At 39.2% G+C, this 61,926-nt stretch overlaps 1 protein-coding gene across 6 annotated transcripts; it reads left to right on the top strand.

The window, feature by feature from the left end:
- The first annotated feature begins 14,805 nt into the window (after nucleotides 1-14,805).
- Nucleotides 14,806-60,481, top strand: THUMPD2 (THUMP domain containing 2). Of its 6 annotated transcripts, XM_030857853.3 has the most exons (10): nucleotides 14,806-14,941; nucleotides 20,225-20,360; nucleotides 21,735-22,141; nucleotides 23,081-23,158; nucleotides 25,486-25,538; nucleotides 33,279-33,366; nucleotides 39,913-39,984; nucleotides 40,478-40,592; nucleotides 53,015-53,123; nucleotides 59,516-60,481. In XM_030857853.3, exons 1-10 carry the CDS (start codon nucleotides 14,816-14,818, stop codon nucleotides 59,838-59,840), a joined length of 1,509 nt encoding a protein of 502 aa, XP_030713713.1. In that variant the 5' UTR covers nucleotides 14,806-14,815; the 3' UTR covers nucleotides 59,841-60,481. The 6 variants fall into 6 exon arrangements, with proteins under 6 accessions (XP_030713713.1, XP_030713715.1, XP_030713719.1 ...); XM_030857855.3 differs by lacking the exon at nucleotides 39,913-39,984; XM_030857859.3 differs by lacking the exon at nucleotides 53,015-53,123 and having other exon boundaries at nucleotides 59,516-59,737.
- Nucleotides 60,482-61,926: the final 1,445 nt, after the last annotated feature.

The raw sequence follows: 61,926 nt of genomic DNA on the forward strand, positions 1-61,926 counted from the left end.
CCTTCCCTACTCCTCCCTTTTCCCTATAAAAGCCAGTTTGCATTCCTTGTTCCCTGGATTGCCTGTGGTCCCCAATAGCTCATGTATCCCAAACTGCAATTCCTCTGGCTATTTCTGAATAAACTTGCTTTTGCTGGTAAAATAACTGGCTATGATATTATTAACATTGACAGCTCAAAGCATAACCACAATCTCTGCAGCAAAGGAAGCCTAGAGAGGAAGACTAGAGTACATTCATCATTTTGGGTGAAGTTTCTTACAAGATTGTAAGTCTCTTTTTTGGGAAATCTCTAATTGAGAACATTATCATTTATATAAATAGGACTGTTGGACTCATGGCTAATTGTGTATCATGGGCTTCAGGTGATCTGAGTCCCTTTCCATAAAATGTGAGAATCTCTTAAGTGATCATTGGAAACCTTCAAACCAGTTTCTTTTCTAAAGACCTTTTTTTTCTTCTGCCTGTAAGTCCTTATAGTGCAGCTTACCCTATTATCTCTTCAAGCTTCATCAATAATTATCACAATTGGTCATTTTCATTTAGACTATTACTGAGAAATAGCCCCAAAATAAACTCTGAAAAATTAATAGCTTGAGTTGTATCAGTGTTCTTGTCAAATGTTAGACTGGATGAATTAAAACTTGTATTTAAATAAATTATACTATCAACTCCAAAGGGAAAATAATTAGAATAAATTCATTAACACTCCATCTACTGATCTGCGATTCCTAGTATAGATAAGAACAAGATTTTCTTTGATTTGCAAATATTTTTATTGAATTAGGCCTAACCACGTACAAAATATATAGCTGTGTTGATTTTCAAAATCATAGAAACAACACCAAGCAACTTGAAATTTGATACAGATTTTCTTCTGACATTTATTTACTGAAATATTTGTTTTCGATTTCAAAAGAAAGGAGGGAGGGAAGGAAGGAAAGAAGAGGGAATAATGTCACACACATCACAAAACCTCATTTCTGTAGGCAATGCTAGTGTTAATGCAATCAAGTGGAATAAACAGGAAAAAGCTTATAAAAATTGTATCTGAGTGATGACTACTATTTTTAAAATTTGTTCCTCAGGTTGTATCTTATCACACTTCTGTTTACACTTAATCCAGGATGTAAGACGGGATGATTTGCCTCTGTCAGATGTTGAGGCCCGGGTAAAATGAACAGTTGTCATTTGATGTCATTAAACTTCAGCCTAGAAGGCCATCACAATAACTCAGGAAGGTAAATAAAACACACAGGACTCCAAACAGAATTTTTTTTTTCTCCTCTCACTTCATAAAACCAAACTGGGCTAAAACCATGCAGCCATAAAACATCAACCAGCCCTAGATCACCTCTCTCAAAGGCCCTGACCTCCAGAGACTTCTGTTCGCTCTGCGAAACATTTTTAATATGCAAAATCTTCTGCTTATCAGTTGCCTTAAAAGAGACCATGAGAATCCCCATACATGGCTGTAGTTTGGCTAAAGGTGAAGCTATGTCCCTTTTCATGGATATTTTTACAAAACAGCCTTCTCCTTGCAGTGTTTTCTCCATTCCCTAGACGTGCACCACCTCCCACACCCCGCCCAAGTACGTTTAAAAAGACTTTTCTTTAGAAATGTAAGCCAAGGGGTAGTTAGTGAAGAATTTTCCCCACTGGGCTCCCTAGAACAACCCTTATATTTAGTTGAGAAGAATTAAATATCAATAATATTCAAGCCCTGGTCTATAGAGATCTTGGTATTTCTTTAAATAACTAGTTTTCTAAAAATAAAGTTGCCACATGATCCAGCAATCCCACTCCTGTGCATATACCCAGATAAAACTATAATTTGAAAATACACATGCACCTCTATGTTCATAGCAGTACTATTTACAAGAGCCAAGACATGCTATTTACAATAGCAACCTAAATGTGCATCAACAGATGAATGGATAAAGAAGATGTGGTATATATATATATATATATATATATATATATAATGGAATATTACTCAGCCATAAAAAAGAATGAAATAATGTCACTCGCAGCAACACGGATGGACCTAGAGATTATCATACTAATCAAAGTAAATCAGAAAGAGAAAGACAAATACCATATGATGTCACTTATATGTGGAATCTAAAATACAACACAAATGAGCATATCTACAAAACAAAAACAGACTTACAGACATAGAGAACAGACTTGTGGCTGCCAAGGGTGGGGGTGGGAGGTACTGGGAGTCTGGGATGAGCAGGTGCAAACTATTATATATAGGATGGATAAACAACAAGGTCCTACTGTATAGCACAGGGAACTATATTCAATATCCTGGGATAAACCATAATGGAAAAGAATATGAAAAGAATATATAAATGTATAACTGAGTCATTTTGCTATACAGCAGAAATTAGAGACAACATTGTAAATCAACTATATTTCAGTAAAATTTTTATAAATGACTAGTTTTCTACCATTGTCTCAAAAGTAATTTTTAAAAACCTTTCCAAAAGCTTACATAAAATTTAATAATTTATGTATATGACTTTTATCAATATCTCAAGCAATTAATTGAGGTAAAACCTGAGGAAGATCCTTAGGAGAGACTAATCCTTATAGCTGTCTCTTTCCCCCTCCTTGCATTCCTGATTGGTGGGGTTTCCCTGGGAACTCACAAAACTGCTATTAAATCAACCAAAGCAAGCTGGACAGCAGAGAGTTGACAAGAGTGGCACCTGTCACAAGTAAGAAAGGAATGCCCACTACTGGTTTTATCCCTTCCTTATTCTCAAATAGAGCAACATGTCACCATCATAATGTCCTTCTATGTCCAATCTTACTAAAATAAACCAAAACCCAAAGGGCACGGGGAAATCACATGCTTAGGAACAGACAGAGGAACTTTCTCCCTGTTTTAGAAAGTGAGGTCCATGAGCTCGGACCTTTTCAGACTGGTTCACGACCATATTCCCAGCATCTAGAACAGGCATCATTATGATTTTTGAGAACCACTGTTTTTAATTCTGTACATTCAAACTGCAGAAAGTAACACCAGCTTTTGGGTTCCAAAAATTATCCACCATAAGATGTCTAATAAGAATATATGATAGGCAGGAGGACACACAATCTCCACAAAATCGAGGATCAATTCTTTTCCCCTTATCTGTGGCTAGCAGGTATAAACTTCACCAGCCCTTTGGGGAGCACACTTTGGTTACAGTACATTTTCAGAAAACGAATCTAGTACTTAAAGTTAACTTCATTCTCCATAATGATCCTTTTACCTGAGTATTTAAAGACGTATCATGTCAAAAGTAAAATCAGTGAGGTCTGCCTCCTCTACCTGATTTAAAACTGTGAGTCTTTCTCTTTCCTGTGCTCCTAGCCCTCCTTAACCTGTTCTATTTCTCAATAGCACTTTTGACATTCTAACACACCCCACATCTTATTTATTATCATGATGGCTTCTTTGTTTGCCTCCTGCAGCCCCCAACTAGAGTATCAGTGCCACAGGGGTATTTTTAAAGACAGAGTTATTTGCTTTGTTCACTCATGTTCCCATATGCTTAGCTAAACTCATGTCTGGCACAGAGCTGATGTTCAATAAATATTTGTTCAATGAATAAATGTTATTTTTCATTAGATAAGCCATTCTACCATGCTGACATTTATTACTGTAAATATAAAAACATAAATGCAAAACTGAGTAAAAACTATATGCAACTTTTGGGTTTCCCTGGTGGCGCAGTGGTTGAGAGTCCGCCTGCCGATGCAGGGGACACAGGTTCGTGCCCCGGTCCGGGGGGAATCCCACATGCCGCGGAGCGGCTGGGCCCGTGAGCCATGGCCACTGAGCCTGCGCGTCTGGAGCCTGTGCTCCGCAACGAGAGAGGCCATAACAGTGAGAGGCCCGCGTACCGAAAAAAAAAAAAAAATTATACGCAACTTTGGTCTGTTTTTGATAGTCACATCAGGGAGTGTTTTACAGGAAATATCACAAACCTTTGCCATAGCAGTTATACATGTAGGCAAATAGTTTTAGAGTTTTAGCCAGGTTTTCTGAAAAACGTTTCATCAGGGGATTTATCTGCATCCAGTTTGAGTCTGGTCTATGATACCCGTTGTTTCAGCTCAGAATGCTTTTGTAAGCAGGTAATGAGAGAAGAGCCACTGTTAGGAGGATTAAACCATAAGGACACTTATTGTTTAATAAGCAAGAAAAAGTAGGCAGTCCCATAATTCAACAATGTTATTAAAGACCCAGGTTCTTTCCAACTTTCTGCTTCCCCATGAACTTGCTGGGTTTTTTACCTTAATGCTTGTTGCCTCATGGTTGCAAGACGGCTACCATAGCATACGGCATCACACCTGCATTCAAAACAGAAAAAAAGAGGAAGATGCCATAGCATTAAGTTCTCTGGTATCTGTCTCTTTTATCAGGAAAGCAAAAGGAGTGCCAGAAGACAGAGCAGAGATTCATTGGCCAGAACTAGGTCACACGGCCAACCCCAGAGATTAAAAAGCCAGGAAAAGCAAAGATCTGGCAAGGAACAGGATTGCCTGACAATGGTTCTCTACCCTAGTGAGAGATTTTTTTAAATGCTAATGACACACTTCAAACCAATTAAATCAGAATTGTGGAGGCGGAGCAGGAATCTGTATTTTTTTCTTTTAAGAATTTTTTTATGCCATTCTCTCCAGTTCTGTCATTTTTTTTAATTTTTATTTTATATTGGAGTATGGTTGATTAACAATGTTGTGTTTGTTTCAGGTGTACAGCAAAGTAATTCAGTTATACATATACATGTATCTATTCTTTTTCAAATGGGAATCTGTATTTTTAAAAGAAAAACAGGTGGGACTTCCCTGGTGGTCCAGTAGCTAAGACTCCTGGCTCCCAATGCAGGGGGCCCGAGTTCGATACCTGGTCGGGGAACTAGATCCTGCATGCTGCAATTGAAAAGATCCTGCGTGCTGCCACTAAGACCCGGCACAGCCAAATAAATAAATAAGTAAATAAATATTTTTTAAAAAAAAGAAAAAGAAAAAGCAACAGAGGTGATTGTCACGTGCAGGCAGGGTTGAGAACCACAGACTGGACCATTCAAGAGTCATTGCTAGGATTAGTCACATCCATTGTCATCCCAAATGAAATCTGGCTTTTGTAAAAAAGGGGATGGGTTAGGAAAGCAAATGGTATCAGCTACATCCATTAACTTAATGTTATTACCACAATTCTATTTAAAAAGTCTCACTCTGCTGTTCATTCTTGCATTCAGTCAGAAGACATTTATTAAGTACCATTTAAGTGTAAGGTGCTGAGGACAAAAGATGAATAAGTTCTTAACTTAGAAACTAATGAGGGAGATAAACATGTAGAAAAAAAAATCCATCAAAATCCAATATGCCAGGGGCTGGGGAGAGGGAGAGATGGGCGGGGGGCGGGGGGGGGGGGGTTGTTCAGTTTTATAAGATAAAAAGTTCTAGAGATCACTTGCACAACAATGTGAATATAGTTACTACTGAACTGTATACTTAAACATGGTTAAGGTGGTAAATTTTATGCTATGTGGTTTCTACCACAATTTAAAAAACAAAAGCAAAACAAAACAAAAAACAATATGGTAAATCCTAATAGAAGAATAAGACTAAAGAGCTTATGGGAGAACAAAGAATTTTTTTTCATTTATCAAAGTCTTTGGAAGTGAATAATTACCCATCTAGCCTCTTCAGTAACCATCTGTCTCTATGCATCAATTTCACCCTTTATGACCTGATCTTGGGACACCTACCTTGCTTAGATTGTGATCAACAAATGGTAAAGAGCAAAGGCTACACTCTGGGCCACCAAGAAGACACCTTAATGGGAAAGGGAACAGCAGGTCAGAAAGCCAGAACTTCAGACTCTGGGACTTGAAGTCCCAAAGGGCTTTAAGAGTTGAACCCATGCATTTTGTTTTCAGTTTTCTTTATAACAGACCAGTATCCCACTAATGATCCCATTCATGTATTTGAAGATATTTAAGGCTTTTCCTTAACCTTCCTTCACTTCAGCAAGCTAAACAATTTCAACTCCTTCTAACCTTCCATGTAAGATGTGTTTTCCTCAGTTATTTTTTTCCCTAACCTTCTCTGCTTTCACATCCATGTCAAAAGTAAAATTATTCTAATAAATGCCCTAAAATACTATATTAAGTAATTGTTAACTAATATGCAGTTTGAGGTCCACTTTTAGTATTTAGTCTCGTAACAGCTAAATTTGGATTAAACTTGTGTCTAGTCAGTCCTTCCCAATTTTTTTCCTTGCATTTGCCCCCATCAGATTTATCTTATTAGTGAGATATTGTCTTCAAGTTTTTGAACATCTCTTTGACAGAATCTGGGTAGAGAGCCAACTGTAATTCAAAGAAGAGCAAGGAATTTCTAAATCAAGTTACCACCTAACACGGTTTTCAACAGGTTATATATGTGAATGTTTTAAATTCTGTGTATACCCATCTTGAAATAACAAATACTATTACTTACCACATCTGGGCTGTACATTTAAAACATATGGGTGTCAAGTTTATCTGGAATTGTTTGGATTAACCGTGGTTTCCAGAGCCTATGTCTTCCAGCTGCCCTCACTGGGTGCTCAGTAAAAAAGCAGCCTTCAAGGAAATCCAACTCTCAGAACTGTGACTGCTATTCTCACCCCACAAACGAAGAGCCTCAACACGCATTCAACAGCTGCATTTCACCCCCCTCCCTAACGCACAGTCTTTCACAACTTTAGGAATCTGTTTTTGAAAGAATCCAAGTCCACTGCCACAGTTAAGAAAAGTGCTTCCAATTTAAAGAGTGTATGTACCCCCAAAGTCTAAACAGTCTGGAAAATCTGCACTATATCTACATCCAATGTAGAGCGCTGGTACGGCATCCAGTACAAACCACATACAACGTCCAGACAACAAATTTGAGCAATTCTGATTCTTGTGATTCATCCAGGTGCTAGTGCAAAACTAGTACTATTTTACAGAAGAGTTTAAAGAGACTATAAGAAAATGATCATCCAAAACTACAAAACTGAGAATGTTGGGCCCAACCTCTGATTATAATCCCCATTAGTTAATCTGCCCTGGGTCACCCTGAGATTGCACTGTCTACGCCTGTCAACAATAAGAAGTAAGTACTGAAGGATGAGACACTTGGTTTATAGAAAACCTATTGCTACAGGTGAGGGATGAATTCAGACACGTAGGTTTTCCTTATGGGCTCTGGTCTGAGTTCTTGCTTCCACTGAATTTATTCAAAAGATAGCCACAATGCATGTAGAGGGTACCACCCCTTTTCCACATCAAAACATACTACTATATGTAAAATAAATAACTAACAAGGACCTACTGAGAACCTGAAAAATTTGATATATAGATATATAACTGAATCACTTTGTTGTACACCTGAAACTAACCCAACATTGTAAATCAACTATATTTCAATTAAAAAAAAAGAAAACACCCTGATAACTTTGAATCCTAAAATACCTGAGGCAAAATCTGTTTCTGTCTATTTGTTTTACTGAAAGTTTGGGTACTCGAGAGGTTAAACATGGCAACACCAGAAACAAATTTAAATTGAGTACTGAAGATCCTTCTTAGAAGTCCTTCAGCAACCATACCACAGGCAACCTCTCACTGGCTGCTTTTCCCCACTGGCCTCAGCTTCCCACCCTGCTATCCCACACCCCCCTTTCCTTATCTGATCTCCCTCCATCACCATATTCCCTACCTCTTGTTGACTTCTCAAGCAGAATGGTTTAACTGTCTCTAGATTTCTCTGGTCGGGGACTTGAAGCCTCACTGAACTCCATTGAGGAACCTTCTTAAACAGACTATTTTGTATCTAAGGTGAATTCTGAAGCCTGCCTTTAAGATTATTTTTCCCAGCCTGGCTACATTTAGATTTTGAAATTTGTGAGGCAGAAGACCTGTGTCATCTAAGTTGATCAGAGTGACGGGGCAATAAAGCAAGACACATATAGTGATTAAAGATACAAATATTATTATCTGTCTGGGATCTAGAAGCTCAGCCAGTACGAAATAATTGCAGCATTATGTCTTATTCTGAAGGTATTTTATGAAAGACCCAAATGATTGCCTAAGCTGCTGCTACAGGTTGCATCTTTCATTTTGTATCTATATTGTTTTTCTGTTACGCTAAGTAATTAATACCACTATTAAAAATTATAGAGGCTTCCCTGGTGGTGCAGTGGTTAAGAATCCACCTGCCAATGCAGGGGACATGGGTTCGATCCCTGGTCTGGGAAGATCCCACATGCCACGAAGCAACTAAGCCCATGCGCCACAACTACTGAGCCCGCAAGCCACAACTACTGAAGCCCGCGCGCCTAGAGCCCGTGCTCCGCAACAAGAGAAGCCACCACAATGAGAAGCCCGTGCACCGCAACAAAGAGTATAGCCCCCACTCGCCGCAACCAGAGAAAAGCCCGCGCAAAGCAGCAAAGACCCAACACAGCCAAAATAAACAAATAAAATAAAATAATGAAATAAATAAATTTATTTTTAAAATTATAGCATTAAATGGAAATAGAATATCCTTCATTATTAAATCTAAAAAATTTTTTTAAAGAATTGTTGGGCGACAAGCCTGATTATGTGTGGATATAGATCAGAAAGAATTTTCCAAGAGTGCTAGAAAATCTATTTTTCAAAGCAGCACAAAATGTCCATGGGCAGCAAAGTATTATCACCCTTCAACAACAACAAAAAAAAATAGAAAGATATGAATACATAATAAAGTAAGTTTGCTTGCTCCACAATTTACTCTCAACTCTTCATGCCAACAATGGGAGAAAATTGACTGACTCAAGCTAACATTCTAATAAAATCTCCAGATTCTGTTCTGCCAAATACCATTCATGGTAAAACAGGGTGTTCTTTCTGTATTTTCGAGGAAATAAAATCTGGTTGTTTTTGTTTATTTGCAGATCACAGCTGCTTGAGTTCAAAGGTGTTTTTTTCTTCAATGACCACTGATAAACAGGCAAAATAAAAAGCCGTCTACTAGAAAGCAGTAAGACTTACAAGAAAATGAAAGGGGGAAAATATCAAAATATGGGTATCCTAGGTAGTTTGGGACATTTCTGGGGCTTTCTTTGGACTAGGAAATAGAAAGGTAGGTAATAGCAAACCTCTCAAGGAAAATAATTCCTAGTAAACATACACATAAATGCAGCACAAGAAAAGGAATATTAAAACAGCAGTCGGAGTAAGGTGAATATAACTGCAAGAAGAAAATGGCTTTATTTTATTTAGGCAATATAGTTCACGCAAGCAAATTGAAGAAAATTGTAGATTCAGTCATTCGTTCAGTCAGCAGATATATCCAAGAAATGATTTTCATACTCTCTTCTAACTGGGACATTATAAAGGTCTATCAGATATAAATACAGTTTTATGGGCTCAAAATACATTTAAACAAATAAAACCACATCAAATACCCTAGCGTCTTGAAATATGCATTAAACACTCAGCACGCTTTTCTGAAAAAGCACTGGATATACTAGGTTTTATTTGTACATCAAAATAATTTCATGCACTGCATAACTAAAGGAAGATAAAATCTATAAAAGCGTTGTCTCTCTAGATCAAAGCATGGCAGTTGCATCTTTTGAATTTTGATGCTACAATTAAATCTACAGGGATATGAACACTAATGAATAAATAATGCTTTAAAGCAGTATTTACATACACAATGCAATAATTTTCTGCTAAGTTTTCTTTTTTGACTGTACGTTCAAAGAAGCACCATGCATGATGGTTACTGTGTGCATGTAAGTGGTTTAAATGATCAGTATGTGACCAAGAGCTTTTCCCCAAACTGCTTTTGCCACTCCAGACATACAAATATATTGATTCTTTCACAGCCTGCACTGACTTGGTTGGAATGTGTGTGTGCAACAGACTTCTGTATCTAAGGTTTTACCACAATGCTACAATTCAACTGAATTCTAAAAAATTTATAAAATCCTACTCTTTTTAAATTACTATGTTGGGCTATGTGAACAGAGTTCATCATACCTCCATGGGGCTTACTAACTACATATCCACCTTGGGGAGGTGGGTTTCTGAAGGCAGAGAATGTCCTGACTTGGCAAAGATGTTCAAAGTGAGCTGAGAAGCCACAGATGTGACAAGTGTTCACTCAACTTCAGAATAAATTCATTTGTTCAATCTTGTTTATAAAGTGCTTACTATATGCCAGGCCCAATTGCTCTCCTTTCCTTCCCATATATCACACTGTATTGTCATCCTTTATATGTCTCTCTGGGCAATCCAGCACCATCACATTACCTCCCATTAAACTGAAAGATTCTCAAAGGCTGGGACCCTGTCGTATCAACTGATACATTGCCATAGACTCAATAAACATTTATGAATGAATAAATAAATGGTAAATGTATAAAATGTTATGTTGTAAAGGCAGGAAAAGAGCTTCTTGGAAGATGTGGCATTCTAGCTTAGCCTTAAAGAGAAGAAAGGGAAGAGAAGAGGGTTCTAAACAAAGGGAACAGTATAAGCAAAGGCCTGCGGCGAGTGGGGAAAGAGCAGGCATTTGGGGGAAGTCAGCAGTTGAATTGGTTGGTATATAGCAATGGTTCCTTCCTGGGGAGAAGGGCCCCGGCTTGTCACCAACCCCACTCAACTGTACCAGAATACAGGGGAGAGGGGGATGGCAAGCCCGACATATTGAAATGACTCCCCAAGTCATTCTGAGGAGAATTCCTGGTAAGGAGATGTTATTTATAAAGCGTGGGTCGGGGGGAGGCTAGAGAAATGGTGAGGCAGGGGGAAGTAGCAGGCAAAGTTGCAAAGAAGTTTATCTTTGGGGTCCTCCTGTCCCCTGAATTCCCTTCAGTGGTCTCAGTACTCTACTCTTATCTCCATGTCTCACTCACACAGGCCCCCACTGATATGGTGGTGACAGCAATCCCTTCTAGCTGAGGGGGATTTCTTTAGCGAGTGGCCTTCCATTTAGTCACGATTCCATCCAATTCAGCCTTCACTGACCAAGAGTCCACCATACACAAGCCAGCATACTCTCCTTGGATGCCCAGATGAATGACGTCATCCCATCCTCAAGGATCTCGCAGTCTAAAGCGTTTGAATTTTAATATCTAAGTTCATACATCAAATGCTTTTAAGAACTAAAGGAATTGCCAATCGCACCAAAATAGGGAGAGAACTTGAAGGAAATAACCTTGCCCTAAATTCCTAAAACACCCCCAATTAAAAGTGTGTCTGTTCTAAAATTGCTCGTGCCAACTGCCAACTTCCTATGTGTTAAATCTGCAATATTCAGTCAGCAAAACAGCTGGCTAAGCTAAACATCTATAGGGATCAGTGGTTCTTCTTCAGTAGAGACATGTTTGAATGAGAAACAGAAATGATGGAGGAAAATCATTCGCATAATAGGGAGAGAATTCCAGGCAAGTCTCCTCTCAAAAAACCAATTGTTTTCTCCCTAAAGAGGCAGCTCTCCACCTGTTTCATCTTGTCTCAAGCATTGTGTGAAAGGCATTGTCGGAAGGGCTGTGCTGCAGCAGGGTCCAAGGGTGTTGTAAATGCACTTGACCCCCCAACTGGAACAAGAGTGGCCCCTGACCTTGCTGACCAAAGGCTCCTGGAGAGGCAAAGACAACAGAAGAAGGGAAAAAGGGGGGAGGTAAGAGGAAGGTGGGCTGTGCAGGCATGGTTTTGTCCAGGAGAGCATATTGCTGGCCAGCCTGAGGCTGGAGAAGTTATTTCTTCTTCTGCCTTGGGTAGCACTGCTGTGACCTGGTCCCTACCGACCTTTCTACCTTTACCTCTATCGACCTCAACTCATACAATTTATGCTCTTATAATACCTAACTGCCGCTGTGGCCTTCTGGCTCTGTCTCTCTCTGTCTCTCTCTCTGTCTCTCTCTGTCTCTCTCTGTCTCTCTCTCTCTCTCTCTCTCACACACACACACACACACACACACTTGCATCTGCTGCTCCTTCCACCCAAAACTCTACACAACTATTACAACCCCTCACCCTCTCCCCCATCCCCAGTGAGTCATTTAACTCTCACACAACCTTCATGGCTTGGCGTAGAAGTGATTTTCTCCAGGAAGCTCTCCCTGCGGCCTGTTTGTTTGTGCTGCCACAGCATCCTGGGTAGTCCTAAATCAATCTCACCATCCTCTGAGCCCCTTGAAGTCCAGACCCTTACTTACTCATCTTTGTATCCTCAAGACTTAGTGCGGCATCTGGTAGGGAGTGGGTCTGGTACGTGGTGAACTGAATGGGATACCGTATGTCTGGGTGCTTACCACCTTGGGTCCAGAATGTAGGAAGTACTATGGAGGTTTCGTGGGTTTCCCCAGACAGACTTGAGAGCCAGCAGCCTCAAAGTACAGAGGAGTTGGAATAGCTATGGCAACCGCCAAGAGAACAAGAACATAAGTCTGGAGGGAAAAAAAAGATTTCACCAAAATGCATGGGTCCGAGAAGAAGTTTTAGGACTGAAGCTTTGAAAAGCCCACGTTACCTGACTCCATAACAATTTTCATGGACTTCCCTGGTGGTGCAGTGGTTAAGAATCCGCCTGCCAATGCAGGGAACACAGGTTCAATCCCTGGTCCAGGAAGATTCCACATGCCGCAGAGCAACTAAGCTTGTGTGCCACAATTACTGAGCCCACATGCCGCAACTACTAAAGCCTGTGCGCCTAGAGCCCATGCTCCGCAACAAGAGAAGCCACTGCAATGAGAACCCCGTGCACTGCAACAAAGAGTAGCCCCCACTCACCGCAACTAGAGAAAGCCCGCGCATAGCAACGAAGACCCAACACAGCCAAAATAAATAAACAAATAGATAATTTAAAAATCTTTTTCATAATACTGTCCTAGTGGACCACGAGCTGAGGAGGGGGTGGGACAGAGGGAAGGGAAGTCCATCATTCACCTTGGTGTCCCATCGTGAAGCGCGTGAGACATACTGGCTAGACAGATACACATTTAATAGTTCCTATATATCTGATTCATATAACTACAGAGCTAATTTAATGCTGTTCATACTATAATATGGCTTCTATGCTGCCCAAGTTATATATTCATTGTCAATTTAATTCATAGTTTAAAAACAAATCCCTTCAAATACTGTTAAGAGAGTCAATCAAATCAGGTGGCCCAAACTGGATGGTGTATTCATTACCCTGACGGTTAACTTAGTGCAAGAAATGTGACCTGTTTCATGAACAGAAAGACATTTTGTGGGAGCATAGGAAGTTCTGCTCTTGGGCCTAGGAATTCCCAGTTTGAGCCCAATGCTTGGTGAAGACAGAACCGGGCTCCTTACATGAGAAGGGTAGTGGGGAGAGATGGAGAGGAGGGGAGGGAGTTGGGAGGAATGGAACAGAGCTCAGTATAGTAGATGCCAAGGCGGCTAGGTTCCAGCCTCAGCTGCACCACTAACTCACTGTCCCTTGGCCTCTCTAGGCATCAACTTCCTCAATCTGAAAAACAAGACAGATGGATGAGATGATATTATATCTCCTTTCTAAAAAAAATATTTCACGCCTTTATTTTTAAAAGTTATGCCAGAGATATAATTTCTTTTAAAACTATGCTAATGCATATCATGCTTGATTTTTATTACCTATTTTTATTATGCTTATAGTCAAAGATTAAAAATAAGAGGACACGTTGCTGTACTCTTATTTGCCTTCTTATCCAAGTTCCAATGGACTTCTGATGAACTGTCTTCTCCGAGGTACAACAGACGGACCTATTACTGCGGTAGCTTCCTTTGTTATAGACATTTAAAGCGTAGCAGTTACAGATGTTACAGAGAAATCATTTTTTAAGGCTTTATTTTCCCATCTTAAAAAAATATTTGATTTGAAAATATTTTTAACAAGTTACTCATCTGTTTTATTCACCAACAATTTATCAGTTGGAATAGGATTTCTCATTCACACATCTCGCTACTAGCACAAACCAGTAATCTTATCCACTTCGGGAAGAGAATTGGGGTGAAATCTAATGGATATTTCAAGCATCACATCAGTTAGCCCCTATAGTCTGCCACATTTTACGTTGCTTCCCTATAATCATCATTCATTTCTTTAGCACCGCGAGGCCATGAGTATCAGAGGCAAAGATGTGTCATGATATCATCTGCTAAAGATCTAACAGATCGATGGCAGTCTTTATTCTTTCTGAAATAAACTCTGCCACCCTCTATGTGTGTGTGTGTGTGTGTGTGTGTGTGTGTGTGTGTGTGTGTGTATCCTTTTTTTTTCTTTTTTGCGGTACACAGGCCTCTCACTGTTGTGGCCTCTCCCGTTGTGGAGCACAGGCTTCGGACGCGCAGGCTCAGCAGCCATGGCTCACGGGCCCAGCCGCTCCGCGGCATGTGGGATCTTCCCGGACCGGGGCACGAACCCGTGTCCCCTGCATCAGCAGGCAGACTCTCAACCACTGCGCCACTAGGGAAGCCCTATATATCCTTTTTATATATCCTTTTTATATATTCCAATCATATCCCTTTTATACATGCGCATTATAGATCCCAATCATATCCCTTCCACCTGTGATTGTACATAATTCCAGATTCCTAATCAAGGGGGTTCCAAGCAGTTAACCTAGGAGACCCACATGGCCCTTCCCAGCCGATCGCCCCCTCCCGGGACCTCCCTGCCGGCTCGCCTTTGGCAACACCCGGCCCTCTGCCGCGTGAACGCCGCCTCCGGGTCCGCAGCGCCGAGGCGCGCGTACCCGAGGCCACGTGACCCCGAGCCGCCATGGCGGCGGTGCCGGGCGGTCGCCGCTCCGGGCCTGCAGCGGGCGCCCGCTTCTTCTGCACCGCGGGCCGCGGCCTGGAGCCCTTTCTGATGCGGGAGGTGCGGTCGCGGCTGGCGGCCACGCAGGTGAGTCGGCCTGGTCGCGCGCCCGGGCGGGAAGCAGGGCAGCCCAGTCCCCGGTCCTGGGCGTGGTGCCTCCCCGCCGGGGTCCGTCCCAGACCCGGGAAAGCGACGTGAGCCCCGCGCTCTCGGCCCGCGAACCCACGGAGGCGACGTCCCGGCCCTCGGAGTTCTGCTGGCAGGTCCTCTAATTACTGCCGGAAAGACCCGCCAGCCGTTTTTCCCTGCCCATCTGTTACCGCGTATCTGTCACGCGTGCAGTTTTGTTAAAAAGAGGGTTTGACGCAAGTTACTTCATGGATTCTTTAAAAGAAAAGTGATAGTGCCTATAATTAGAATTTAGACCTGTCAGAATCCTTTCTCCATCCTTTAAATGCAAATATAATCTTCAGGTTCAGCTGTTTTTGTCAGTTTCCCGACAATGATTATGTTTATCTCTTAGGCCTTTTGGGAGGATTAAATGATAAAGAGTGTGTAACGTACACCTCAAACACGCAGTAAATAGTAGCTAGAAAAATTCTCTTGGAAGCCTCAGAGGAGGAAGTTAACAGTTGCTGGCATTTATACGCTGTTAATTTCAATGAAACGAAGCAGGTTTTAAACATCAGTTTAGGTTCTAGGACGTGCTGAGCCTGGTTCTTGAAAACAGGAAAAGGATGTAAGAGAAAAGTGCTCCAGTATCTTGGTGGGATATATATGACAGCGTGAATGATGTGTTTTTGGAAAATGAAAGCTTAATGAAAGAAATAGACCACTCTACTCCCAGGACTCCTGCAGTGTTGAAGGTCCACAAAAGGAGTTTCAGTGATGAGAGGGTGGGGAGAGGAGGAGAGAGGGGTCATGAAGAATGGCATCAGTCTTTATTAGACTACCTGCCATTTGTGGTTTTGGTCACAGAATGTCATAGAGTATTGAATGTAGCTAATCTAAAAAAGCAACAATAGCAACTGCTGACATGGATTAAGCATTTAATATGTGTCAGACAATTTTCACAACTGCCCTGTGGTATGAGGGAGGCTCCACATTTAACAGAAACGGAAAATGAGGCACAGGTAAAGTCCAATAAAATATTCAAGTCGTGGAACCAGAAAACAGCAGAGCTGGGGTTCACACCCAAGCTGTCTGAAATCAAGCATGAGCATATTATCATGTTCAACCTAGGCAGGCTGGGACCTGGGTCCAGTTCCTTAAACCCTGTGTGGCCATGACGTCTTGCTGCACTGAGTTTTTAAAATGTAAACGTAGAGTTCTTGGTATGAAAAACAGATGGCTTGACCCAGTCTGCATATGCTGCATTATTAGAAAAAAGACGGTCTCTGCTTGTTCTCAGTCTTTGCCATTTGCTTCTTCATGGTGTGGTTTCATATGTTCCTCTATCCTCTGTTTCCTGTAAATCGGAGTCCTGTAAGTTATAGCTAGCACTTGGTCATATTCAGATTTGATTTTTTTTTCTCCTGGTGGTGGGGCAAGCCTCTCTATAGGTTCCTGTGTATTTTTAAATATTTAATTTATAGCATATAAATATATACTATAGTATGTAGTGTGTAGAGTACTTTATAAAGAAATGTGTTGGGGGAGCTTCCCTGGTGGCGCAGTGGTTGAGAGTCCGCCTGCCGATGCAAGGGACATGGGTTCGTGCCCCGGTCCGGGATGATCCCACGTGCCGCGGAGCGGCTGGGCCCGTGAGCCATGGCCGCTGATCCTGTGCGTTCGGAGCCTGTGCTCTGCAACGGGAGAGGCCCGCGTACCACAAAAAAAAAAGAAATGTGTTGGGTAAAATTAAGCTTTACTTTGTAATAATGTTTAACGTGTTAAATACTGTTATTATAACAATAAAAGCAGGAACAGTAATTTTGAAGATAGTAGAGGTGTCTCCAATGCCAGCTGGCCAGGAAACCCTGTCAGTTGATTAATCAGCCTTTATAAATCCACATAGCAAAGACAATGAACCCAGGTCCTTTTGTTTTTACTTTTTTAGTGGGGTCATGATGATAGAGGGTAGTGGGGTACAGCTAAGCAGATAGTTGAGTTGTTTCATAGTTTTTCATTTAATGTAGTAAAGTATATATTTTTAATTCTCTCTTCTAAAATGATCCAAAAAAGCTCACACCCCACCTCAGTCCTTCACTTAGCGCTTTAAAATTAATTCCGAAATTAAATGGCATCTGTAGAGTTAGGAAAACTTTGGTATCACCCTATATTACTGTACCTTACTTTTTTGCATAGGCTTAAGCTTTTCATCTTTGTGTCAGACTTGAATCCCTGAATTTTAAAAGAAAGGTAAAACTGCTAACTGCCTAGATAATGCTAGCCAATAACAGAGCTATTTTTTTCTTTAATAAAGGCTGTTATTTCATCTTCTGAAGTGTTAGACATAAAACCAGCTGGTTTTAGGCAGTTTTTAATGATTTAATTCCAAATGGAAAGAACAGATTGGATATATAAATAAATTTTCAAGGAAAAAATACTGGGATGAAATATTCTAAAATGCCACAGTTCTCCCTAATTATTGTAATTGAATATGATCAGTTACAAACTAAAAAAAATGAGTAAAGGTAGCTTCAGTGTTTGAAATCATAAACACCAAAATTCATCTCTCTACTACTTTGAGATACAATGTCTTTACGAAGGGTGAACTGTTAAAGTGCTTTCATATATATGACTGATTCTCACAGTGGCTGTTTTACAACTTAATAAACTACTTCTGATTACATGCTCACTTCTTGTAAAAGGAATGTAGGCCTAATGTTAATTTTTTTAAATAAAGAGAATAATGTTGCTTTTGGTTTTGAGAATGTATTTAGTGCCTCAACACATATTATTCTTATGATTGGGTACCCCCAATAAATTAAATGACCTTTTAGGTCCTCTTAATTAACTTTATTTTCAGTCCACGCTTTTTTGTTCTTCACACCCCCCTCAAAAACAGATATTTTTGGAGGAAGTTCATTATATAAACTGTTTCCCTTGATACTCAAGTAAATGAGAAAAGATAAGATCTTTGTACAATTAAATAACAAATTTAATGTCTAGACTACTTAGGTTAAAATCACTGGTCTAGATGTTTGCCTCAGTTTGTTTATAAGACTTGGATCTTAAAACCAAACATTGTCAGTAACGTATTTATTTCAGTTCCCCCAGAACCTTGACAAAGTATTTCCTGTCTGTTAACCTGTTTTGTGATGGCTTAACATCAGCTATATTTTTAGGTCAAGTAACATAAAATCTAAACTTCTAAAAATTTACTTTTTAAAACTATGTCTCCAAGTTCTAAGCACTTTTGAGGTATATATTTAGTTTTGACTTTAGAGGGAAAATGCCACCTTTGTAATGAGAAAGAAGTAAATTGTAGAAACCAGAAGTTCTTGTTTTAGTTACTTCATTATCCCCTTAAATACTGATTCCTAAACATTCTTCTCATTCCCTATTTCCTCCATCTCTCTTGGTCAGCTACATTGCTGGTACCTAAGCTATTTGTTTTTTTTTTTAATTTATTTGTTTTTCCAGCTCTCTTGAGGTATAATTGACATACAACATTATGTAAGTTTAAGGTGATTTGATACATTTATATATTGCAAAATGATGACCACCATAGCATGAGCTAACACCTCCATCCCGTCATATAAGCACCATTACTTTTTTGTGGTGAAAACATTTCAGATCTACTCTTTTAGCAACTTTCAGCTACATAATACAGTATTACTAGCTGTAATCACCATGCTATATGTCAGAGCCCCAGAACTTGTTACTCTTTTAACTGGAAATATTGAGGTTTTAATTGTTATCAACCTAGGGCTTCCCCAGTGGAGATTCTTCTTCATCAAGCTAGAGTGGTAACCTCAGAAATTACCATCTGCAAAGCTTAGTTAGACCAGGTCAGATCAAACATAAAACATTTGGAGTTCAAATTCCCATTGAATGGGAGCTACCTACGCACATGGGACCCCCCAAATTCCATGGTTGCCTTAGTCCTAGGAAATGACATAAAACCATGTCAGTCAGCCCATGGCCACTGCTAAAAGGAGAATGCTAGGACTGTCCACATCCATCCTGAACCTGAGGGCGTTGGAATGACCCAAAAGGTTTAGGGTTCCATTGGCATTAAGCACCATTTGCTGTACCTCATTCGACTCTCTGTGAGCCAGCGCTCTCTTCATTTTCCTTTCTTCCCTGACTGACCACATAGCCATCCTGTCTCCAAAACCTCTTTCTGTTCGATGCATACTTCTTGCTTCTGTCCATTTTCCAGTTCCCACAGCCAAATGGTTCATTATTTCTTCCTCAGTAATCTACTTCTCCCTCCAGCATCACATTCACCACTCAGTCCTTTATGCCTCTTCCACAGTAATTTTTTCTGCCAGCTAATTTAGTGCTGTCATAGTTTTCATCAAAAGCCTGTAATGCTTGACCATTAGCATCTGTGGTACTCGAAATTTTGTGACTGTTATCAAGCCGGCCTGAGCTACACCATCCATCCATCTGACACCATCAGTCAGCATCACGCAGCAAATGTTGCCATGCTGACTTACAGTTTACTTCAGCCAGGTTGTCACTCCCATCTGTGTGTTCTTGCCCTTTATTCTTTTGTTAGAATCCCTCTTCCTGAGTCTTATAGGATTCTTCCCCGAGACTTTTACTAACGATGGCTTCCATCGTTGGTGCTACTTATTGTACCTACAACTTATCAGTGCGTTTATTATGTTAAGTTTTTAGTTTTCTTCTGGGTTTAATGCAGATTGTTGTCTTATAAATTTTACATTTTAATTTGTATGTCATTGTATGCCTATTACATTATTTTTCATCTTTAAGATTTATACTGTATGCTTCCTTGTAGACCACGACGTAGATGTTTAAGAAATACCTACTGATTATTTTAACCTTGGGCTAGACACCTCATTTGTCCTCTCCATTATACCTTTCCTTTGCCCACTCTTAACAGTTGAGTGAGATTTGATAATTAATGAGTATTTTGTGTTCTATTTTTTTAGTAGTGTGTGCACACACACACTTTCCAAAAGGTAACATAGAAAGATTATGATCTTGGTCACTGACTATGTGACTTCATACAAATTATTTAACCTCTCTAAGCCTCAATTTCCCAATCTATAAAATGGGGATGATAAAATCTACCTTAGAGGGCTGTTATAAGGATGAGGGGGAAAAAAATGTATTCAGAGTGCCTAGTACAGTGTCTGATAAATAGTAGATACTTCAGAAATGGTCATTTTTATTATTGTTAGTCTAGGTGCTATGTTTTAATTCATTAATATCTATTTTTTCTATCTCTAGGTTGAATATATTTCAGGAAAAGTTTTTTTCACCACCTGTTCTGACTTGAATATGCTGAAAAAATTAAAATCTGCAGAAAGGTTATTTTTGCTGATTAAAAAGCAGCTTCCATTTAATGTTTCTTCTGTAAGTAAAGGTACAGTGTATACCTATTGCTTTTACCCCCCATGATATATTGTACTCCAAAGTTTTCTGCTTGGTAATTAATATGTAGCCATTTCACATTTTTAAGATTCATTCAGATCCGTGGGATCGTTAATTAGTTATTTTTCTGTATTTCCTGAACATTATCACCTAATTATGTCTCTTCTCTTTGCAATCTGCTGCCTGTCTTCTGAGATTTTAGTGTCCTAAGTCACATTTCTTCCTTAAGAATTACGATCAGACACCTTCTCTAGAACTGTGTGTGGTCAGTGCCTTTATTTAGATTTAGGAGCACGTAATAACCCAAAATGCATTGATTTAATTAATTGGTCAAACCTGTCACCATCTAAATTTTAACTGATGAGTGATATAATTGGAAAAATACTACATAGTAAAATTTCCTGTTTGGGGAACTTTAAATGTTTTGAAAACACTTATACCCATTTATAAAGCATTAGAGTTAAAGAGGGCTTAAGAGATTTCTTGTCCACTCCCTAATTTTATAAATATGCTGCTGAAATAATGTAAAGATCTTGATAAAAGCAACAAAATAGGATCAGATACATCTGGATAAAACATTGCCTTAAACCTCATTTTGATTGCTGCTTGTGCACAAGAGACCATGTCATCATATAGTCTATAATAAAATGTGTCAAGAAAGATACAAATGGCGAGAAATCAAGGCAGGGCAGAAAAATGGTTTTAAAGCAAATCCTAAGGTATTATATTGTGGGGTCACTAAAATTTCATCCCAATATTCCACACACTTTCATCTTTAGAGAACTACAGTAATTATTCTTGGGTCATTTTTATGTCCCTTGTTCATCAAGGAAAGGTTACATTTTATCGAGCATGGCTGGCAGTCCCTAAGTTATGAATGGGTTGGATATCTGAAGTGTTACTTTGTGGGAAATCATTTTATTATCTGTGCTAATATTGTATGGTCTAAAATAGTCCCAAGATTTAGTTGCTATGTTTTTGAGCTCTGTGTTTTGCAGTTTATTCTGTTTTTTTAAACTTAATTTTTGTAGGCAAGATCAGCATTATTTTAAAGATCAACACATGCTCTAGGTCTGTAAGCATATAAAGAGGTGCATATGTTATCGTAGGACAAATGATCTTGCTAAAGAAAATGATAACTTTGTAGGAATTTTAGAACAGTTTTGACGTTAAGTATGGAATATACGAATGAACTTTATTCTGTACAATATTCTTATGTTAAATTACATAAATTCCAGATAAAAGGGAAGTCACTATTCATGTAGCAATTTAATAAAATTTCTTATTTTAAAGAAATAAAGGTAATGGGATTTGGGGGGTGATGAATAGCTTCAATAAAGGGTAAACTGAGATTTTATTTCTTTAGGAAAAATATTTAATGAAATGCAGAGACTTACAAATGATGATCCTGAAAGTTGGTTGAATGCCATTTCAATTTGGAAAAATCTTCTTGAACTTGATGCAAAAAAGGTAAAACTTTCTCAAAAAAATGCTAACCCACTGAAAAGAAAAGTGGGAGAAAATGACATCATTGCTAAGAAATTGAAAACAGCACAAATGCAAGAGATACAAGAGAATAAGGAATGCCAAATGGAAAAACAAATAGAAGAAGAAACACTGGAGCAAGGAAATTTTACCACTAAAAGAGACAAATCTCAAGAAGAACTTCAGAACGATGTAGCAGAAGCAGTTGATACTCAAAAGCAGAACGACTTAACTTTCAGAGTTTCCTGTCGCTGCAGTGGAGCCATTGCAAAGACCTTTACTGCACAGGTATACTTTCCCCCTCCAGAGTGGGTTACCGTGTTCTAAAAGAATTTATTACTCTTTAGATCTAAAAAGAGGTAAAAACCTTTCTCAGAATACATAAACCAGGCCCAGACAGATAACTAGGCCTAATCTCATATAACTAAATCTCTTCTAAAAATGCATTTTCCTTCTTAACTGTACCTCAGATGCTTAAGAGGAATAGTATGCCATTCTATGTAAAGACTTCCTTTTACTTTCTCCCTAAAAGTTTCGTTAAACGAATAGATATCCTTTACATTTGGAAATCCTAATATCATGGTCTGAAGCTTTTTGGCTTTCTCTGTAGTTCGGTTCTGTGTTTATTGAATTGTTGCTCTGCACCAGGTCCTGCATGTGGGATTGTCCCAGGACCCAGATGCAAATACACAGATGGACGTAAAAGGAGAGCAGAGACCACGAACAGACCCTACAAAGTTCAGTAATATAAAGGGTATAAGCCTAGGTCCTTTGGCCAGTCTTAAAATCAGACAGACCCTTAAGTTTGAGCCTAATGCTATTGCTGGTAATTTTTGAACATATAGGATTGCCATAGCTAAAATAGTTAATCTTTCAGCTTGCATCTGTTTCCTAAAACCCAGAATGACCATATTTATCAGGCCATGATCTGGTTATTTCATGTATCTAAAATTACAAGAATAAAATAATAAAATAAAATTACAAGAATGAAGATTACATACAAATAGACGTTAATGCCATAGGATGTGTTGGGGGTGGAAAAGGTAAAATATACCCTTTTTGCCTTGAGTAGAAGATGCTTTCGTGTGATATTTTAATATTGTAGCCTTAAATTACCATCAGATAGTCTGATTGATTTTCCTGCAGACTCTGTTAGTTTTTGCTTACATTTAAACTTAAAATTTTCATTTTTAGTAAATTCTTTTCTATAACCTGCTGCTTTTCCAGGAGGTAGGAAGAGTAATTGGAATTGCTCTCATGAAACAGTTTGGATGGAAAGCAGATTTGAGGAATCCAAATTTAGAGGTAATGAGTGTTCATTTTATTTTATATGCTTATAACCTAATTCTTTAAAGACGATGCCAACTATTCTTTATTTTAAATTGAAATATAGTTGACATAAAATATTATGTTTCAGGTGAACTACACAGTGATTCGACACTTGCATACATTACAAAATAATCACCATAAGTCTAGTAGCCACCTGTCCCCATGCAAAGTTATTACAGTATTATTGCAATGTCAACAACTTTTATTGTGCTTTTCAATTTTGCTTTAGAGTTTTAGAAATCATGTCTACATGGATCCAGCAGTCTGTTTCCTCTCTAGCAATAGAATACTGCAGATAATTTTGCTAGTAGTTTTCACTATGAAAATGTCTCATCCAAATTAGGACTTTTGGAATGGAATTGTTTAGTCACAGTTAAACTGAACATTTAATATGAGGTTGCAGAGATGCTCTCTATAATCACTATAATAAATAACAAGTCTGTATAATAAGAAATTCTAGCTAATGGTAAAAAAAAAAAATCGGAAAACAAAAAGGCCAATACAAAGTTAATTAGTGTGTTAATCGTGGCTTTGTTAGGGTTTGGGGATTATTTTTCTTTTTCTCTATTTTCAAAATCAATTTAAGGAGGTTACACAATTTTTAATTAGAACAAAGTAAACACTTACATGGGAAAACAAATTCTAGCTATAACAAATATTCTTCACTATTTTTTGAAAACCATCTCATAAATTTGACCAGTTTAGTCACTTTTATGATTCGTTAATTCATAAATTTATTGTTATATAGGTTTAAATGGAGTAATGGCTGGCCAAATCAGATTTTGTGTTGTTTTTCAGTTTTGTTATTTGAAATTTTTTGCTTTTAAAAAGTCGTGCCTCTTTTATATTCTTTATTGCTGTTATGCAAAATATTTTGACCTCAAGAATGTTTTGACATAAGGGTGTCTTCCTTCACCTGCCCCTTTCCACTTTGCTTATCTTCAGCTCTCCTGGTTTCCTCCTCTCCATCTCTCCCTGCCTCTATCTCACTGTCTCAGAATTATAGTTTTCTCATAGTTTAGCTCATAACTAAATATATCTAATTTAATTCCTATCATCCACTTAATGCAAAAATCTGTGACCAAAATTGACAGAAGAATCAAATCTTAACAAATTTTGTTCTGTACAGTTAATAGAAAAACCTTCATAGTGGGGAAAGCTATACCTGATAACATTTGATATATAAAAATATCGGTATATCATATCTTTAATATAACTTTTAAATAGAAAAGAATTAATCCCAATTAGTAGTTTTGCTAAAATGAATAATATAAAAAATTGGAAAGTTTAGCTTCAGTAATCAAGGAATTAAACTGACTAAACGGAGTTCACTCCAGATTATTCTTTTCTTAATAAAAGTTTATCAATATTGGAATAATTCTGATTAAACTATATTAAAATACCTTTGGGGTAAAAGTATCAGGAATCAAATGTTCTTGAGGTCAAACAGCAGAATTAGAGAATTCCATAAGCCTCATCAGGCTACAGAAGGAGGGTTCTTTAAAATCTGTGTGGGCTACTAATTATAACTTGAGACATTTAAATCCTCATCATGGCCTATCATGACGACTACAGCTGACACTGCTATACAACTTAAAGGAAGGCGGTTAAGAGAGTAAATCCTAGGGGTCCTTATGACAAGGAAGAAGTTGTTCCTTTTTCCCCTTCTTTTCCTTTCATCTATATGAGAAGACGGATGTTAGTTGGACCTATTGTGGTAATCATTTCACAATATACATGAATGAAGCCTTCATGCTATATGCCTTAAACATATAGAGTGATATATGTCAATTATTTTTCAATAAAACTGGGGAAAAAATAACAAGGTAATAGAAGGAAGAAGCTCCCCTATAAATAGTAGGGAGGGGAAAGGTCACCCTTGCTACAGTATATTTGGCTTAAAGAAAGTTTTCTGTTAACCATGGCATCAAGTCTTATTTGAGGCTAGAATTAGGGTAGATTTAGGTAGTTGTCTCTAACCTAAAATGATGAAAAATCTAATTTAGTTAAGGTAATTCAAAGAATCGCTGGGAAGAAAGGTGACCTTGAGTTCTTCGTAATATGATTCTCAATATAACTTGTATACAATTTGACCTCAGAATTTTTCTATGAGACGTACTTAAAATTTACTTTGCCTCTGCTCAGTAAAAAATATTATGGAACATTTTTCTGGATATGACAAAGCCTTGGAATTTCTTATTAAAATATAGGTTATATTAGGTTCAAATTGGAAGTTTTCAAATTGTCAATCATTTGGTAATGCATTTCCTGTTCCATTTTAACTTCTGTATTTGTTCTTTCAGATCTTTATACATCTAAGTGATATTTACTGTGTGGTGGGAATTCCTGTGTTCAGGTAGATATTGTTTCTAAGTTTCAGGTTTGTTCCTTAGTAGATTTTGTAAAATTAAGAACTTTGTGCTTTTATTTATAGTATGAAAGAAACATTGATATATCAGAGGGGGCTAAAGGCAAAGCATTTGAGTTCTTTGCTTGAGCCAGTAAAGTATTTTCACGGAGCTTAGTAGATATCTGATCGGACTAGAGCTGTGAAAGATTTGATCACAATAACCCACTGATTACATGATTCATACTGAAAATTATATCTAATTATTTCTATTATTAAATGATTTTCACAGGCCCATATTTAAGCTAAAATTTTTAGTCTGTTGGCCTCTTGGATTTTTTTATTAAAGTAGAAAATACAACACAGTACTTAAAAGTCGCCTTAAACATTCTTCAAATTTTATTGCAGTTCTTTTTTTGTGGGAGAGTAATTCCAGTTTTTAAAATCTTCAGGTTTTCTCCCTAGTTATGTTGGGTACTATATAATAATAAATGCAGTTGATTCCTTTTCTTATTCAGAAATACTTATTGAACGCTTATCACATGGCAGGTCCTTTTTCTAGATGCTTTGGGAGGAAAGAGCTGGTTGGACGATGGAAATAGGGATTTGCAGTTTGTTGGGAACATGTGAATATTGTTGGCATCTTCAAAACATTTTATTTGAAAGCCCTGTTTACACAGTGTAAGGTGATTTAGATACCCTTTCTCTAGGTGATTCTAGGCATGGACTGTTTTTAAAATCCTAAAAGTGCTATGGGAATACGTCACTTACCCTAAGCTCACATTTGTGCATGTGTAAGCCTGAATCAGGATGTAAAAAGGAATGCTGAAGGTCATTGTAATAGCTTTTAGCAAATGGTGCACCATAGCAGTTGATTAGCACAATGCTGAGAACACTGTAGATGTTCAAGAAGTGCTGAATGATTGGGTTCCACTGTGTGCTAGTTGTAGGGTAGGCCCCACTCGCCTCTAGATTACAAAAATCATGCACCAAATAATATTTCTTGTCACCTCAACACACACGAGGTCATCACATGCCTCAATGCCCTGTTGGTTTCCCTTGGCCCCCACCTACCCCAGTAGCCTACCAACTCTCCCAGATGAAACCTAACCCACTGTTTTATACCTACACCTGCAAGGTGTCCAGGCTGCCCTACTCCAGTGCCTTTTGAAGTCCCAGGCCCTAACCCCTGCAGAATATTTGTAAAACTTTTTTTTTTTAGCAATTTTGGTTTTTTTAAATTTTATAATAGTTGACAGGAAAGGTGGGAGAAACTGAAAGATGGTCACATTTCAACCTAGTGTAATTATTGATAGTCACCAAGACAAGGGTAAGGAAGACTAGTAAGACAGTAAAATATGAAATACATTTTTAGAAGGATTCATAAAGCAGCTAAATATTCTTTAACACTTTGGCCCCTAAAAGGGTGAGCTTAAGTGTCTAGAATATTGATTTATAAGGAACATTTCATCCCCAGCAGGGCTGACTGATGCAGTATGAATGTATTTAGATTTTTGGCAGCAAATAAAAGAACTCATTTTTAATTTGTGATCATAGATAAAAATGCTAACTTTCATGCTCTTTTATTATTAACTTAACAAATATACGTAAGTTCTTATATGTGTTTTTAAAAGGTGTACAATTTTATTTAATGATTGCTAGACACCCTCAAGAAGTCATGCTTATGGCATCTCAAGTAATAACTGGTAATTTAACCTAAAAGTTGACAAATAAAATGTATGTATCTGAAAATTAAGGCTCAGACCCTGAATGAGCAGTGGCCGAAAATAAGATTGCATTAGACACTCTGTAATTAGGCTGTTTCACTACCTCAGCGAAGGAAGGAAGCAATCACGAAGCGTGTTGATTAAAACAGTTCGCCATTGTGTGAGGCAAGGGGGGCATATGAAGAACTGAAAAGCAGATAGCGGTGGACAAGAGAAGTGATGGTGGAGGTCAGAAACTGTAACCTGGTGACCCTGACAAGAGAAGAAAGTCAGAAGTGATGGAACAGAGGACAGAGCAGCCATCGAGTTTGAGGGACACACAAAAATGTGTATCTTAGTAGCACATCACCTGGTACAGTAAGCACAGTGGATAAGAACCATGGACTTCAGGTCCCCCTTCTCCACAAAATAACTCTGCGAGTTGGGGCATATTATCACATTCCTCTGCTATAAAATTGGGAAAAGGATGGTATCTACTTCCTAGCTTTGTAGTTGGGATTTAATGAGATAACACATATGAAAATGAGATAACTGCTTTTATGATACAGTAAGTGGTGAATAAATTTCAACTATTTTTAAACAGATCAGCAACTAAGGAGGGAAGGGGAGAAGCATTTACTAGAGTAAGATTAATTCATTCAATTAATTTCAAGTGAAATTATCTAATGAGTACTTACTCTGTGCTAAGCATTGTGCTACATATCCAGTGTTCAAAGATGAGTAAGATGGCATTAAACACAAGGAATCCACTCTAGTGGGAGAACAGATATGTGGTCAGTGCTTGATTGGAATTAGAAAAGAGGACCTAACTGATGGAGGACAGGTGAGCAAAAGAACACAGAAGAGTATCACTCAGTGTATCACTTAAATGGAGAATAATAAGCAAGGATATCTCAAGTGGACAAGAGAAGGAAAGGATCTTACAAGCAAGGAACTGCACGTGTAGAGGCATGGAGGTGTGAGGAGGCTTGAGGTACATGGCGGACAGCAAGTAGCTGCGGTATAGATGCGACAGGGAGTGCATAGGGAGAGTGGTGGAAAAGGAGGCTGAGGATTGGGAATGAGTCATGAAGTGTCTTATAAGCCGGGTTAAATAACTTGAATTTTATTCGAAAAGCAGTAAGAATTTGAAGCAGAAGAGTGTTGTGATTAGGTTTGTGATTTTTAAAAAATTACCAATAAAATTATATTTTAAAGTGGAAAGGAAATAAAAAAGCGGGGGGTTAAACTCATACCGGTTCAGGCGATGAATGATGAAGAAATGAACTAAGGCAAAGTTGGGGGTAATAAAAAGGAGGCCGTGCGTTCAAGAAAATGTTAGGGAGTCTAGAATAACTTCCAGATATCTGATTTTGGCAACGAAGAGACACTGGTGTCAGTCACTGAGATATAAAATATGGGGAAAGGAAGTAGTTATGTGTCCAGTGAAACACGTCCAAGTAGATATTTAAAGTTGCAGCTCTGGAGTTCAGGTGACAAGTCTCAGCTGGAGGTGTAGCTGAGATTACCCAGTACATAGATGGTAAGTGGCCTAAGGAAATGAAGACGTATATCAAGATAGTAAATGCAGGGAAAGGAGAGTGTACTTAGTTTATATCTTTAAATTTTGCAGTACTTAAAGAACCTCCAGGTAAAAGATGTCCAAATACACGTTTGAAGATATGGATCTGGGATTCAAGGGAAAAGTCTAGGCTAGAGAGATGTAGGTGAGAATGTCTTCAACTTGCTGATACACGGTGTGTAATAGAAAAAAGAAGAAATGTATGTAAGATCAAAAACCACCTTTATTTATTTTTTTAACATCTTTATTGGAGTATAATTGCTTTACAATGGTGTGTTAGTTTCTGCTTTATAACAAAGTGAATCAGCTATACGTATACATATATCCGCCCCTCTTGCGTCTCCCTCCCACCTTCCCTATCCCACCCTCATAAAGCACCGAGCTGATCTCCCGGTACTATGTGGCTGCTTCCCACTATCTGTTTTACATTTGGTAGTGTATATATGTCCATGCCACTCTCTCACTTCGTCCCAGCTTACCCTTCCTCCTCCCAATGTCCTCAAGTCCATTCTCTACGTCTGCGTCTTTATTCCTGTCCTGCCCCTAGGTTCTTCAGAACCATTTTTTTTAGATTCCATATATATGTGTTAGCATATGGTATTTGTTTTTCTGTTTCTGACTTACTTCACTCTGTATGACAGACTCTAGGTCCATCCACCTCACTACAAATAACTCAATTTCATTTCTTTTTATGGCTGAGTAATATTCCATTGTATATATGTGCCACATCTTCTTTATCCATTCATCTGTCGATGGACACTTAGGTTGCTTTTGTGTCCTGGCTATTGTAAATAGTGCTGCAGTGAACATTGTGGTACATGACTGTGTTTGAATTACAGTTTTCTCAGGGTATATGCCCAGTAGTGGGATTGCTGGGTCATATGGTAGTTCTATTTTCAGTTTTAGGTTTTTTTTGTTTGTTTGTTTGTTTTTGGTACGTGGGCCTCTCACTGCTGTGGCCTCTCCCGTTGCGGAGCACAGGCTCCGGGTGTGCAGGCTCAGCGGCCATGGCTCACGGGCCCAGCCGCTCCATGGCATGTGGGATCTTCCCGGACCGGGGCAGGAACCCATGTCCCCTGTATTAGCAGGCGGACTCTCAACCACTGCGCCACCAGGGAAGCCCATATTTTTAGTTTTTTAAGGAACCTCCACACTATTCTCCATAGTGGCTGTATCAATTTACATTCCCACCAACAGTGCAAGAGTGTTCCCTTTTCTCCACACCCTCTCCAGCATTTATTGTTTGTAGATTTTTTGATGATGGCCATTCTGACCGGTGTGAGGTGATACCTCATTGTAGTTTGGATTTGCATTTCTCTAATGATTAGTGATGTTGAGCATCCTTTCATATGTTTGTTGGCAATCTGTATATCTTCTTTGGAGAAATGTCTATTTAGGTCTTCTGCCCATTTTTCGATTGGGTTGTTTGTTTTTTTGATATTGAGTTGCATGAGCTGCTTGTAAATTTTGGAGATTAATCCTTTGTCAGTTGCTTCGTTTGCAAATATTTTCTCCCATTCTGAGGGTTGTCTTTTCATCTTGTTTATGGCTTCCTTTGCTGTGCAAAAGCTTTTAAGTTTCATTAGGTTCCATTTGTTTATTTTTGTTTTTATTTCCATTTCTCTAGGAGGTGGGTCAAAAAGGATCTTGCTGTGATTTATGTCATAGAGTGTTCTGCCTATGTTTTCCTCTAAGAGTTTGATACTGTCTGGCCTTACATTTAGGTCTTTAATTCATTTTGAGTTTTTATTTTTGTGTAAGGTGTTAGGGAGTGTTCTAATTTCATTCTTTTACATATAGCTGTCCAGTTTCCCAGCACCACTTATTGAAGAGACTCTCTCTTCTCCATTGTATATTCTTGCCTCCTTTATCAACGATAAGATGACCATACATGTGTGGGTTTATCTCTGGGCTTTCTATCCTGTTCCATTGATCTATATTTCTGTTTTTGTGCCATTACCATACTGTCTTGATTACTGTAACTTTGTAGTATAGTCTGAAGTCCAGAAGCCTGATTCCTCCAGCTCCGTTTTTCTTTCTCAAGATTGCTCTGGCTATTTGGGATCTTTTGTGTTTCCATACAAATTGTGAAATTTTTTGTTCTAGTTCTGTGAAAAATGCCATTGGTGGTTTGATAGGGATTGCGTTGGATCTGTGGATTGCTTTGGGTAGTATAGTCATTTTCACAATGTTGATTCTTCCAATCCAAGAACATGGTATGTACCTCTCCATCTGTTTGTATCTTCTTTAATTTCTTTCATCAGTGTCTTATAGTTTTCTGAATACAGGTCTTTTGTCTCCTTAGGTAGGTTTATTCCTCGGTATTTTATTCTTTTTGTTGCAGTGGTAAGTGGGAGTATTTCCTTAATTTCTCTTTCAGGTTTTTCATCATTAGTGTATAGGAATGCAAGAGATTTCTGTGCATTAATTTTGTATCCTGCTACTTTACCAAATTCATTGATTGGCTCTAGTAGTTTTCTGGTAGCATCTTTAGGATTCTGTATGTATAGTTTCACGTCATCTGCAAACAGTGACAGTTTTACTTCTTCTTTTCCGATATGGATTTCTTTTATTTCTTTTTCTTCTCTGATTGCCATGGCTAGGACTTCCAAAACTATGTTGAATAATAGTGGTGAGAGTGGACAACCTTGTCTTGTTCCTGATCTTAGAGGAAATGGTTTCAGTTTTTCACCATTGAGAACAATGTTGGCCGTGGGTTTGTCATATACGGCCTTTATTATGTTGAGGTAAGTTCCCTCTATGCCTACTTTCTGGAGGAAAAAACACCTTTATTTTTGTACTAAGGTAAAAGCCAGCTAAACTCTGATTGAACACATCAGCGGATTTTACGAAAGTAGGGAATTATTTTTATTTTCAAGGAGTTTATTTCTGAACACTTCTTTCCCCCGAATAATTTTATTTTTACTGACGTAATGAGGCCATTTTGTTGAAGTAATAGCAGATTAGTTTTGCCCAAGGTTAAGCAAAATAAGAATGTGTTCACTTTTGTCACATATTAATAGAATTGGCTTCCATAAAATAAAACCTCTGTTAGTAAAAATATGCACATAATGGCTAAAAATGTAAAGGTTCTACATAAATCTCTGATGCTTAGAAAAGCACTTTGTAATATATATGGACAAAGACAGTTTTCCATACCAATTCTCGCTCTCTCTCTGTGTTTGTTTCTAGAGTGAAAATAATCTCTTCATTTTGGTTTTAACTAATGTGTTTTGTAGCAAGGTAATTGCTGCACCTAACCTGCAGAAGCAAGATTCATTGATCAAAATATTTTATAGTCTTTTTACCTGCAATGTTTATATCCCAGATTCCAAATCTGTGGATATAGTACTATTTACAATGTGAATTTTTATTTCCTGAAAAACCTTTTAAGAGAAAAAAACCCCACAACTCTCATGGGTTTACCATTCAGGGCTTCCTCCTAATAGTAAATATGCAATTATACCGTTTTATTTGATAAGGTATTTATAATTATTTCATTCTAAGATCTTAAGAGGCTTGCAGTAAATACACACAAAACAGGATAACTTAAAGTCAAAGAAAGAGCAGATATAAAATGATGAAAGGAAATAGGGTTTGGAAAACACTGTGGCTTTGTGTAATGTTAGTAGAAGAGCCCCTTAGTGGCTTTGGAACAAGCCTATCCCCAAAACAACCAGGCACTGATTCTTGAAATCATACCCGTAATGTCTTACCAACAAATTGTATACATGAAATAGAAAAGTGCATTGATATTTCCAAGGAAATGCTTGTTCGTTGCATTAGAAACATAAAAATAATTTTCTGAAAATTTGTATCAAATCTGGAAACACCGATAGTAGCAATGATTAGGTAGAGGAGAAAGTATAAAGTGATATATAATGGAGGCCAGTGAACTCATTGGGGAGATGTCTGCTTCAGCCCTTCGTTCGATAAATTATCTTAGGCAATGCAATGTCATGCTTCATTCCATCTTTTGAGAAAGATGCAAATGAGCAAAAAGCAAACTTACAAAAGGGACCTTTTAGAAAACATATTTCAAGGGTTAGCATCCATTCAGCCCTGCTTCCCATACTACATCTATATCACAATGCAGTCTGTTCCTCTTGATGACTCCAGATCAGCAAGGCAAGGTCTAGTCCGTGTGGGAAGTCAGGGAAGTCTATAAACACTTTAGGAAGATTTCCCTCATGTGATTAAATCTTTATAAGTTAAACACAAAATGGTTTAAATTTCACTTATCTAAAAAATTTACCTTTCTGAAATACTACACTGGCTGGTTAGACAAGGTGCCAATTAGAGAAGGTAATTTTGTAATAAGGTTAAATATTCTCTAACAGGAAATACTTTACTGCATGTTGTATGAACTTGTTAAAATGAGGTACAGATATGAATGGGTTCATTTTTTGTTTATATCATATTCTTTAACATACAGTAATATTGGGTGTTCTTTTCTTTTAGGGTTCCTTTAGCCAGCAGAGCTTACATCAAGACAGCAGGACTGAGATCTACCATAGCGTGGGCAATGGCCTCTCTCGCAGAAATTAAGGTAAGGAAACTGTTCTCATTCTTATTAATGTAATAGCAAGGTCCTTTAACCAAGATCTTGATCAGTTTTTGTAAATATTCCATGGACATAAGAAAATAATTTTATTTTCTAGTCAGGAGATGGCCTTTACTTACTGTTTTACTATCTGCTCAGTTCTGAAAGAGGTATTTTGAAATTTATTAGGTTATTACATTTTTTTAAGATTTTGCATTTTTATAAGTTGTTACCTCATTCAGCTGCTGTGTAGCTTGGTTTATACTCTTTTATGAATGTTACTGCTTCATTGTGAAGTGTGCCTCTTTCTTGTTATTAAAGTTTTCATTATCTTGATTTGAAAATTTAAATTTCACCATGTCTTATTAATATTTTCACTGTTTTCTTTCTCTTTGCATTTTCCTTTGTAGTAGTTCTTTGACACTGCTTTATTTTCACCTTTGTTTTCAGTGTGTTTTTTTAATAAACACAGAACTCTGTTTTTATCCCACTCTGATAGGCTCTGTCTTTCAATGAGAGTATTCAGTATTATGATAGATACACCTGATTTCATTCCTCCTGTTTTATTCTGTTTGTAACTTCTGACAGTGTATTCTTTATTTTTGCTAGTTTAAGCAAGTTAATCATTTCACTGTTCTCCCTGAGGTTGGATTTTACTCTATGTTCTATTCCATGAGTGGCTCCCTCGCCCAGCTCTCTTAATTAAACACATGGGACTCGATTCTAACTTTACAACAAGACATCAACTCTTTTCTTTGCCAAGACACTGTTTTTACCACCAAGACACTCTCATCTTCCCTCCTCTGTCCCCTCTTCCCTATCATAAGATGAGACCTCCAGGGTACTTCTTTCTCTTCTGCCCCACAGAATTACTCCTCCCTACAATGAGACCTTTGAAACATTTTCCCACCTTCCACTCCCAACTCCCAACTACTAGATTGAACTAAATTATTTATTATGTATCAGAATTTCCCTTAAAGCATGACCCTCTGTTTCAAAAGTTCTTACTCTGCACTTACATTACACAGCCTATCCTTAATCATTAAGATGTAATGTGTGTAACATGCACGTTTCTGTATAAACGCACAAAGATATATTGTGAGGTGCATTGCTCCTCGCCTTTGTTCTTCACTTTGAGGCCTCGGCTCAGGTTTATTTGTTGCTTGATTAGTCTTTTCTTAGCTACTTTCCTCAAATGTGGTATTGAGGAATATACTGTCTGGATTCCTATATATCCTCAAACTTCCTCCTGTCAACCTGGGTATCGTCACTTTGGCTAGGTATAAGATTCTTGAGTTGCAGTCCTTTTCTCTCAGAGGTCTGTAGATGCTATTCCATTGTCTTTTCACTTCTGGTGTTCTAGGTGAGTAGTTCACGCCAGTGTGATTTTTCTTTTCCATTATGCCTGTCTTGTCCTTTCTGCTTGCAAGCTTATGAGAGTTTTCTCTTTAATCCTTTAAAGTTCAGGAATATCACCAGGATGTAAATACTTATGTAAGAGTCTTTTCTATTCAACCCAGAACTCGGTGAGTCTGACTGAGTTCTAATTCTGGCTCTACCACTTACTGGCTGGGAAACTTTATGTAAGATAACTTAACATCTCTGTGCCTAAGTTTCTCATTTGCAAGATGAAAATAATAATCTCACAGGGTCATGTGAGGACTAAGTGAATTAGCATTTATCAAGTGATTAGAACAATGCCTAGCATATAGAAAGTATGTAAGTGTTGACTTCTGCTATAGTAATGTCAGGGAGGTGAAGACTGCCCTCCTACCCCTCTTGAGTTCTTTCGGCTGGTCTAATAATTAAATTGACACAAGACAGATTAATAGGAGGAAAAAAATATTTAATTCATATGCATGGAAGTCTAATAGAAATGGGACCCCTGAAGTGACCAAAGCAGGCTGTTTATGTATTATTTTTAGACAAAGAAACAATTATTTGTGCTTGTAGTAGCAGACGAATGAAGAACTAACAAAGTTGGTTTATACAGCTTTCTTAGCCTTCGGTTCCCTAACTCTGGTGATAAGGATGCTTTCTATCTCCTCCCAGTAGTGGGAGGATACCTTCACAAGGGAAATTTAGTTTCTGCTTTCAGGGGAAAAGGAGGTGTCTTTTTCTTTCTTTCCTTCTTTGTTAATATCATTTCTTTTTACCGGCTGTTTCTCAAGTAACTTTAATTCAAGATATTCAATATGCCATTGAAGCATATTTTGGGGTGGCCTGCCCTGCACCCCAACAGTAATAATAATCATAGTTATAATAATTATTATTTGGAATTTATAATTATAAAAAAACATTTTTTTCCTCCACCTCAGGCACTCTTTCGTGCATTATTTACTTAATTATTATTTCCTCAATTATTTTGCTTTAGTGTCTTTAACCTTAAACTACTTCCTTTTTTCTGCTTCTGGAATTCCTGTGATAAACATGTTAAGCTTCCTTTCTCACATGCTCTCCATCTCTTTATATTTTGGCTCTGCGTTTTGAGTTATTCTTGGATATTATCTTAGAAACTATAACAAGAGTCACAAAGATGTGCTCTACTTTATTTATTGAAATGTTTAGCTTTAAAATCATGGTCTTTTTTAGCTTTGGAAAATTGTGCATGTGTGTGCTATATTTGCTATCTTTAGAAGCTCTTACTTTTTTTCACATGTTTATCTGTTTCCTCCAAAAGTTTCATTTCACTAGATGTGTGTTCTGTTTGCTCTACGTTCTCTCTAGGTTTTGAGGGACCTCCTCCCCTTAGATGTGTCATTATTTTTCTTTGTTGGCTCACTGGGGCTCAAGTGTGGTTAGTAAAGTATTTTAAATGCCTGGAATCCTGTAAGTGGTAAAAGGCAAGTGGATCTCTGGCACCCCTGGGTTTGGTAGTGTAAGGAGACTGTCAGCCATGCTCAGGCACTCAGTGGAAACTTTTCTATGCACTGGTCTCCCTGCAGGTCCACAGATCTCTGAAGACCAGATTTTTCCCTGATTCCAGTGGTTTCCCCTCTGGGTTCCAGTACTGGTCTCTAATCACCCACCCAGCCCATGGCAAGGAGACCTCATACTGGTTCCTTCTCCTGGGACCTCAGCAGAGCCCAGGGCATCGCTTGGCACCGGTTGCCTGTAGTTCTGAGCATCGCTTGCCTCAGAAGTAAGTAGCTCAGAGTTGAGAGAACAAGGAGAGAGCTATTTCCATATTACCACGTTCCCAGAATCCATGATTTTCTTTTTCATTTGATTTAAATCTTTAGCCTAAATTTCTTTTAGTAAGGAGAGAGGGATATGGTAAGAGTTTATTTTTTCCCAAACTTCCAGTGATGTCACCACAGTTTATATTTACATATAAATTTATATAACCACCTACAAATTTGAAATGTTACCTTTATCTGATATAAACATACAATTTTCAGAAATATAGAAAGTAAATGATCGAAAATATCCACAGATAATACTCAATGAAATTTTTCCCTTTTGTCAGTTTGTCCTGCTAGGACCGAAAGTAAAAATTGTTTCTCTAATGTGACCATCAACAAAGAAGGTCTGTTAAAGTAGGTGAGAAATAGCACAGCAGGGTTCTTTTGGGGGGAATGCAGTGATGACCCACCGTGTAAGTGATGCCAGTATCCAGCATTGATCCAGGCCCCTCTTTGGAGCTTGGTACCCAGAGCAGTGCACAAGCAGCTCAACCTCAGGTAGGCCAGTGCCACGAAAAATGAAACTTAAGTCTGGGGTCGCTAGATCTTTTTCATGTTTACTATAAACTGTTCTTCCTATATATCATAACAAGTAAGGAAAACCAAGTTCTATAAATCTCATAAGCATATGGAAATACTTCTCTGCTTCTGCCTGTGTACCCAAATGTCATGGATAGAAAAGGTCCTACAGTAAAATAGACACTGAAAGATACTTAAGGTCAAATTACCTCATTGAACAGGGACCATGGGGGAGAAAGAACACAGTGTTTGGCACATTTTAAGATCTTAATAAAGATTAGTTCTCATACCACTATTAATCTTATAGTTGCCATTTAAATCATTGTCCTTTTTGTTACTCTCTGCCCCTTCATGGGGGACCCGTGTGATACTCTCCATAATTTCATGCCAGGGGAAAGTCTCTCTCTCTTGAAGGACATTTTGTTTCTTTCCATCAGGTACCCCCTGATGTCCTGGCTATCCTCTGAGCGTTCTGCCTCCTCTGTAGACAGACCAAGGGACCGCTGGGCCTGGAGGTGGGATAGGCGTCCTGCTTGGCCTCGTCGCCCCTTCTGCCCCCAGATCTCTCACTGCCTTAGAAGCGCATGCCATCAGATTATCCCGGTGTCTACAGATCTCTTCCTATCTTTTCTGTAATGGTTTAGACCATTTCTCCTGCGTAATTCTTTACGACCTCAGTGTCCACTGTGTAGTCTGCTCCCTTAGTGTCTTGGCTTCCCTACCTCTAACGATCTGCCTTAGTCACATCCTAGACTTTGTCATACCCAGAAGGGTATACCTTCCAAAATCTCAGATTCAAGGATCCTGCTGTTAACCTTCTCTTTCGCATTCCCTTCCTCTTGGGCCCTAAAGCAGTTCTTTAACTCCGTGGGACCTCTAGTAGGCGACCCTACTCACCACCTGTCCTCAGCCCCCTTTCACAGCTTGGATTTTATGTTCTATCATTACAGCCATTTCTTGCCCATACTTTGAATTCTCTTACTTCTTAATTGACTTAAATATTGGAATCAGAAGAGAACTTTAACATGTTCTTCCCACCAAGTTTACCGACATATTGGAATCTACGCCCTCATACTTTGCCTGGTCTTCATTATAATAAATGAACTGTCCTTGTTTCACTCCATTACTTGTGTACTGGATTCCATTCCCTCTTGCCTACTTGAGGACTTTTTTCTCTACTAGGTCATTCCCATCAGCATGTACACACCTTGCAACTTAAAAAAGAATTAATTAACCCTCTCCTGAACCCACATGCTCCATCAGCTACCACCCCCTTCTCTGCTTCCCTTTACAGAAAAACTTAAACTAGTTGTCCATACTTGGTGTCTACTTCTTCTCTTCCCACTCTTTCTTGTGCCCACTTCCCTCAGGTTCTCATCGCCAACACTCCACTGAAACAGCTCATCTTGCTTAATCTACTAGCATGTGGACACTGTCATCACTCCTTCTTGAAATGGGTGTTTCCACTTTGTTTCAGGACCACTCTAGGTTCTACGTCAGGATGTGCTGCTGTCAGTGTGCCCTGCTGAATATTCATCTACCAAATGTCTGTACTTAGGAGATCACCGGCGTCCAGCCCAGAGACTGTTCTTTTCTAACTTCTCTTGCTTCCTAGATGGCTTATCCAGTTTTGATGCTTTAAATACCATTTACAAACTAACCACCACGGTTCCCAAATTTATATCTGTGGCCTGAACCTCTCCTCTGAACTTCAGATGCTTAAGTCCACTTGACATCCATGCTTGGTCTAAGAGGTATCTCAAAATGAACATGTCCAGAACTATACTCTCGTCTCCTTTGTAGCTTTTCCTCCCCAACACTTCCCAGCTCAGTAACAGGCAGCTCATCTTCCTGATGCTCAGGTCAAAAACTTCAGTCACTTCAGACCGTTGTCATTCTTTAACATGCCACATGCAATCCATCCTGTTGGTTCTACCTTTAAAATATACCCAGAATCCAACTACTTCTCCCCACTTCCACCAGCGTCACTCTTTATTCAAGCCACCGTTATCTCTGCCTGGATTCCCTAACTAGCCTCCCTGTAACACTCTTGCCCTTCTGTGATCCGTTCTCAACAGAGCAGCCAGAATGATCCCTTTGAAATGTAACATCGTGTTACTCCTGCTTACTTTCCCTCCAACAGCTTCCCACCCTTCAGCATAGAACCAGACCCCTTGTAACACCTACGAGATCTGGCGTGATGTGACCCCACCCCAGCCCCACTGCCCAGATGGGAGAGTTCTTAGTTTTTTCTCCGCATTTCCTGTTCTCCTCTCAAGTACAGATAGGATGACACTTTCCTGGCCCCTTCAAATTGTGTGTGTCCTGTGACTGACATGTCGGTGGAAATGATGTATGTCCCTTCCAGATGGCACCTTTAAAAGCCAGTGCCTGATCTGTCTTGCTTTCTTTCCCTCTGCCACAGCGGTGGCCATGCTCCAGGTGGCGACCACTTCACTGTTTGACTTGCTGAGAGAGGAGCAGAAGCCCCAGGTGTCGTTCTGTGGGCTTGGAGCCTGAGCTACACAGTGTTTTCAACCTGTAGGGCTCGGTGGCTGTGACTGCACGCGGTGTAATGCAGCCCACCTTGATGGAGTAGTCTGGCCACCTCTCTGACGTAATCCCCACCTTGCCCCTCTCGCTCACTGTGCTTTGGCCACACTGGTCTCCTTCCTAATCTTTAAATGTGTCAAGCATACCTGCACTAGGGCTTTAACTACCTGAAATTCCTAATGAAGTATAGAAAGGAGTCTTTACTCTGAAATATTGATTCCTCAAGTGTTAGGTTTCTTTTATATTACCTATTATAATAGATTTAATGATAGCAAATCAACATTTCTGTCTATAGGCTGGTGCAGTTGTTTTAGATCCAATGTGTGGACTTGGAACAATACTTTTGGAAGCTGCTAAAGAATGGCCAGTAAGTTCTAAAGTTTGGTAAACCAGGCAATGTTTTACGTTAATCAGTGTGTGTGTGTATTCACTTACCAATTATTTACAGGTAGACTGTCTATTTAGGGATTATTTTTTAATTATACAAGTTGCTATATAACTGTAATAAAAATAGACTATGAAGGGTTAATTAAATTGCTGTGTTATTTCTTTAAACACTGTGAGAAATTTAGGAAAATATGATAGAAATACAATAATTAGTCATGACCTAGATTATATAAATCCCTAAATTCCTTAGACATTTGTAATTGTAAAATATTATTAACAGTTTTTAAAATTTTAACAAAAACTTCTGTTTTTTGCCCATGAATGTCATTTTAAAGAAATATTCTAAATTTGTTTTAACCTGAACTAACAAATCTATTAATTTCATTTTCATCATTGAAAATGCAAGTAGATTTTCTTAACTACATAAAATATGGGTTTATTTATACTTATAATATGAATTTCTTCCCTCACAGGATGTGTATTACATGGGTGCTGACGTCAGTGACTCACAGTTACTAGGTGCCTGTGACAATCTGAAAGCTGCAGGCCTTAAGGATAAAATTGAGTTACTTAAAGCCTCTGTGATAGGTAAGATATTAAAAATGCAAACATTTGGGGTAAATGAACATTTGCAAATACATTTAGGATCATAATATAAAACAAGACTCACTTTTCATATATAAAGGTTGAATTGTTTATACCCTGTAATATATCTGTGGCGCCAATACTCAGTGTACTTCCAATATGATAATTGTAACTTTTTAATTCTTCAAATGATTCATGATCAGGAACGGTATTTATGTAGTTTCCCTAAGCATGTAAGTAAAAGCATGCCTTCTTAAGATGTGTTGTTGCATCTGAACCATTTCTCACATCATAACCAGGGATCACTTAGTATAGGCGTAAAATAAACAGAATAATAGTAATAGCTCTGTGGATTCTTTCAGATAAAGTATATGAAATGTTTTGAATTATCTTACCTTCTCCTGTCTCATTGGACAGTATTCCTGTGATATAGGGAGTGAGGTGACCAACTATCCCAGTTTGCTAAACCAGTACTACTTTCAGGGCTAAAACTGGGAAAGTCTGGGGCAAACCAGGACAATTGGTCACGCTGTGAGGTAGAGGGAAACCATTACTCCCAGTTTACTGACGCGGAATCAGCAGCAAGAAACATGATGAGGAATCAAGTCTGTGGAGTCCAAAATAATATTTCCCTAAGGGCCAAGGTATTTAGACTGTTCGAGAGAAGGCTCACATTCCTTCTTTTTTTCCCTTAGTGCACCTTTCTCTCTTAAAAGTGACCACATTTAATTCCCAGCTAAGAAAATCGTATTCTCTTGACAGGAGAATGAGAGAATAGGTGGTAGGTAAGTCCCAGTATTGAATCTGTAATCTAGAGGAACAGAATATTGTTTAAACAAATTTTTATTATAGTAGAAAAGTAGTAGAGATGAGTTATTAACAAGAAGAAAATATTAGGATAACTTTTATATAAATGCATAATAAAGCAGTGTCAGAGAAGAAACTGTACTATTGATTGAGATCGCATAGTTGTTTGCTATCAATGACTATCTTTTCAACCTTTCTGTCAAGGTTTTTAACGGGACTCTGCGCATAAGACGCAATTTTCTAGAGGAAGCCAAGGGGTGATTAGACTGAAATCAAGTTTTCATATACCCTAATTTCTTTAAGAAAGCTATTTTTTGAGACCTCAAGAAAAATGGAATAGCTCTATAAGTTGTTCCAGAGCAGTGGTTTTTCATACCCTGTACAATCTCCAAAGTGCCTAAACAGCATGAGGAAGGAAGTACTGATTTGCCCATCAGAACGTTGCTGCGCTCCCAACTCCACTTTCATCAGTTCTCATGCTTGGGGCATTTCCCATAAGATTTCACTTTAAAATCAAGTATAACTGCTCAACTGTTATTAAAAAAAAATTTTTAAGAAGAAAGTTCTCTATGACACCAAATAGCCAAATAAATCCTACTTTTTTAAAAGATCACTCTAACTGCTGTGTTAAGAAGAGACAATAGTAGGGCAAGGATTGGAACAAAGAGACTAGTTACAAGACTCTTGCAATAATCCAGGTAAGAAATGGTGGTGGCTTGGGGCAAAGTGATATTGGTGGAGGTGTTAAGTAGAGGTCAGAGATATGTATATAAATTTTCTGAAGGTAGAACCAACAGGATTTGCTGATGGATTAACTATGAGCAAAAGAACAAGGATGACTGAGCTTTCTGACTTGAGCAGCTAGAGGGTGGAGTTGGGGAAAACTGCAGGCGGAACAAGTTGGAGTTTGGGGCCTGTTCAGTTCCACGTGATGATTAGATACCACATGGAGAAGATGTCAGTGCAGTAGGTCAGTATACAGACCTGGAGTTTCTTAAGGGAGAAGATAGACATCCCTAGTATAGATAACATTTAAATCCATGAGATCACCTAGGAAATAAGTACAAATAGAGAAAAGAGAGGCTTTCTCTGAGGATGAGGTGCTTAGAGTTCTGGAGGGTGAGAATCTAGTAAAGGAACAATCAGTGATGAGAAGGTAAGAGAGAATCTGAGGAAGAACCATCAGCTGTGTCAGATGCTGCTGGGCAGTGAAGCAAAATATGACCTGGCTGTTTCGGTGGAGCAGCGGGAACGTAGACCTGCCCGCCTGAGTGGGTCCCGGAGAGAACGGGGGAAGGTAGCCTGCAGACGGCTGGCCCTGGTCGTTCTTTTGGGCAGTTTGACTGGTAAGGGGAGCAGAGAGATGGGGCAGTAATAGAAAGTGGTGAGATTAGGGATCAAGCAGGGATTTTTTGAAGATAGAATTCACTTTTTTAAAAAAAGTACAACATGTTCTTATGCTAAAGAGAATGAACAGATAAACAGGAGAAACTCGACAGTGTAGGAGAGAGAGAATTGCTCATCTGATACACTCACAGCCCCCAAGAAAGGATGGGACGCAGTGCACAAGCGGCAGGACGGGCACTCCTGGTGACGGGAAGGCAGAGCGCATGAGGATGGAAGTTGTAACAGGTCACACCAGACCAGGTGTGGCCACTGTAGTGCACATTCCCTCAGCCTTTGTTGAGGCTGGATATTATCGTTCTATTACGATTTTTTAAACTCTTTACAAATCTGGTAAAATATTGTAAAGTTTACCTTTAATTACTAGTGCGATAAACCCTTTTTCACTTTATGTCATTTGTAGATTTTTCTTTTGTGAATTACTGGTTTTCAAGATAACTTTCTGGAGGAAAGAATAAAACATCTGTTTTAAATTATTTTAACATCACAGCCTTTTAATATTAAAAGTCAGTCTAGGGGGATTATATATCTTGTGTACATAGGGGCCAATATTAACTATTTAATAAGTACCCCTTCGTTGCATGCCTCTACTTTAGAGGTGGACATTCTAGCTAGATACAAGTGTTTATTTTCTTTTTTTTTTTAACAACTTTATTCGAGTATAATTGCTTTACAATGGTGTGTTAGTTTCTGCTGTATAACAAAGTGAATCAGCTATATGTATACATATATCCCTATATCCCCTCCCTCTTGCGTCTCCCTCCCACCCTCCCTATCCCACCCCTCTAGGTGGTGACAAAGCACCGAGCTGATCTCCCTGTGCTATGCAGCTGCTTCCCACTAGCTATCTATTTTACATTTGGTAGTGTATATATGTCCATGCCTCTCCCTCACTTCGTCCCAGCTTACCCTTCCCCCTCCCCGTGTCCTCAGGTCCGTTCTCTATGTCTGCATCTTTATTCCTGTCCTGCCCCTAGGTTCCTCAGAACCATTTTTTTTTCTTTTAGATTCCATATATATGTGTTAGCATATGGTATTTGTTTTTCTGTTTCTGACTTACTTCACTCTGTATGACAGACTCTAGGTCCATACACCTCATTACAAATAGCTCAATTTCGTTTCTTTTTATGGCTGAGTAACATTCCATTGTAAATATATGCCACATCTTCTTTATCCATTCATCTGTCAATGGACACTTAGGTTGCTTCCATGTCCTGGCTATTGTAAATAGTGCTGCAATGAACAATGTGGTACATGACTCTTTTTGAATTCTGGTTTTCTCAGGGTATACGCCCAGTAGTGGGATTGCTGGGTCATATGGTAGTTCTATTTTTAGTGCTTTAAGGAACCTCCATACTGTTCTCCATAGTGGCTGTATCAATTTATATTCCCACCAACAGTGCAAGAGGGTTCCCTCTTCTCCACACCCTCTCCGGCATTTGTTCTTTGTATATTTTCTTCATTAATTTGGTTTTACCTTTTAAAGCTCTAATCATAACTACAATTTAGAATTGTATTTCTACACAAGGATCTCCCACCTCTTACTATAATGAGAGTACATATGAACTTCAGAATCAAACTGAGTATAAATCCTGGATCCACTGTTATTTCTTCACTGTGGAGCCTTCAGCAAAACACTGGACCTCTCTGTATTTTCTCATCTATAATATGAAGCTAGTACCTACTTCATAGGGCCGTAGTGAGAATTTATTACGTAACTACATGGAGTCCAGTGTCTGAAACACAGCATGAATTAAAGACTTCTGTAAGCATGGATACATCTAGGAACATTAGTATTCAATGAAACTCCTACCGTGATTTGTGCTTTTGCAGAATCACTGTCTTTATTCTTTGTGTGCATTAATGGCCTTATTTTTTTCTACTTTTTTAGTAACATTCACTTTATCTTATAACCCTCTACTAATATAAGATGAGATAATCCTTTAACATGCAGAATTTTTGCACGTGTTTATTCGTAAGTTTTCATCATCATGAAAATTTGGAACCAAATGAATATTATGTTGCAGGCTGTCTTAGGAAATAATTAGTCACTGATTAGGCTTTTTTTAAATCTACAGAAATATTTACATTCTCGTATAATATATATACAGATTTGAGCAAAAGAAACACACGAATGATTAACTAAAATGACAAAATCATAGGCAGGTGAAAAAAGGGGAATGTTTTCACTCCTTCTAACTAGACATTCTGTAGCCTGTCACATTCAGTGAACGAGTGTATAATAAGATTATTGGTAATAACCGTGCTTTGTTCTCAGTCACATCTCTGCCTTCATCTCTACACTTGTAGATATCAGGCATATGCTTTTTTCTACACCCGTAAGCTCCACATAATGTGGTGGTTGCATTTTGTTTCTTATTAGTGTGAGTTTTCCTCTAATACCAGTCCTGCCCCTGCTCACCTGGCCCTCGGTGTTCTAGTCAGGTGTGTTGTGACTCACACCATGTCCTGCAAGATTCATGAAGCTGCCAGGATGCCCTGGCATTTGGGGAGTCAGGGGGAAGTGTAGGAAGTGATGGGTTAGGTGTGTGTGAAATATGTGTGGGAAATAGGGGGTAAGAAGCTCACCATAGAGTTTGAGTGTTTTTGCTACAATGGCTTTATGGTTTATCATATGGTGTAAATCCCTTTTTATTATTTGGTAATGCCACTATTCTGTAACAAACTCTTTCAGCAGCAGTTAGGTTTTAAAAGTGCATATTTAATGAAAAAGTTTATATTTCTCAAGAAAGCTGTTGATGAACAGATAACTTGAGTAAAATGTTTATTACCATTTATCATCCACTGTGAGGGCCATGATGATAGCACTAATCCAATGAAACAAATCTGTTCATAGAAGCATCTAGCATTTACTTCAAAACTTAGTCATTATTTTAAGGAGACTGAGCCACAATTAAGTATTTATCACATGCAGCTGAAAGAACTGCATTTAAATGTCACTCTGTGAAGCATGACTTTTCATTTAGATCAAGTGACCACTCTTCTAAATGAATTTTGCTCATTTTCAATTCCAAATTTCCTTATGTACATAAATAAAATGAAGCTATAGCTATTAATATGTTGGCTCCATTAGCAGAAGACCTCTGCAGAAAGGTAAATGTTGCCATTTTTGTATCCGTGTTATCAGATGCTTCAAAAAGATCAGCTAAGTCAATTCCAGTAGTGGTTTAGCTTTTTTTTCCCCCCAGTTCTTGGAAATTTAGGAAGTTTTTTCTGTCAGAGATGAGACATCTTTCCTTATTTTGAATGCTGCTGTAAATTCAGCTCAGCACTGCATGTGTGTCTGTTTATGCATTATTTGGTGGACCACAGCATCATGGTGAAAATTAATGTTCTTATTAAATAAAGTAACCTGTGAAGCAGAAATGTACTTGGAATTTGACATGGTACCTACATAATTCATAATTACCTCCAAACAAGCTGTGATGTTCTGAATTGAAATAGAAACTTAAGTTATCAAAATAACAGACTTTAAAAAAAAATTTTTAATTTACGCAGAGTAACTGAACTGCAGGCTATCTGTGATAAAGATGGTTGAATGCAAAAAAAGTAATTCAGCATGACCGTACACGCTTTATTTGCTTGCCCATCATTAGGTAGGTTTAAAAATGTTTAAGCCTTTCAAGAATATAAAATGGGAAAAAGACAGTCTCTTCAGCAAGTGGTGTTGGGAAAGTTCGACAGCTGCATGTAAATCAATAAAGTTAAAACACATCCTCAGAGCATGCACAAAAATAAACTCAAAATGGCTTAAAGACTTAAACATAAGACACGACACTATAAAATTCCTAGAAGACAGCATAGGCAAAGCATTCCCTGACATAAATTGTACCAATGTTTTCTTAGGTCAGTCTCCCAAGGCAATAGAAATAAAAACAATAACAAATGGGACCTAATCAAACTTACACGTTTTTGAACAGCAAAGGAAACGATAAAAAAAAAAAAAAGACAAAAAGACAACCTACGGAATGGGAGAAGATATTTGCAGATGATGCATCTGACAAGGGCTAAATCTCCAAAATATACAAACAGCTCATACAACTCAACAACAAAAAAACAACCCAATCAAAAAAGTGGGCAGAAGACCTTAATAGACATTTCTCCAGAGAAGACATACAGATGGCCAGTAGGCACATGAAAAGGTGCCCAACATCACTAATTATTACAGAAATGCAAATCAAAACTACAATGAGGTACCACGCCACACTGGTCAGAATGGCCATCATTAAAAAGTCTGCAGGGCTTCTCTGGTGGCGCAGTGGTTGAGAGTCCGTGTGCCGATGCAGGGGACACAGGTTCGTGCCCCGGTCCGGAAAGATCCCACATGCCACGAAGCAGCTGAGCCCGTGAGCCATGGCCGCTGAGCCTGCGCGTCTGGAGCCTGTGCTCCGCAACGGGAGAGGCCACAACAGTGAGAGGACCACGTACCGCAAAAAAAAAAAAAAAAAGTCTGCAAACAGCAAGTGCTGGAGAAGATGTGGAGAAAAGGGAACCCTCCTACACTGTTGGTGGGAATGTAAGTTGATGCAGCAACCATGGATAACAGTATGGAGGGTCCTCAGAAAACTAAAAATAGAATTACCATGTGATCCAGCAATCCCACTCCTGGACATATACTTGGACAAAAGTATAATTCAAAGAGATACATGCACCCCTGTGTTCATAGCACTATTCATAATAGCCAAAACATGAAGACAACCTAAATGTCCAACGACAGATGAACGGCTAAAGACGTGGTACATGTATATACAATGGAATATTACTCAGCCGTAAGAAAAGAATGAAATAATGCCATTTGCATCAACATGGATGCAACTAGAGATTACCATACTAAGTAAAGTAAGTCAGAAAGAGAAAGACAGGGACTTCCCTGGTGGGGCACTGGTTAAGAATCCGCCTGCCAGTGCAGGGGACATGGGTTCAAGCCCTGGTCCAGGAAGATCCCACATGCCATGGAGCAACTAAGCCTGTGCACCACAACTACTGAGCCTGCGCTCTAGAGCCCCCAGGCCACAACTACTGAAGCCCGCGCACCTAGAGCCTGTGCTCCGCAACAAGAGAAGCCACCACAATGAGAAGCCCACGCACCACAACGAAGAGTAGCCCTCACTTGCTGCAATTAGAGAAAGCCCACGCTCAGCAACAAAGACCTAATGCAGCCAAAAGTAAAATAAATTTATTTTTTTAAAAAAGACAAATACCATATGATATCACTTATATGTGGAATCTAAAATGTGGCACAAATGAACCTATCTACAAAACAGACTCACAGACATAGAGATCAGACTTGCGGTTGCCAAGGGGGAGGGGGGAGGGAGTGGGATGGACTGGGAGTTTGGGGTTGGTAGATGCAAACTATTACATTTAGAATGGATAAATAACAAGGTCCTACTGTATAGCACGAGGAACTATATCCAATCTCCTGGGATAAACCATAATGGAAAAGAACATAAAAAAGAATGTATATATGTGTATAACTGAGTTACTTTGCTGTACAGTGAGATTGGCACAATATTGTAAGTCAACTATACTTAAATGTTTTAAAAAATGTTGAAGCCTTTGAAGAATTACTTTGTAAATCAGCCAGGGTATCTTATAATTGTGCTATAAACTTTTTAAAATAAACAAGTTGCCTAATTGCAGTTGCATTTTTTTCAAAATTCATTGGAAATCTGTAATCAAAGAACTCAACAAATGGAGTGCCAAAAACCTTAAGTTTCTGAAAGTTTTGATGAATCGCAGTTATTAAAAACAAAACTGGCAACTGGACATTAAAATCTATCCCTACAATCACCAAGGAAGAAATGAACAAATTAAAACAGTGAGAGCTCAATTATGCACAGTATTTATTCTGAAATTTGTAAATACACCTTGGGTATATTATAGGAAGAATCTTCTAATGGCTTCCTTATTTTAATTGGATAAATGTATATTCTAGAATGGAATGGAATGAAATTGAGAAGGCTTAGATTTTATAGCCTCTAAATTTGGCATAACAATTAAAAGAATGATAGAGACAACTTAATTGCGTTTTGTGTTGTGAAAATATTTGTCAAAGGCACTCTGAATGGAGAGACTGTGAACCAGAGGGCTGAGATATTTACACTTTCCCTATGAAAAAAAATAGAATTGAGAGTCTCCTCCATATAGCAGAATTTACTCTGAGCTCTACCGTACTATCAACCGTAAAAATGAAACTTTGAAGAATGTTGCAAGCAACTGTACGAAAAATTTTAGAAGTCCATATTTAAAAAAAAAAAACCGGGCTTCCCTGGTGGCGCAGTGGTTGGGAGTCCGCCTGCCGATGCAGGGGACGCGGGTTCGTGCCCCTTTCCGGGAGGATCCCACGTGCCGCGGAGCGGCTGGGCACGTGAGCCATGGCTGCTGAGCCTGCGCGTCCGGAGCCTGTGCTCCGCAACGGGAGAGGCCACAACAGTGAGAGGCCCGCGTACCGCAAAAACAAAACAAACAAACAAACAAAAATACTACCTTCTTCTGAAAAATGCCAGTGATGACATGGTATTAGAGCTGATGCATCCAAGAAACTGCTCAGCATGTGAGTACAGACCATAAATAAGTATTTCACTTATTTTTAATGTTAAATAATATTTTAAGTTTTTATTTAAAAAAAAAACTTCAGGGCTTTCCTGGTGGCGCAGTGGTTGAGAGTCCACCTGCCGAGGCAGGGGAAACAGGTTCGTACCCCGGTCCGGGAAGATCCCACATGCCGCGGAGCGGCTAGGCCTGTGAGCCGTGGCCACTGAGCCTGCGCATCCGGAGCCTGTGCTCCGCAACGGGAGAGGCCACAACAGTGAGAGGCCCACGTACTGCAAAAAAAAACTTCACTAACACAACATTGTAAATCAACTACAATAAAATATTATTTTAAAAAAACTTCACTATGCCAGATATGTTATTTTTTAGGTTCACCATAATAATAAACCAATTTGTTAGACAATAAATATCTCAAAAAGTATATAATTTTATTTCTAACCTCTTTGTTCTCAAAAATGTTTCTGTTTGCTATAATGGAAGAGAATCTGGAAGAGAATACATATATATATTCTTTTATATATATATTTATACATATATAAAAACTGAATCACTGTGCTGTATACCTGAATCATTCAATCAACTACACTTCAATAAATAAATAAAGATTTCTGTTTGGACTATAAATTAAATGGTGACCAGATCCAGATGCCAAACTACATTTTGCATATTCAAGACTCATTATGGATTAAGAAGACAGATTGAAACTTCAGCTTCATTGAAGTATTTGTATTCTCTTGTATTTAATGAAATCAGAAAAAGAATAGTATAAATAAAAGGGAAAAATTTCACCAGCAGCAACCAAATAAGGAAAGCGCATAATCTAATGCAATAAACTTCAAAATCTGGCCGTGATGGAAAGAAACAAAATGGCAGAGCAATAGCCAGTGGAATAGTGGCTACCTACAAGGTTACTGAGGCAAAGTGGGACCCAGAAATATCGCGCCCAACCAAGATGTCATTTTAGTATAGAGATATTTTCAAATATAAAAAGGTTCAGGCAACATTTCACTAATAAGCACTTTTGAGGGGGGGAAAAATTAATAAAATCCAGATATTTAAGAGATGAACCAACTGAGGAGTAGAGAAAGCCAAGGTAAAATGGTCATGAGGATTGGATCAAATATACAACTAATTTTGAACACCTGAGAATTACAGGACAGAATGCCATTGTTATAAACCTGGACGATGGAAAGAATAACAAACAGAAGTACAATTAAAGAAAATAGAAAAAGGGCGTGCCCAATTTTATAAAAGTGCTCAATTTACCTTGTCTCTTGTCTAAGTAGACACAAAGAAAGATATCTTAAAGGCTCTTAAAACCTTTTGGAATAAAACATCTTAGGGCCATAATCCTGGTTTTAAGCAGATCTTACTCATTTTTCTCCCAGAAGGAGGGAGTAAATAGGACAGTTTTTGTTCAAGACATACCAGTCTTTTAAATTTTTTTTCATGTTCTTGAATCATCCTGCAGAGATGTAAAAAAGAGATGTTTTTTTACTTGTTTTGAGTTCTGTTTCTATTTCAGAATTTTATCTCCTTAATTACAAACTCTTTGTTCACAGGCAGTTTAAACATTTAATAATTTAAAAGATTTTACTGCGTGTTTAATCTTACGGGTCAACTGCTCGTGATTTTCGGAGTTTCTGCATCAGAAACTCTGGAGGCGGGGCCCACAGTCTGTGTTCCACCAAAGCCCTTCAGTCGATTCTGATACGCACTAAATAGGTTTGGCTGGGGGCCCCGGGAGTTTGCATTTGTAGTTCCCAGGTGATACTGATGCTGCTTCTCTAGGGACACACTTTGAGAACCACTGCTAAAGGGAAGGTGAGTTGGAAAGAGGCCCATCTGGAAGTAGTTGCCCCCCCAGGCCTTTGAGGCGCGGTGACAAGGACTTGCGAAGTTCTGCAGAGCTTCCCTGAAGGATTCTGACCCACTGGTCTCCACCTGGCTGTCATCTCCTTATACACCTCAGAGAGGACATTGTAAATAATGACAATAGCTGACAGTTACTGAGTGCTCTTTACATGCCAGGCACTGTTTTACATACTTTCCGTGAGTTCCTCGCTTGTTAACTTCTGAGATGGGTAGTCTTATCCCATTTTACAGATGAGAAAACTGAAGCAATAATTTCCCAAAGTCGCATAGCTAGTAAGTGGCAGAGCCAAATGCAAGCTGTCTGACGCCAGAGGCTACACAACAAAAGCCACATCAACGGAAGTTCAGATTATTTTATGTTCTATTGGAAGATAACACCACTCAGTTCTAGAACTTTGTAAAAAGTTACTCTCTTCTATCTCGAAGTTTATTCCTTCAGCTTCTAAAATGATTTAAAGCAGTTCGGCAAATTATATGGTACAGAGTAGAAAAGTTGCAAATAAAAATAGACACCAACCAGAAGGGGAAAAAATGTTACCAAATCTGAAGATGGGCAACTCATGTATGTGCGTGTTTAAGTAGACAAAAGACTTGGGCTCAATCTCAGGAGTAAGTTACTGCCTGGTTCCTCGTGTAGAAACGTTTGATAACCATGTCTGTACATTGTCTTCAGTAGTTTCACAAAAAGTATAGTTAACAGTGTTCAAATGGATGTGTCCCATATCAGTAACCTAAAACCAAAGGCATGAAGTCAAAACGTGACATGGAGAAAAGATTTCCTGCCTAGTCCGAACAGAATATTATCCCGTTACTTGTTTTCTAACAGCCTGCTCTTCTACTAATCTCAGGTAAGGTCAGAACTAGGAAAGATAAGCAAGTGTTCATTAGACTCTCCCAGATAACAGGATTTTTTATTTTGTTTTTAAATCTCCCGCCAACAAAAATTTGTATTCAGATAGTAAAGACTATTTAAATTCTATTGCGCTTCTATAGAATTAGATGCTTTCCAAAATAAAAATGGTTATCTAACTTAGTTTAGATGGTGGTGGAAGTAAAATAATTGGAAAGTGAAAAGTTTACTCAGAAAATGTGGAAGTTAAGATTGGGTGTAGGTAAGATTACCTTATGGTAATCTGATTTCTGAGAATAAGATGTAAAGTTGAGAAGGAAATTTAGATTTTATAATCAAACACTGTATTTTGTTTTAGAGATGATATTCATTTTGTTGATTATTGATTGTTTGGCCTTTTCTCTAGTCTTAGGACTTAAGTAGATGTTCTTAACCCTTTGGGTCTCCTTTAAAACCACAATGAAAGCTATGGGCCACCTCTCTTAAAAACAAATAGATCATGCAAAATTTTATATATGATCATGAAAAGAAAAATGAAAGTTATAGGACGTAATTTTGTAAAAGGTCTTTCTAGACATCCTAATATATTTCTTCTTGGATCTAGTAATTATCTATTCATGTAATATGTTTAAAGAGTTGAATTTTCTGGTTAATTTAAAATTCCGCTTATGTCATATTTTATTATACCAATATAAAAAAAACACTTTTCAAAGAACGGAATACAACAACTATGCCATATATCTTTGGTGATTATGAAAGCCTTTCAGGATCTTGTAATTCCTTAGAAACAGTATTAGCAACCCTAAATTTTATTTAATATGCAAAAATAATCCAGTGTACTTCAGTTTTCTCATACTTAGGTTGCAGATGTTTGAACTTACTGTCATCAGATTCTCTCATTTTTGTGTTTCAGAATTACCACTGCCTTCAGAAAGTGTCGATACTATTATTTCCGATATTCCATTTGGGAAAAAGTTTAAGTTAGGAAAAGACATCAAACACATTATACAAGAAATGGAAAGGTGAGCTGTTGAATTTATTTCCACAATTTTTGAGCTATTGGGCATTTAACCAGAATGTATCGTAGCTCTTAAGATTTGATTGCATTTTAGTAATTTCCCAATTTTTATAGCTTAATTTTCTAAGGTTTCAAATCAGAAGTTTATAATTGAAATAGTTATTCTATATCATCATACTGTAAGTTTATTCAGGAAAAGATATTAATTTTTCATTACTGCCTGAAATTTGAATATGTAAAACAATGACATATTTCAGTTTCTGAGCTAGTTAATTTACGTATTTACTTCTAATTCTCCCCAAAACCCTACCTCCTTTGTGTTAATCCCCCACACTTTACTGGAGAGAACCTGGGACCCAGAAAGATGATCTTTCTCAAGATCACAGAGCTACTAAGGAGCAGAACAGAATTTACATACAGAACATTCAGTCACATAGAATGGACACTTTCATTGTTGATTGTTAAATGAAAATGCAAAGGTGCTATTCATGTAGTGATTCTCAGGTCAACCTCAGGGAAAGTATTTCTTGGAGAGGTTCAAACAGTGAGGCCTGAATATGTATTTTCCTGATCATTTCAGTTGATAAAAGGGAGAACCTTTCACAGAGGAAAGAAAGGACATGGATAAGGAGTCAGTTCATATTAAATTGTCTCCACTGAGCATTTGATGGTGCAGGATAACATACACGGTCACGAGCCTGTATGTAATCCTGTTACGCAGTTACCTAACTCATGACATCACCTGGGATCTCAGCACCTGTAATTCAGACATTTCCTGAGCTCCTATATCCCCTTATATGTGCCTGACAGCACATTCCCCTCGAGATTTTGTAACTCTGACTTCATTTTAACATCATTTCAGGAGCTTCTGAAAAATACTGATGCCCATCCTCCACTCCTCCCCACCGAGGCTAACTTAACTGGTCCAGGGTAGAATCTGGGCGTTGGTATTTCTTAATGGCCCCCCAGGTGATTCTGTTGTGCCACCAGGGTTAATAAGCACAGCCTTTGCTGGCGAGGTAACTCACCAGGTATACTATGAAGCCAGCTCGTTGTGAGATACTACTCTGGGAGCATGTTACACTTAATATGGAAATTTACAGTTAACCTGAACTTTGCACCAGAGATGGTGGCTTAGCCTACCTGACGATCTAGTGCTGTGTATTTTAAACATTTCTACAAGTCAGTGGAGGGCAGTGTTTGGAGTAGACAGTCTTTTCAGCTTTAGTAAAATTAGACCAGCCTCACCTTCTCTACACCAGTTTTGGTTTTTGTTCTAGGTAACTGAAAATGAGGCAGTGATAGATATGACTGCCCTCACATTGTTTCAGGAAATTTAAATCTTTACCTGAGAGTCAGGAAGACATTCAAGATTTCCCACATAATTCAGGTGCCTCCATAGAGTCAGTTCAAAGTTTATGTATTTGTACATAAGGAACTTTCCCTGCTCCTGTGACCAAGCTTCCTTGCCACCTGCCCTCAGCCTTTATCGTTTGGCCTTTGACTTTTCTGGTTTGAGGTTTTATACAGGCCGTGTAGTGTAATGTAGTGGTGAAGATCATGGGCTTTGAAGCCAGAATACCTGGGCTGTAATCTTGGCCCTATTACTCAATAGATCTCCTGTCACAGGCACGTTGCTTAACCACCCTGCGCCTAATCTTTAAATAATAATACCTACTTCGTAGTATTGTCCTGAGGAGTCAGTGGATTTAAAGCTCTTAGAACAGTGCTAGGCACCTAGAAGGGCTGTTAGCTCTTTTTTAGTGAAAACCACTTCCAATGCTTTGGGAAAGTAGATGGGGATGTATATAATATATATAAGTACACATACCATTTTTTCCCAGTGGTTTACCAATAGTTTAAGACTCTAGATAGAAAATGGAAGGGAATGGAGGGGGAATTGTGTTAGTAAAAATAAGAAAAAATACAAGAGGTCAGTAAACCTGTTTACAATAGGCAATGGAAATAGTTGGCCCTGAATGTCAAACAGCACTGGATTCTTCAGGAAAGAACATGCAATCAGAATTTTAAATTCCCAGACAGATAATTGCGCTGGTCAATTATTTCCTCCTTCAATTTATTTCAGCAATAACAATTTCACGTATGTAAAGTGCTTCAGAGAAGTATAATATTTGCGCTTTCCTCTCAAATACAGCCATGTAAAACAGATGAGCAAAATTAGAAATTAAATTTGCTAAGCTTCAAGGAAGAAGTCACTACATCCCCAAAAGACTTGAGGTGGATTCATGGAAGAAACCTGATTTCAATGAAATTTAGAAATTTGCAAAGAATAAAAAAGGAGACCGCACCATGTTTTATACATACAGATATTCAACAAGTATTTCTTGAGTAAATAGTGAAGCAAAAAGCGTGTTCAAAAAACAGGGAGTAGGACTTCCCTGGCGGCGCAGCGGTTGAGAATCCGCCTGCCAATGCAGGGGACACAGGTTTAAGCCCTGGTCCGGGAAGATCCCACATGCCACGGAGCAGCTAAGCCTGTGTGCCACAACTACTGAGCCTGCGCTCTAGAGCCCACCACAACTACTGAAGCCCACGCGCCTAGAGCCCATGCTCCCAACAAGAAGCCACCGCAATGAGAAGCCCTCGCACCACAACGAAGAGTAGCCCCCGCTCGCCAGTTAGAGAAAGCCGGCGCGCAGCAACGAAGACCCAACACAGACAATAAACTAATTAATTAATGTTAAAAAAAAAAAAAACCTCATTAAAAAAAAATGAATATACCAGACTGCTTGGAACAGAGATTAGTGGTAGAAGGTTAAGGCCTAATGCCTTCCAAGTTCAAATAATTTGGGTATTTGTATCACCTACCCCTAGTCTTGCAGGTTCACACGCAAAAGAGAAATCTCTTTTGTGGTGTTTGATGCAGAGTTTCCCCCAACTTATTGACCACATAATCCTTGGGTTTTTTTTTTTAGCAAGAAATAATCTCTCATACTACACTAGTGTTCAGAGGAATACAATTTGGGAAATGTTGCTTTATAATTTCTGAATAGCTTTCTTAGTAAGAAATTATGTGTATATGATCATGGAAAGTTGCCTAGAAGAACATTTATCAAAAATGTTCATCTCTGAGTGGCAGGATTTCAGGTGATTTTTACTTTCTTATTTTCTCCATTATGTGAAAAAATTTATAGTAAATTAATTGGTGAATGTCCTGCTAGACATTATTCCATGGACATACACACAAATAGATAACATGTTTTCAATTCTAGCCATACATAAATAGGATCATCCTTAATTTACTGCACTGTATAACCTTTTTTTTTTCCACTCAAAAAATATGTCATGAGAGCTTCTCTGGTGGCGCAGTGGTTGAGAGTCCACCTGCTGATGCAGGGGACACGGGTTCGTGTCCCGGTCCGGGAAGATCCCACATGCCACAGAGCAGCTGGGCCCGTGAGTCATGGCCGCTGAGCCTGCGCGTCCGGAGCCTGTGCTCCGCAATGGTAGAGGCCACAACAGTGAGAGGCACGCGTAATGCAAAAAAAAAAAAAAAAAAAAAAAAAAAATATATATATATATATATATATGTCATGAATCTCCTTTCTGATCAGTTGTTATAATGTACCTGATACACCATTATGTAGCCCGTATACATAATAGGGATGAGCATTTAGGTGACCCCCACTTTTTCATTTTAATAAAGAACAACGCTCTGAACATCTTTGCACCAGTTTTTCAAACTTACTGTAATAACCAAGTTACTTAAAACCACGGTGCCTCAGTTTCTTCATCTGCAAAATGGCTGTGCTAACAGAATATACTTGAATTCTGAGGATTAAATGATATATAATACAAAGCATTTAGCACAGTGGCTGGCACATAATAAGTACTCAATAAATATTAGCTGTCACTGCCATTATTGTCACTGTTATTATATTACTGCTTCTGCTTCTACTTTTATATCTTAGAATAATTTCCTAGAAGTGGGATTGCTGGGTCAAAGGTTATGTACATTCCATATTTTTGATACATTATTGCTAAACTACTGTCAAAAAAGTTATACCAGTTTTTGTCTTTGGGAGTACTCATTTTCTCCTAAATCTTGCCATCCTAAGTATGGTAGTCTTTTTATTTTTGTTAATGTGGTAGGTAAAAAATTATATCTCATTTATTATCTTAATGATGTTTTCTCCTGTGTGTTTAGAGATACTTGTATGGTTTTTGTTTCTGTCCCCTGGTACAGCCACATCTGTCCTCATCTCGCCCCCTCCTCTTCCAGTAGCCTGGGTTTTGGTTCCTACCTCCTCAAGGATCGTTCTCTGCCCACTTCTCATTCTTATCTTCAACCTGTTCATCTCCTCATTCTTTCCAGATCCAGCCATCCCTTCCCAGGACACTTTTGTGGCCTTGCATATCCACCCGCTGTACTAGGCACTGGGGCTTTGGCTATGAACAGGACAGAGCCTCTGCCCACGTGGGGCTGGCACTCCAGCGTGGGAAGACAGATCATGAATAAATCAACAGGATAATTTCAGATCATGATTGATACCATGAAGGAAACTAAAAGGGACATTTTTGCCAGAGAGTGACTGAGAGAGAAGCAGTGGCTACCTTAGATAGATGCTCAGGAAAGGCCTCTCCAAGGAGATGGTGTTTGACCTCTGGGACAAGGGAGTGGGTGTCAGTGCCACACAAACAACAGGGCTGGACGTCCTGATGTGAGAAGGGAGGTTGGTGTGTGTAAAGCATAGTGGGCAAAGGGAAGCAAGCAAGTGGGAGTTGAGAGTGTCTTTGAAGTATAATGGAAGAGAGAGAGGTCTCAGGGATTTGCAGTTGTGTCCTGTGTGGAAACTGGGAAGGGGAGGTGGGGAGATGGCGACAGGAATGGGAACCAGGCCTGTCGGGTTGCGCTAGTTCAGGAGAAGCACGAGCGTAGGCTGAAGTGTGATGTCGTTTGGAGGCGGACTAGTCTAGACGGGCTGACTGTTTAGATAAGGGAAAGCTGCTTAAGCTCCTGACGTCTTTGCTGGGCGTGGCGAGGGGTTCCCGTTAAGTCTTGGTCCTCTAGCTGCCGCCGGGTTTCCTTACCTCTGCAGCCAAGCTTCTCCAAAGAGAAGTCTACGCTCGCCGTCCCTGCTTCCTCACCTTCCCGCCCCCCATTGACTCCGACAGACCAGCATTGGCTCCTGCCCTCGACTAAGTCACTAATAACTTCTCATCCCCTCGTCGCTTGTTAGTCCCGTAGCATTTGACACTGTTGGGACTCTTCATTCCTTTCTTGAAACTCTACTCTTCTGGCTCCCATGACATCACCGTGGTCCAGACTTTCTCCCAGGCTGTTTCATGGGCTCTTCCCCCTTCCTTGAATGTTAAGTCTGTTCCTTGGCCCCTTGTCTCTCCTCTCTCTGTTCTGCCACCGCAGGTGATCTCGTGCCCCATTATGGCTTCATCTGCCGTTTACCGCTGGAAACTGTGAAATCTCCACCTCGAGCGCTGGCCTTTCTCATCACCTGCAGGCTGGACGTCCAGCTGCCTGTCGGCCCCCAAGCTCGGCACAGCACAAATGGAGCTCTTGCCCTGCCCCTCCTCCCGGCCCCCTCTGACCTGCCCTTGAGCTGAAGCACTTCCAGTGCCTCCTGTTCTCCGCTGCTCCCTGTCTTGGCTCCTTTCGCGGCCTCCAGCGCCCCCCTTGCTCTAGTCCCGCCCTGTCCCTCGGCCCGGCCCACGCCTGCGTGTCCTTCACACCCGCTGCAGGTATTCTCCTGGGGAGAATCCCCTGGGGATCTTCCCCACTCTCAGTGCTGGGTGTGGGCCCCACCTAAGGTGCTCCCACAGCACCTCACTCTTTCACTCTTCCCCTGCCTCTCTCCCACTGGTCAGTCCTCTCTTTAGCAACTCAGGGGACAGTATGTCCTTCATCACTTTTCCCACAGAAGTGCCCTACAGACTTTGGTCAGATGATTGAGAAAATGAATCCTTCTCCACAAGCTGACATTTCAAGGTCTTCCCCTCTTTTTCTGATCTTCCCTTTTGCCCTTTCTTTGTTCACGTCCTCACTCCTTCCTGGTGACTTTCTTCTGCCATCAGCCTGCTGCCTTTCCCATGCGCCAGTTCCTCGGGATTCTTTCATTTGCCTTTTCCTTTGTGCAAAATCATTTATTAAACTGTGACTACACATTACTTGGAGGCTTGCCTTTTAAATAGAGTAAAAATAGATAATTAAAGCAGATTTGTACTGGTGATTTCATAATTACTATAATGAATATGCATTATGGAAGATACCACCTAATTATCAAAATCCGCTCATTTAAATAGATAAAATTAAATTTCAGATTAAAAACACCAAGTATTTTAAACAAAGTGGGATTGTGTGTTGTCTACAAAGGGGGAAATACTCCCTCCCACCAATTACCATTTTTTTTTTTGTCACAGAGTGCTTCGTGTTGGCGGGACCATCGTGTTGTTGCTTAGCGAAGATCACCACAGGCGCCTTAAAAGTTGTGAAGAGAGCAGCGTCCCTTTGAATTCCAAGGGCAGCCGCACGGATAAACCTGGAAGCACAGAGTGCTTGAATCCTGAAGAAAAAGCTGCCATATCAGAGCCAGCGTCATCTTCATTTGCAGCCAGTAACCAGGAGTGCTTGGACAGAATGCCACCATTCGGCTCTTTGGTGCCAGTGGAATGCTACAGAGTTAGCCTTGGAAAAACAGATGCGCTCATATACAAATATAAGAAGTCGCACTCCCCTGGGCAATAGCGGGCTTGCTACTGTGAGCCACGTTCAAGTCCTTGTACGTCAGCTGTACGGAGTAGAAGATGGTTGTCTCTGGAATCTTGACAGTGCCAGAGGCTTCCAAGTAAACAGACTCCCCTAAGACAGGGCGGTGGCTGCTGGACACCTGTTCTTCATAAGAGCTTCTGTTTTACACTCTAAAGAGTGTTTCTGACAAAGAACAACTAATGGATATTTGAACTAAAGGACTCTTAAACTTCGCCTTCTGTCGGAATATGAAGAGGTCTGCTCTGCTTGCACTATTTATGAGCAGAAGATTCAACCTCAAAGCAGAAGTTTCAGAGGCTCAGCATAAAGTATATCTCACTCATCACAAGTTTAGTAATATTTTCACTGTCACATTTTTTGAAATGTAGAAACTTTTATGTTTTGATATCAACTTTCTTTTGATATTAAACTTGATTTTTTGCACCTGTCATTTTCTTCTCTGTTGGAATGAAAATAACTTTTATCTGCAGTACATTTTATATGTCCCACATTATGTGAAACATCAGTGGGAATAATAATATGAATTAAGCCAATATCCTCCCACATGATGGAAGATAAACTTCGTATTTTTTGTGAAAGTATTAATAAATTGTCACCTCACTGTCATTTAATTTGAATGCATTCCTTGTGTTCACTACTTAAAGAAACAGGAAATTGATGAAAAATATGATTTCGTTTTTTTCAGTAGCCCAACGTAGTGACTTAGCTTTGTGGCTGCCTTGGTACCATCTGAACAACGTGTCCACGCTGGGGAAAACTCTCACCTTGTGAATCCCACCTCTCCAAAACAGAAGCAAAAACCTGTTTTCCAGCTAGGGTGTGGCATGTAACCTAGGCCCAGTGTCAAGGTCCACTGGTCAGTGTGGGGCGAGTGTGGCACAGGCGATACGTGGAATTTTTACCTGGGAGCGTGGGCCCATCACATGTTTATACGGTAAATATTTATTGCAAACCTCCTATCTGCCAAGGCACTGTTCTAGGCCCTTGGAGCATATCAGTGAACCAAACAGATCCCTGCCCTCATAGGACTTAAATCTAGTGGGGGAGACAGATAAGAAATGATAGACATAACAGGTAATTTATTTGATAGGTTAAAAGATGAGGGGCCTTGCAGAGGGAGCAGTGATTAGGGGCGCAGTGCAGTGATTAGGGGCGCACAGGAGGATGGGGACAAGTGTTTTGCATTCTTTTTTTTTTTTTTTTTTTGAGGTACATGGGCCTCTCACTGTTGTGGCCTCTTCCGTTGCGGAGCACAGGCTCCGGACGCGCAGGCTCAGCGGCCATGGCTCACGGGCCCAGCCGCTCCGCGGCATGTGGGATCTTCCCGGACCGAGTCACAAACCCACGTCCCCTGCATCGGCAGGTGGACTCTCAACCACTGCGCCACCAGGGAAGCCCCCTTGCATTCTTAATAGAGAATGTGAGATTTGAGGAAATATGTGATGGGCATGGAAGAGTGTCCAGGCATATGGAACAGCCATTGCAAAGGCCCTGTGGCAAGAGGGTGGCTGATGTGTTTGAGGAACAGCAGAGAAGCACCAGTGGCTGAAGTAGAGTGAGTGGAGGGGAGAAAGAGGGGTTAAAGAGGAAGTGAGTGGTGGGGGGAAGGGGGGCAGGTTAGATTGCATAGGACCTTGAAGACTGTTAGAAGGCTTTGACTCAAAACCACTGTAGAGTTTTGAACAAGTCGCAATCTAACATACATTTTACAGGATCACTGTGACCACTGTGTTGTGAATCAATTGGTGGGAGGCAAGGTGGGAAGTAGAGAGGCCAGTTGGGAGGTTTTTGCAATAATCTTGTCCCGGGGCAGTAGCAGTAGAGGTGGTAAGAGGCAGCTGAATCCTGGGTATATTTCGCAAGTAGAATCAGCAGGATCTGCTGATGTGTTCGATGTGTGGCGTGATCGGTGGAGAAGAGGCAGGAATGACTATAAGATTTTTGGCCGAGCACCTGAAACAGTGGAGTTTCCTAGTCAACTGATCGAGGAGAGACTACTGGAGGGCCGGGCTTGGTGGGAAATACCAGAAGTTTCGCTTCAGACTTGCTCAGTTTGAGATGG

The sequence above is a fragment of the Globicephala melas genome, chromosome 12, assembly GCF_963455315.2.
Source record: "Globicephala melas chromosome 12, mGloMel1.2, whole genome shotgun sequence".
Lineage (NCBI taxonomy): Eukaryota > Metazoa > Chordata > Mammalia > Artiodactyla > Delphinidae > Globicephala > Globicephala melas.

Excerpts from the sequence above, each read along its gene's own strand:
- THUMPD2 (XM_030857853.3), top strand. The coding sequence starts at position 14,816 with ATGGCGGCGGTGCCGGGCGGTCGCCGCTCCGGGCCTGCAGCGGGCGCC. Across the intron at positions 33,367-39,912 it reads CCTCTCTCGCAGAAATTAAG|GCTGGTGCAGTTGTTTTAGA; the intron begins GTAAGGAAACTG and ends TTCTGTCTATAG. Across the intron at positions 40,593-53,014 it reads ACTTAAAGCCTCTGTGATAG|AATTACCACTGCCTTCAGAA; the intron begins GTAAGATATTAA and ends TTTGTGTTTCAG.